Raw genomic sequence first — 72089 nt, 5'->3', positions numbered from 1 at the left:
TGTACTTATTTTAACCCAAACCATGATCTTTTCCTAAGCCTAACCAACTGCGACTGTTTCACGTTAACCACGTGTTTAATGTCCCATGACTTATGTCACATAATTTATGTAATTCATGCTTGCAGCCTTTCCTCACCTTACAGCCCTTCCTCAACTACCATTGGTATGGACGCTAACCCAAACCTGACCAGTAATGACATGTTTAGCTGCATGTCTTCATTCCGCCGCTGGCTGTCGAGGTGGTGTCTAGCAAACAATGTGGGCTTTGTAGATAATTGGCAGACTTTTTGGGCCTGGTCTGAATCAGACCTGGTCTGATTAGGAGAGACGGCATTCATCCCACTTTGGATGTAGCAGCTCTCATATCTAGCAATCTGACTGATTTTATTAGTGGACTAAGACCATGATTACTCAGAGTTGAGACCAGGAGGCAGAGTTGCAGTCCTACACGCTTCTCTGCGCTTTCAGAGCAGTTACCCACCCAAAACTCCTTAGTGATGGTGTCTGCGCCCTGACCACTTAAATTAATAAAATCAAAAGTTAACAGAAGGGGAGTTATACATAAAAACCTCAACAAAAACACTGAAATGGCACAACAAAGTAGGAGAATTAAATGTGGACTCTTAAACATTAGATCTCTGTCACCTAAAGTTGTATTAGAGAACGATTTAATATCAGAGTATCATATTGACTTATTCGGTCTTACTGAAATCTGGCTGGGTCATGAAGAACATGTTAGCCTAAATGAATCCACTCCACCCAGTCATATTAATAATCACATTCCTCAAGGCACTGGCCAAGGTGATGGAGTTGCAGCCATCTTCGACTCAAGCCTGTTAATCAACCCTAAACCTAAACTAAATTATAACTCATTTGAAATGTGCTGACGTACTGCGGTAAGCGTATTGTCTCATTTCCGGTCACCGGTGTTTGTATTTTACTAGCAGCGTATTTTTGCTGCTCTAGATCATCACAGTTAATTTTGTTCGATTTTTTCATTATAGTGACTAACTATCTACTGTACATTTAAATGTACACAAGTTCTAGTCAAGCTCTCAAAAAAAATTATGACTCATTTGAAAACCTTGCTCTAAGTCTTTCACGCCCGACCTGGAAAACACGACAGCCAATTCTATTTGTTATAGTGTACCGCATTTCTGGTCCTTATTCTGAATTTGTATCTTAAATCTCAGAGGTTTTTATCAAGTTTAGTCCTTAAAACAGATAAAGTAATTACTGTAGGTGATTTCAGTATTCATGTGGATGTTGAAAATGATAGCCTTAGTACTGCGTTTATCTCATTATTATATTCGATTGGCTTTTGTTAGAGTGTACACGAAGCCACTCACTGTTCCGGTATACGGCATTGAAATTGAAAGCAAACACCGCGAAAACTTGAAAGGAAATGGTGTTCCCACAACCTGGAAGAATCTCGTCTGGCAAGATAATCTTAAAACATATAGGAAAGCCCTCCATAATGCCAGAGCAGCTTACCACTCATCATTAATAGAGGAAAATAAAAACAACCCCAGGTTTCTTTTCAGCACTGTAGCCAGGCTGACAGAGAGTCATAGCTCTATTGAACCATGTATTCCTATAGCTGTCAGTAGTAATGACTTGAGTTTCTTTAATAATAAAATTTTAACTATTAGAGAAAAAATTCATCACATCCTGCCATCAACTGGTACCGTTTTATCTTCAAACACAGGAACCTTAGAAACAACTGTAAAACCCGATATATATTTTGACTGCTTTGCTCTTATCGACCTTCCTAAACTAATTTCGACGATTAATTCATCTAAGCCATCAACCGGTCTCTTAGACCCCATTCCAACTAGGCTGGTTAAAAACGTGTTAACCATTAGCACTTTGTTACTGGATCTGATCTGTCTTTATTAACAGGCTATGTTCCACTGTCCTTTAAAGTAGCTGTAATTAAACCGCTTCTTAAAAAGCCCACTCTTGATCCAGGGGTTTTAACCAACTATAGACCTATATCAAACCTTCCCTTTCTCTCTAAGATCCTTGAGAAAGCGGTTGCCAATCAGTTGTCTGACTTTCTAAGTAACAATAGTTTGAGGATTTTCAGTCAGGATTTAGAGTGCATCATAGCACAGAGACAGTACTGATGAAAATTACAAATGACCTTTTAATTGCATCAGACAATGGACTTGTCTTGTTAGATCTTAGTGCTGCATTCGACACCATTAACCATCACATCCTATTACAGAGACTGAAGCATGTAATTGGCATTGCAGGGACTGCACTAAGCTGGTTTAAATCCTATCTATCAGCTCAATCTCAGTTTGCTCATGTTAACGGTGAGTCCTCCGTGCACGCCAAAGTTAGTGACAGAGCTCCACAAGGTCCCTCTCTCTGTACATAGTCCATTTTTTTGCCATTGTTTGTAGGCTAGAAAAGCTAGCAAAGTAAGCTACCCTTGGAGTAAACAAGTCATTGCCATGGAAACTGATCGGAAGGCAGCACAGCTCTCAGAGTAGAGAGCAAGGAGATTCAGTACCCTGCTATATGTAAAAGTGGAACAGCTAGGTGGAAACACAAGAAGACACATGAAAAGAGGTCCTCTTCACTGACTACGCCCAACAAAAAGAAGCAAGGAAGAAGAACAATCTCATATTCTTCAGTGATTCCATCTCCATTTAGAATGTTACTCTGTGTAGCAATTATGCATATGTATCCAGCGAGGGCATCGGCTCAGGAGGCAGATTAAAGATCTGTAAAGATGAACCCCTAGACAAGGATGACCCTCTGCTTACCATCACATCCTACACCAAAGGAAAGGTCATGATCCAAGGGAATGAAGCACACCTGGAATCCTTATGAGAGGCATACCCTGTTGAAAGCTGAGGTGGACACCAAGAGGTTCAATGTCCCCTCTGACAGTGAAGATGATGAGAACCCATTAGGGAACCCCACCACCTTGTCAAACTCTGCTCCTCCCATACCTGCCAGGGCCACCAACCAGCTGAAGGAGAGTATGGCCCTGCTGGATCTGGACTTTGCTGAATTCAAAGAGCTGACCCAAGCCAGGCTGTCTGACCACTCAACAGACAACACTCTACAGCAGCTTAAAGAGGAGTTTCACCAGCTTAAGAGAGACAACCAGGCCTTGGCATCTGACCTCAGAGGAAGTCTAGAGGCACTCAAACAAGAGAACAGTGTGCTCCGTGCTCAGTTAGCCAAAGTGAAGTAGGATAGGAGAATAGTGAAAGGAGCTTCACCAGGCAAGTCCAACACCTGAAAGACCAACTCTCATCAGTCCCCAAAATGACAAGTACTGAGACACATGACTCTAATGGGAAATTCCTGGAAACAAACAAGCTTTTTCCTGGTAAGAAAGTGTTATCTAAATGCTGCAGCACCACAGACCAGGCAAGGAAGCTTTTGAAACAGGAGACCTTCAAGACCCTCAATGCCTGGTGATCCACACAGGAACAAATGACCTACACAGCCTCCATAAAGACAATTCTGAGACAGTGAGGAAGATGGCAGAGCAGGCCAGTAGGGAGTTCCCTGAAACCCGTATTGTGGTCCCCTCCTCATGTCATCCATGACATTAATATGGAGATCAGAAGAGGATGTGCCACCTTGCCCAACGTCCACCTGGCCCTCCACCCAACCATTAGCACCTGGGACCTCTATGATGGACTCCATCTACACAGAGAGCAGGTGAAGATATTTGCTAAGACCCTCACTGCAATGCCCCCACCCCCTCCTCTACTAGCAGCTTTAGAGACCATCGCAGACCTCCTCTTCCCAATCACCATCCCAGGATCACACCCCCCACTACGAGGAGACACAACAGCTCAGCCTGGACCTCCCATTCACCATGTGCCGACAACCTCACCACCAGAAAAGGTTGTGGTATAAAGGAGACCTTTGCCGTCAGATCTCACCAGTTAAACAGGGTAAATGACACATTTGGTTAAGATTAGATCAAAGTGTGGGCATAACTAATAAAGACCTACTGTATATCTCTGTGATATTTATATACCCCCAGTAGATTCTCCTCATTTCGAAGAGGACATTTTTGAAATTCTCCACTCAGAAATCGCCTATTTCCAGGCCCAGGGAAACGTGCTTCAAACTGGAGATCTGATGATGTCGTTAACCCACAGGGTAACAACCATCTGTTTGGTCAGTCTCCCCTGTTTACCACACCAACCATCAGCCCTCGGAACAACTTTGACTCTGAAAAAACTAAAGTGGCAGGGGGGTAGTGCAACTCTGTCGGGCCTTAGGCCTGTACATAGTTAAAGGTAGGTTCAGAGGGGATTCTTTAGGGAGATCCACATACTCATACCTCAGCTCTATGACTATGCAATCACTGACATGAACTCCTCCACCTTCAGTGCATTCACTGTCAGACAGCAATCAGACCACAACCAAATAAATGTGTTCTTTAGTGCACATGCACCAACGTGTATGCTGCCTGTTGCTGTAGCTCCGTCTCGTCTTCTTACTTTTTCCAACTTTTAGCTTTACTTTTTCTTCCAAACTTGGGTAACTTGTGTGTAAGTATACTTTAAACTACGCTCTTTACGAAAATGAGAGTAGAAAGTGTTTTAGTACTTTTTTTCGCCATGAAACTTCTTCTCCTGCTACTCGGTCAGTGTACCGTTGCAGATCAGCTGTTTGGCCGCATTGTTTACACCAGGGAAGAGCTGATTGTGCTGAAGCCGAGCGGCATGGCGCCGAGGACAGCCGATGTCCCCACCGAGATCTGGAGGAGGACACATGAGGATGCAGAGGTGGAACGAAGCGGCGAGGGAAGAGAGAGGGGTGCAGACAAAAGAGACTTGAGAACAAGAGATTTAAGCCGTGTCTGCCTTCTCTCATCATGGGCAACATGAGATCGCTGGCGAATAAAATGGACGAGCTAACGGCGTTAGCCCAGAGTCAGACGGAGTTCCGTGAGTGTAGTTTGATGTGCTTCTCAGACACATGGCTACACCAGGATATCCCGGATCATAACATTTCCATCGACGGCTTTCAGACAGGGATCACACCGGGAGCGGTAAGCGGAAAGGCGGCAGGCTTTCTGTTCTAGTTAACAACAGATGGTGTAACCCTGGTCACGCTACTATCAAGCAGAGTATCTGTAGTCCGGACATTGAACTGTTAGCTGTGGGACTCCGGCCATATTATCTGCCACGTGAATTCTCACATGCCATTGTTGTGGCTGTTTACATCCCCCTTCTGCTACCCCGGCATCGGCGTGCAACGCCGTTCACACCGCCATAGCACAACTACAGACTCAACACCCGAGTGCACTCATATTAATCTCGGGTGACTTCAACCGTGTCAGTGTTTCAACAACACTGACTAATTTCATCCAGTATGTGAATTGTCCTACTGGAGAGGAGAGGACACTGGACCTGCTGTATGCTAACGTTAAGGACGTATACAGCTCTTCCCCCCTCCCCCCCTGGGTAGGTCAGACCACAACCTGGTTCACCTCAAACCCTGTTATGTGCCTCTGGTTAAAAGGCAGCCTGCGACCACAAGAACAGTGAGGAGATGGTCAGAGGAGGCCTATGAGACACTGCAGGAATGTTTTGAGGTGACAAACTGGGATGCACTCTGTGAGCCTCATGGAGAGGACATTGACGGGCTCACTGAGTGCATTACTGGCTACATTAACTTCTGTGTGGACTGCAATATACCAACTAAGATGGTCCATTGTTCTCCGAATAACAAACCAGGTAACAAAGGACATCCTGAATGCCATGAGGAGGACCTTTACTGATGGTAATAGGGAGGAGGTGAGGGCAATCCAGGAGAAGTACAGGAGGAAGCTGGAGCGGAAACTCCAGCAGAACAACATGAGAGAGGTCTGGAGCAGCATGAAGAGCGTCACTGGCTAGGCTGCCCGAGTAGCAGCAGAGCAGTTGAAGGCAGCTTGGACAGGGCCAACAAACTTAATCTGTTCTTTAACAGATTTGACACTCCTGCTCATCCCCCCTCTAACTCAGCTGCTGTCGGCCCTCAAGCTCCTCTGAGTACTCTGCTCCCCCCTCCTCCATCTTCCTGGGAGAGTCCTACTCTCCCCTCAACTGGCTATCAGGCTATCGGCCCCCTTCACACTGATGACTCACCCCCTCCCCCGCCTGTAACCTCTGCTGTGTGCCTGACTACCAGACAGCCTGACTGCCTGACCAGGTGAGAGGACAGCTGATGAAACTCAAACAAGGCTGCAGGCCCTGATGTGCCCACCCAGCTATGTGGAGTCCTTCAACATGTCTTCAACCTGACCCTGAGTCTTCAAAGGGTCCCCATTCTGTGGAAGACATCTTGCCTCGTTCCTGTGCCGAAGATGCAGCGTCCCAGTGGCTCCAAGGACTACAGACCGGTGGCACTGACCTCCCACATAATGAAGACCCTGGAGAGACTGGTGCTGGAACAGCTGCGGCCCATGGTCAGACCCCTCCTGGACCCCCTTCAGTTCGCCTACTAGCCCCGGCTGGGAGTTGAGGACGCCATCATCTTCCTGCTGAACCGCATCTACACCCACCTGGACAAGCTGGCAAGCACGGTGAGGATCATGTTTTTTGACTTCTCCAGTTCTTTCAACACCATCCGGCCAGCCCTGCTGGGTGAGAAGCTGGCAGCAATGCAGGTGGATGCCCCCCTCGTGTCTTGGATTGTGGACTACCTGACTGGCAGACCACAGCATGTGCACCTGCAGCACTGTGTGTTGGACAGCGTGGTCAGCAACACTGGGGCCCCTCAGGGGACTGTCCTCTCTCCCTTCCTCTTCACCATCTACACCACAGACTTCAGCTACCACACAGAGTCCTGCCACCTTCAGTAGTTTTCTGATGACTCTGCTGTGGTGGGATGTATCAGCAGTGGTGATGAGTCTGAGTACAGGGCTGTGGTGGGGAACTTTGTCGCATTGAGCTGCAAATGGTTCTGCTCACACCATGAGACAGAGTCAACGGAGCTGTTTGTGGATCTACGAAGGGCCAAGGCACCAATGACCCCGGTTTCCATCCAGGGAGTCAGTGTGGACATGGTAGAGGATTACAAGTACCTGGGAGTACACATGGAACATAAACTGGACTGGGCTAAGAACACTCAAGCTGTTTACAGGAAGGGCCAGAGCCGCCTCTATTTTCTGAGGAGGCTGAGGTCCTTCAACATCTGCCGGACAATGCTGAAGATGTTTTATGAGTCTGTGGTGGCCAGTGCTATCCTGTATGCTGTTGCATGCTGGGGCAGCAGGTTGAGGGTAGCGGACGCAGACTCAACAAACTGATCCGTAAGGCCAGTGACATTGTGGGGGTGGAGCTGGACTCTCTGGCGGTGGTGTCAGAGAGGAGGATGCTGGCCAAACTACATGCCATCTTGGACAGTGTCTCCCACCCACTCCATGGCGTGCTGGTCAAACAAAGGAGCACCTTCAGCGTAAGACTCATCCCCCTAAAAAGCACCACAGAGCACCACAGGAATTCATTCCTGCCTGTGGCCATCAAACTCTTTAACTCCTCCCTCTAAGTGTTAGTCTGTATGAGCCAAGTCATTAAACTGGACATTGATCATTACATCTCTGCAGTACTTGACATAATTGTGCAATATTCTGTGTTAATACTCCTGTGCAATATACTCTTTTAAATTCCCTATTTATTGATATTGATATTTATTCATACCTCTATTACTGCTGTGCAATATCCTCCGTCTCATTACAATCTTAATAAGCTACACTTAACTTGGCAGTTCATGCACTATTACCGTATACCGTATTATTATCATCAACCGGTAAACCCACTTTGTACTTCACACTTATTTTATTTTATACTTATACCCACTTGGTACTTAATTTATTTTCTGACCTGTATTATAGTGTATTATATTTTTTTTTTGGTTAGTACTTCTATTCCTGTGTGCACTGACGTGATAATGAGCTGCTGTAGCAAAAGAGTTTCCCCTCGGGGATCAATAAAGTATTTCTGATTCTGATTGTGAAACTGAAACTCTCAGGTTAAATGAATGACACAAAAAGGGAACCCAGTAAGCTGTATAAATTAAACCCTACTTACAGATGGGCCCAAGACAGTGGAGACAAATTCATCATGGCCTTGAACTCAACTAATCTGATACAGTAACTCTGCAACATAATATTCAGGCTAGAGTTAATTTTACTAGGACTGGAGGGAAAACAAAACACAAAAAGAAAACCCATTGCTTCCTCCTTCCCACAGTCCCACTTGGTATAGTACATATTCCCAACACCTGGTGGAGCATGGGGCCTTTGTGTGTATGTTCATGAGAACACCATCCTCAACCAGGGGCCTGTACCACGATCAAGATTTGGGCTTAATTCAGGTTTTCTGGTATCACGAAGCTGGTTCACTAACTGGGCAAGACACTGAACCCCAAATTGCTCCTGAGGGCTGTGCCTTCGGTGTGTGAGTGTGTGTGACGGATTAGTTTCTTTGGACGGATGAGCAGTTGCCATCTGCCATTAGTGTATGAATATGTGTGAATGGGGGGAATGTGATATGTAGTGTGTGAAGCGCTTTGAGTGGTCGGAAGACTAGAATGCCACTATACAAGAACAGTCCATTTACTGGGTACATCACCATGGTAACCTATGCTGCCACTCAGATCATGCAGTGTTTGTGAGAACAGACATCTTTCAGAGAAATCTTTCTTAATCTCCGTATAGAGCCTTGGGAATGTATTTGTAATTCTCCACATTGTTTTCATCAGTCTTTTTTACCTCTTCATGATTCATAGGCTGAGCTTGGAGAGCTGAAATCCCTCTGCAGTTTGGAGGATGGATGGCATTAAACGTTTGTATGAAGGTCTCCTCCAGCCCCAGGCCAGAGCCTGCAGGGCTCACTAATTTCATAAAAATAAGTTGGGCAGTAGGGGGAGCCAGTGGCACAGAAGGAGAGGACACTGGGGGTGAAGAAAAACAATTTGTGACCGGTGCAGTCCAGGGCTGTACTGGAGCAAGTAGCGGTCAGTCAATAACGTGAAGCTGTAGTAAGTGCATGAAAATGTTTGCTAAAAGTGCACGTGTGCCATGGACGCTGGGGTGGATACCGTCTTTACTGACGCCTACGTCGTTACCACAGCAGAGTTAGGTTTTGAGAGAGAGAGAGAGAGAGGCAGAGGGAGAGAAACAGAAAGAGGTTTTGAGAGAGAGAGAGAGAGAGAAGGGGGTGGGGGAGAGGGAAGCACAATGTAAATACCACCTAGAATTTTAAAGTAGTTAGTGCCTTCCTGCATCAGTCAGTTAGTCCTTTGAATGTGTTGAATTTACAATGACGCCACTAAGGAAAGGCAAGGCAAGATGAGGTTATTTGTATAGCACACTTCAACAACAAGGCAATTCAAAGTGCTTTACATAAAACAAAAAAGCAACATAGGCCAATATAAAAACATTTAAATACACAAAGTACGAGTTAAATAGAAAATAAAAACAAGATAAAACAGGAGAGTGAAAGTTACAATGCAGTGTAAGAAATGAATAATTATTTGATGTAATGAAAGGCAGCGGCTAGCAGAGAAGTCTTTGGTCTTGATTTAAAAGAACTGAGAGTTGCAGCAGACCTGCAGTTTTCTGGGAGTTTGTTCCAGATATGTGGAGCATAAAAACTGAACGCTGCTTCTCAAGGTTTAGTTTTGACTCTGGGGACAGAAGAAAAAAACTAAGAAAAAAAAGTTAAAGATCCAGTGTGTAACATTTAGGAGGAGCTATTGGCAGAAATTGAATATAAAATTTATAAGTATGTTTTGATTAGTGTATAATCACCTGAAAATAATAACCACTGTGTTTTCATTACCTTAGAATAAGCTGTTTAGTATAAGTGGGTCCTCTTCCACAGAAGTCGCTATGTTGTACCACCATGTTTCTACAGTAGCCCAGAACGGACAAACCAAACACTGGCTCTAGATTGGGCCTTTTGCTTTTTTCGTGAGTTTCGCGGGTACCGTAGTTTCTCCTACACGCTTGGAAGGGGAGGGTGAGGCGAGCGATATTCAAATGGTTGCAAACTGCAATTTCACTGCTAGATGCCACTAAATCCTCCACACTGGACCTTTAACACAAAAAAGAGAAAAGGAACAGGATACATAAAAAGACATTCGCATAAATGTCAATTTTGAGAACAGATTTAACAGAAGAAACATAATTTTCTGGCAACAAGTCCCACAGCTGAGGAGCCCTGACCATTAAACCCCGGTAACCTTTAGTTATTAGCTAGGATTTAGGGACAACCAAGAGTCCCCTGCTCAAAGATCACTGTTCCATGACTCCACCATAAGAAAGAGACTGTGCAAAAATGGCCTGCATGGCAGAGTTCCAAGACAAAAACCACTGCTGAGCAAAAAGAACATTAAGGCTCGTCTCATTTTTGCCAGAAAGCATCTTGATGATCCCCAAGACTTTTGGGAAAATACTCTGTGGACTGACGAGACAAAAGTTGAAGTTTTTGGAAGGTGTGTGTCCCATTACATCTACCGTAAAAGTAACACTGAATTTCAGAAAAAGAACATCATACCAACAGTAAAATATGGTGGTGGTAGTGTGATGGTCTGGGGCTGTTGTGCTGCCCAGTCTCTTTCTCATGGTGGAGTCATGAACACTGACCTTAACTGAGGCAAGTGAGGCCTGCAGTTCTTTGGATGTTGTGGGGTCTCTGAATGGCTGAAGAAGAACAAAATAAAGACTTTGGAATGGCCTAGTCAAAGTCCTGACCTGAACACTATGCTGTGGCATGACCTCAAAAAGGCAGTTCATGCTTGAAAACCCTCCAATGTGGCTGAATTACAACAATTCTGCAAAGATGAGTGGGCCAAAATTCCTCCACAGTGCTGTAAAAGACTCATTGCAAGTTATCGCAAACGCTTGATTGCAGTTGTTGCTGCTAAGTGTGGCCCAACCAGTTATTAGGTTTAGGGGGCAATCACTTTTTCACACAGGGCCATGTAGGTTGGTTAGTTTTCCCTTGATAATAACAAACTTAATTTAAAAACTGCATTTTGTGTTTACTTGTGTTATCTTTGACTAACATATAAATTTGTTTGATCTGAAACATTGACAACACAAGTGTGACAAACATGCAAAAAAAAAAGAAATCAGGAAGGGGGCAAACACTTTTTCACACCACTGTATCTTAAAGACTATAACACTGCACTCCCAGAATGCAGGGTTACTTGTGGTTCCTAGAGTCTCCAAAAGTAGAATGGGAGCCAGAGCCTTCAGTTATCAAGCTCCTCTCCTGTGGAATCAGATCCCAGTTTGGGTTCGAGAGGCAGACACCATCTCCACATTTAAGAGTAGGCTTAAGACTTTCCTCTTTGATAAACCTTGTAGTTAGGGCTGGCGTGGGTGAGCCCTGAACCATCCCTTAGTTATGCTGCTATAGGCCTAGACCACCAGGATACTTCCCATGATGCACCTCCTTCCTCTCTCCTTCTCTCCCTCTCCAACTGTATGCATTTTTATCCCATTACTGCATGTTACTAACTCGACATCTCTCTTCCGTAGTTCTGTGCTTTCTCGTTTCTCTCCTCTCTCCTTCTGTCGCTTTCAGCAGGTATTTCTGCCTCCGGAGCTGCAGAGACTGGATCTGTGGTTGTGGGCCACCTGCTGCACCCGTGTTACTGCACGACAACTGCTACTACAGTTGTTGTTTTTGGCTTTGTTACTATTCTTGTCATTATTATTCCTATGACTATCATTCCTATTATTACTTTATTAATATTGATGTTACCACTACCATTACATTATTGCTATTTTAAAATTCTAGGTGGAATTTGCATTGTGCTTCCCTCTCCCCCACCCTCCTCTCTCTCTCTCTCTCTCTCTCTCTCTCTGGATGGCCGCCCACCATTGAGTCTGGTTCTGTCCAAGGATTCTGTCTGTTAAAAGGAAGTTTTTCCTTGCCACTGTCGCCAAATGCTTGCGCATGGTGGGATTTGTTGGGTCTTGGGTAAAATATAATATAAAGAGTACGGTCTAGACCTGCTCTATAGGAAAAGTGTCATAGTTAGCCACTATGCCCCCTGATCCTCTTGTACTCTTTTGTATCTGTCCTCCCTTGTGTTTCTTGGCTGTCCCCTGTCTGTTGTTGTCTATGTAAGTGTGTGTCTGTGTTCTGGCTGGCTCCCCGATCTCCCGGCTGCGGTTGATTACCGGCACACCTGTTCTCCATCATCTATCACAACAGTTTATCTACTGGGCTCATCCACACTTCCAGCGCCAGATCGTTTTCATACCCGTGTATACACAACGTGAAACGGCCTCAGCACGTAAGCAAACTGTTTTAGTGCTTAAATACTTACCTTGATGGTAACCTTGTCTGTCTCTGTCACAGATCTACGCCTTGCCGGTAATCTCCGTTCCAGTCAGTCCCCGGATCCCCGAGACTTCCACTCCACGCCAGCGGTCACGACGCTCCTGCTCCCCGACTCCCGGACTTCAGTACCAGGTTTTACGGACCCATCGCCAGGTCAGCCCAGCCTGCCGCCACACCAGCGAGTCCAGAACCAGTCCCCGTCGTCTCCGCTCAAAGAGCCGCCACTCGGCCTCCATCCTGGTCCCGTCAAGTCCACGGAACGAGCACGAACAACGCCGGACACTACATATCTCCCTGACAATAACAACAATAAAACTGTTGGAGCCCTTATCTGCTCTGTCCGTGGGTCCCCAGTTCGGCCCTCCGACAAAAAGTGCAATGAGATAACTTCTGTTATGAATTGGCGCTATATAAATAAAACTGAATTGAATTTAATGTAGAATGAAGTCTTCATTATTATACCATCAAAATGTCAAGCAGGTTCCTCCACCAATTTATTGTAAATGCAGTCCCCTGATTTCAGCTGCCTATCATAGCTTGGGTTACTTAAATGTTTTCAAATAAAAAGGGAATAATCTGGCGCCTCCTCCATGGGTTCAGTGTTATGTGAAGCCTCTGCATTCAATAAATCAATAGTTACATCACTTCAACAGAGAAGAGTTTGTTATTATTTCATGTTTGTAGCATTTCTCATTTAACATGGGTTGTAGTGCTGGGAACACTGGGAACTTGGTGATTTGTTCATTTTAGTCAGTAACTACAGTACATTATCATGAATGCTGAAGACAGCAGCTAGTTTCTTGCTAGCCATTGGCTAATGGCTATCAAACTTGCTCCTCAAGGCTAATAAATAGCCAGAAATAGTATATTTTGGAGATACAAGATGAGGTGGCCATTGCAGAGCTGTTTATTAGTATTATGGGGCAAATTAAGTCTCAAGTCATAAGTTCTAGAAAGTTAGTAAGGCAAAGTCAGGTCAAGTCTCAAGTCTTCGAGGGTAAGTGAGGTCAAGTCTTCTAAAGCAAATTGCAAGTCAAATAAATCTCTCAGGTCTAAATGCTAACTAATAAAATGACAGCATTTTAATATTGTGCTTTCAAAATTGATAGTGGTTTTTTTACATAGCTGAGACCAAGTCCTTTCAATACAAAGGACTAATAATTCAACCCTATCGCGTACATATTACATTCATACAATACTTTTTATTACATTCATACAACACGTTGGGAAACATTGCTGCCTGGATTATGTTCACAGGCAAGTTTTTTCTAGTGTAGGAAGTGTGGCACCTGACATCCTGAGTCCTGTCTGTGGTTGGCTATAGGCAACAAAATTCCTTTGGTAAAGGTTAAGGGGGATTAAAGTAAATACGTGTCTCGTGCTTTAAGTCACTGATGACTTTTTCAGTAATAAACCAATATAATGAACTTTCCTTAACCAAGTGCTGTGAGGTTCTAATCATAACCAACCTCTATAATGTTTATTAAAAACATGTAATTCAGGGGGTATTACATTTCCTTCAAAACATATTTGATGTTGCAAATTGGTTGTAAATAAACAGAATTTTAAGGAGACAGGCTTAAAAAGTTAAATATGCAAGGCTCTGCTTTTAGTGTCTGTTTATTTTTGTATTCCAAAATTTAATCAGGTCAGAACCTGAGACTTGAACATTTTTTAGCTTGACTGTTCATTCTGGACCTTGGAAAGCATCTTGATAACTAACTTGTTGTTTCCAAAGTTTTAAAAGTTGTCATGGTTGTGTTAAGAAAATTATTTGTAAAATTATTTGTTGTTAGGTCTAGATCAATTACCACTGAGCCATATGACTGTGCCAGCCACTAACAGACCACAACATAAACTCAATGCCTTGGTTCCCAACACAAGAAAAGGATGCAGGCCTTACCCAAACTCCACTGTGAACACTAACTTTACTCTCCGGTCCTCTTCTAGCTCTAACAGCCATGCACTGAGCTCGTTGTTGGGTTTGGTTCATTTAGGTTAAAAAGACGCAGACAGAAACTAAACTAAAATCTTTCAGGGATGATAATGTGAACTCATGCTACTGTTTACTTTGTGATCAGCAAGATGGAGGATTAAATGATTGCTGTGTGCTCACTTTTCAGAGAATGCTGTCTCATAGTATCATAATCCACATAAGCCTTCAAACTCACAGTAGCTATCTTGACTTCTTCTTTTTACCTGTAGCAACATGCCCATACCAATGCAGACCCTTGCATTCTTTTAATGCAGTGCTACTTTCAAACACAGCTTTAGTAGTTGTAACTTGATGTGAGAGTAGTGTTGGGAGATATGACGGTATACACAGTGAGATGAAATACATTTGTCAACTGTCAGAGATTGGAGACACCTCCATTTGTCATGTATTTAATTTACTGGATTAGCCAAAACTAGACATTCCCATCTGAGTTATCTTATACATAATCCGTTCTTCATTTTATTCTTCAAAAAATGTACGATATTAGATCCATATCACCCAGTCCTATGTGAGAGCTAATGTATGTGTAAGCCAGGCACCAGCTGCCATGTGGCAGTGACTGCTTTGAAATGTGTGTTTACACATGATCAATAAGATTTTTTTTACATATATATTAAATAATTATAGTGCTGTTAACCAGACTGATGTCATGTTGTAAAGCGTCACGTGAAGACTTTCTCATGAGCTGCTGCACTTTTTAATTTGTCCCTGTGCTCTAAAAGAGATTCACAGTACAGAATAGGAAAAGTGCAGAAAGCAACGATCAGCGTCTGGGATCTGTTTATTTGTGTATGTGTTTGTTCCTGTTTCCTGTTTATCTGCTTGTTTTTGTTTTAGTTACCTCAAAAACAACTTAACAGAATTCAGTGAAATTTGGTTGAAAGATACCTAAGCTGTGGTGAATTAGATGTGTGTACCTTAAGTTTTGCTCATAGTGCCTGTACTGTTAAGAGCAGAAGCTCTTGCCACTTTTGCCATATCTGAATTGAATCAGTGTTGTCCTGTACAGTCCTCCAAGAATGCTACAGCTAATGTTGCCCTTGGTGCCAAGGTTTGTTACTTAGACACCTTTACCTGTAAAACATTGGGTACATCAATGTGCAAAGCAAATATAGACGAAGTAACAGTTCAGCAAACCAAATAGTGAAAAGTGCTGCAGTCAGCATGGAACTGCCTCCTGAAACAGCATATTTGAAAGTTAGGTTTTACTGACTTTTACTTACTTATTGAAGGTATTGATCATTTTGGTGTAAACACTGATGATGTATGATGATGAACAGAGAGTTGTTTTAAAACAGCAACCTGAGAGAAAAACTTTCATCCATTGATTGCTAACTCAGGGGAAGCACATGGATCCTCCAGACACCTTCTGTAATCATTTTAAAATTTGTCAGCACAAGACAGATGAGCGGTACACAAATGAGCTCACCCTTACAATGTGGGACAAGTTGTCTGACCAATACTCTGCCATGTAGTTGGGTAAAGGTGCTCTCTGTCAAGAACCCCACAAAAATCGAAAATCTAAAAAGGCATAGTGTCGCGGGCCCGGCCGTGTCATCAGTGTTTTTCCTTGTGTTTTACACAGGAGGGGCTCTATTCCGGAAAGCAGAGGCCAGCTCTATGAAGCGAGGTAAATGACTTATCCAGGTAACTTCAGGAGTAACTTTGTGACATCCCTTACTGTACTACGAAAGGTGGATAAGTTTTACCTGAGGTATGCTGTCATGGCAATTTACGCTGCATCTCTAAACGGCTCCGAGCAGGTTATCTACATGGTTAACTCGATGGTCCCCTTTATAGCCTACATGAATAGGCTGTTATCAGCGTAGGCTACACATCAAATCTGTACTCCGTGTTAATGATGAGAACTACCAATACGCACCACTTAATAGAATATTTTTATATTTCATCCTGACTTGTTGCCACGTGCGCTTTTCACTGGGGTTGCAGCTGAAATAATTGTTAGAATGAAGATATTCTTAACACAACAGCATTACATTCATACAGGTAGCCCTGCAGCCAGGTGCTTTAGGGAGCATATCTTAATTCATTAACAGGTCCATTGTTTTCACATATTTAGATAGCTAATAGTATTTCAGTATTTCTTGTAAATTTACCACTTTAATCTTAGAAATTCAGAGTTTTTTATCTGATCATTACCCAACTCTTTTTTTAAACCTACAATGGCCCTAATATGTCGTCGTACAATTATATCTCAATCATGTAACAAATAAAAGAAGAGTCCATAAGACAAAATAGATAACATATGACAAGAACACTAACGTTACTTAAGAATTCACTCTGTCTGCAATGCACTGCCAACAACTTGCCGTGGCTTTGTTGCACTTTAACGTTGTTTGGCCGTTAACGTTTCTTTAAAGTCTTCATATCCCAACATCATTATTATTATTATTATTATTCTGGGGAAAAATACAGAGCACGAGCTATTATGAAAAAACTTGCCCCATTTATGCGAACGTGCACAAACTCCGATTAAGTTGACACCGACTCAACTAACCAACATTTTATTCACCATGGTAGTACAGCAATCTCGGCAGTCAGAGATTGTCAACCCTGACTTCCATTGATACCCCCGAGTTAAATCTGAGTAGGTTCAGCTCCCTTCGTAGTGCAGGGTAAGGTAGAGTTTGTGCAACCTGCTTTCTGGAATAGACCGCTATTTACTTTTCTGCACTAAGAAAAATGGGGATTAAAGTCCAACACCTGACTTGAATGCACCTAACAAATCAGTCACGGCTAAAGCAGTTCCATAAATCTCAATTTAAGTTCACGTAATCAGACCAATGCGACACAGGCTCAAGTGGTCAAGATAATTTGCGTGTGCACTGTGTTCTTAAGCAGCCCGATAGGTCCAATATGGATCAAATCAATCCATCATGGTAAACAGCAGTGGTAAAGAGAGAGCAGAGCTCACTATTAGAAACATATGAAGAATTCAAACACCTAATAACCAAAAAAGATAATACAGCTGCCATAAACAAAACCAGAGGGAAAGGCTAGCAAGAACCTGCTGATTGACTGAATGCGTAAGTAGCAACTAAGTTAAAATGTAATAAAATATTTTGATACAACCTAATTAAATCTTGGGCACAATACATTCAAACAGTTATTAGGAACAGAAAACCTGTAAGTTATTAAAATAACTTATACAAGAATACATAGATATTAAACCTCAAGGCTGCAAATACATATACATGTTTACTTGTTTTACATATATATGAATTATGTATATTTGAATGATTTCAACAAAATACTTCCTGCCCCCCCCCATAAAAAATTGCGGCTGGAAAAAAGAAGAGTGACGTTGCTGGCACAGGGGAGGGCCTCCACCAGCACACTTTACTCCTAAGACTTTGATTCATGGTTTCAGGGTGAAGGCCGATCTACAAGGGAGGAGGATGAGGAGACTGTCTGCATGTTCAAGGAGGCCCGAGGTAAGCAATGATTGCACATTATACACTTACAGCCCTACTTGTGTGCTGAAGTGCTCATGGTGTGTGTGTTTTTGCGTCCGTTTGGCATCCGTCTTTTTATTTGGTGGCTAAAATGGTACATATTTACAGCTGCTATTTTAACACACACAGTTCACATTTAATAATTTTATTTATAGAACGCCTTTCAAGCAACAAGCACTAAGTGCTTGCCAAGATCAGAAGACTGAAAACATGAGCAACATTAGGGGTAGTTACAAGAGCTAAGTAATGAAACGTGCATATACATAAAAGCATACATACACATACATACACACATAGTGGGCTACATACGTCGCTACATACATACTATATGCATAGACATACACACACACATAAAAGACTATATTATGTTCATCATAGGATACATACCACTGAAGTTTCACATGTTGCCACATTATTTTCTGGCATTTGAGATGGCTCCTGCTGAGATTAACAGAAAAGAATGAACACAGGTCAGGAAGGCTTCACACACAGTTTTAAACATGCATCTGATATTATCTAGCCTGCTGATAATATAACCCCAGTCTTACTGTACCTAGTGATCTGAATGTTATATAATGTTTATTAACAAATACAAATAAAACAATAAGTAGCCTTGTAACACTTAGGCATTCAGTCTGTCTGCATGTTTTTGCCAAGCCATCTCCCTCGCCTTGTTAATTGCGGCAGTATTGTCCTTGTTGGTGATGACTCCTCTCCTCGTATCGTTCCATCAGCAGGCTTTCCCCGCCGCTGAGAGGAACGCCGCTCTCGTCTTCCCTTCTTTTTGCCACATATGTCCTGTTTTCGACAATCGACTGTTCTGGGCTGTTTATGTACTCCGTGCATGCGCTCAATGCTAGATTATTAAAGCCTGGCTTGAGCTAACGTTAACTAGACACGGCTGAACTGTGTTAGTGGAACGGCTTGAGCCTTAAGTCGCAGTTGATGTTAATTCAAACCAGGATTTTTCAATGAAGCGCAGATTTCATTAGCTGCGTTGATGGAAACCCCCCCAGGAGTAACATTAACGTTATGGCTTTCAAATAGCGGTAGCAGCTAATATTTACACTTCCGTTGTGAAGTCAGTACATCAGAGAACTGTGCTGACACTGAGCGGACAGAGAGCAGGAAGTGTCTGCGATGGTCTTCCTTGGGTAAAAGTGAAGAAGTGAACACACCTGTATTTAATAGGCAATTAATGATGAAACATCACAGCATTTTCTCCTAACTAGCCTAAATGAGTCACCTGATATGAGACATTTCCAGAAAGATAAGAGACTGATTTGACCACTTCTCTAATCTTATTGTCTTGGAGAGACCTGGATGTGTTGGGCTCACACCTGATCTGTGGCTGTCTGTGATGGGAACTGGGACTTAGGACATCTATACTGGAATTATCACAGGACAGTTCTTGGCACCACCCACCTCAGTCGCTAATACAAATCACTATTTTGACAGTTGACAGCAGATTGTTTTAATAGTAGTTTAGCTTTGGAGAACTATCACACATTCTTGAGGTTGGTCTGTTCACTTTCACAAAACAACCAAACAAAGAGATCATTTGGGGTTTAGCATACAGTCAACTGTCATATGTGCTCTCCAGTGGTTAACCCTTTTGTTTTAATGCCCCTTGACTTTTTCTGAACACTGCCAGGACAAACTACTGGTGAGAGCAAGAATAGTAAAATGATCAGTATGTTCTATAATGAACATCACAGCTTCATAAGTCTGAGTGTCACTGTAACTACGGGTGGCTTTCTAAGGGAGAAATATGATGTTGATGTCTGATGCACCTCCGAGCATGACTAAATAAGTGTGACTGGTATCTTTACTTATTTTATTTCTTTATGTGTTCTTAGCTAGGAACCAGAGACAGTCCCAGACAACAGCAGACAGGTCCATCATGAATTTGTTAATAACAGGACTGAATGAAGCAGGTGTGATCTCACCTTAAGAGACAGACAGCTGTACTGGATATTAATTATACAGCTTGTACAAAAATAAATCTGCCTCTCACCATCTGCATACTGTGTGTGTGTGTGTGTGCGTGTGTGTGCATTTCCAATCATGTGCAAAACATCCAATTCATACACCCATGTAAACATATCTAAGTACACTTATGCATTCACACATGTACACACTTGTTCACACACACACACATGTGAGCCACACAGAGAAAAATGCACAAATTCCTAAGAAGACATTTGTACACATTCATATGCAGGAGAGGAGGAAATGATCAAGCTGTGGAAATGTCAGAATCAATCAGCCAATCCTGGATGAGAACAGAAACTCCCATGGTCTGTGAGGCTGACAAGAATGAGAGAGAGTGTGTGTGTGTGTGTGTGTGTGTGTGTGAGAGAGAGAGAAACAATTGCCTCAGCATAGTTGAAAAGATTTTTTTTTTCCAGAAAATCACAGATGAAGAAAGAGATTGTAATTACGTTTGCTGAGTTTGAAAGTGAGAGAGAATATAATACCAAGGCCTCTTACTGTATATCTGTTTTTCAGCTTTGTAGTACTCTACTGCCCTCAACTGGACTGAATCAGTCCAGACAGCACTCCATAAAACCCAATGTGAGCTGTAACAGAATATTCAGATGGCTGACAAATGAAAAAAAAAGTTTGTTGGTAAGGTATTGTTCCACCACGAGCCTCCAGAACAGCTTCAGTGCTCCTTGTCACAGATTATGAAAGATATTCCCTCATGTGGTGTTTTGATGGTGGTGGAGAGTGCTGACTAACATGTCACTCCAAAATCTCCCACAGGTGTTCAGTTGGGTTGAGATCTGGTGACTGTGAAGGCCATAGCATATAATTCTCATCATTTTTATACTGATACCATTCAGTGACCAATGTTCCTGATCAATTGATTTTTATCTTTCCAGATATATGAAAATGAAATTATGCCTGGAACCCTGTTAGATGATGACCAACACACAAAATAGCCAAATATGTTTATATATAATGAAGCTCTAGCGAAAGTTTAGTCGGAAAGACTATACTTGTGCATGCTTAGGTTGTAGTTAATTCTCATACCATCCTGCCATTCACTCCTCTCACGCATGCTCACTCATACAGTGCATCCAGAAAGGATTCACAGTTTTTCCACATTTTGTTATGTTACAGCCTTATTCCAAAATGGGTTAATGTCAAAATTCCACAAACAATACTCCATAATGACAACGTGAAAGAAGTTTGTTTGAAATCTTTGCAAATTAATTTAAAAAAAAATTAAAAAATCACATAGCATTAAAAGTATTCACAGCCTTTGCTCAATACTTTTTGAAGCACCTTTGGCCTCAAGTTTTGAGTATGATGCTACAAGCTTGGCACACTATTTTTGGCCAGTTTGTCCCCTTCTTCAGGTTGCATGGGGAGCGTCGGTGCACAGCCGTTTTCAGATCTCTCCAGAGATGTTCAGACGGATTCAGGTCTGGGCTCTGGCTGGGCCACTCCGGGACATTCACAGAGCTGTCCCGTAGCCACTCCTTTGTTATCTGGGCTGTGTGCTTAGGGTCGTTGTCCTGTTGGAAGATGAACCCTCGCCCCAGTCTGAGGTCCAGAGCGCTCTGGAGCAGGTTTTCATCAAGGATGTCTCTGTACATTGCTGCATTCATCTTTCCCTCGATCCTGACCAGTCTCCCAGTTCCTGCTGCTGAAAAACATCCCCACAGCATGATGCTACCACCACCATGCTTCACTGTAGGGATGGTGTTGGCCAGGTGATGAGCGGTGCCTGGTGTCCTCCAGACATGACGCTTGCCATTCAGGCCAAAGAGTTTCATCAGACCAGAGCATTGTGTTTCTCATGGTCTGAGAGTCCTTCAGGTGCCTTTTGGCAAACTCCAGGTGTGCTGTCATGTGCCTTTTACTGAGGAGGGGCCTCCATCTGGCCCCTCCACCACACAGGCCTGACTGGTGGAGTGCTGCAGAGATGGTGGTTCTTCTGGAAGGTTCTCCTCTCTCCACAGAGAAACGCTGGAGCTCTGTCAGAGTGACCATCGGGTTCTTGGTCACCTCCCTGACTGAGGCCCTTCTCCCACGATCGCTCAGTCTGACTCCGATCAAGTTGTAGAAACATCTCAAGGATGATCAGTGGAAACAGGAAGCACCTGAGCTCAATTTTGAATGTCATGGCAAAGGCTGTGAATACTTATGTACATGTGATTTTTTTCATTTTTTATTTTTGATAAATTTGCAAAGATTTCAAAGAAAACTTCTTTCACATTGTCATTATGGGGTATTGTCTGTAGAAGTTTGAGGAAAATAATGACTTTAATCCATTTTGGAATAAGGCTATAACATAACAAAATGTGGAAAAAGTGAAGGGCTGTGAATACTTTCCAGATGCACCGTATTTCCTGCTGTCATTGTCAAGGGCTGTCAAATCAGGATATCAGCTGTTCCATCTGCTGGTCTCATCTATCTAATAGAACAGCGACACACCTTCATTGTTAACCTATCATCTTACTACCATCAGTTTAAATATGATTCTCTCTCTGCCTTCAGTACATTCATTTAACTGTTGTACGCATTTGTCACAGTGCAGGTCATTTATGGCAAGTCTACGTGTCACTTTGCTGCTGTTCCTAATACTGTCACCTTTCCTCATGATGTCAGAATCTGAGTTGGATCTGGTTGATGGACGCACACTATTTTTTTCTCTGATAATGCTACATTGTGAGCAAAAAATCTGGGTTGAAATCATGGTAATAAACAAAAGAAACCTCACTTTTTGAACATAAGTTTTATCCGGAATGTTTTGGCGGTGCACCAGTTGTTGTGTATCAGCTGTAGCATGCTATTCAACTTCACCCAGTTAGTCAAGCTCATGTAGTATCACTGCTCAACTGTATGGGAGCAATACAGTTGGCCGGCTAGTTACAGTGAACATGGACACAGATTAGTGTCAAACTGTATGCTGACATTGTTCAACTGAAGTTCAGTCGTGTAGCTCTTTACAAACGACCACAAGTTCAGGAATTATCAACAGGTCATCTGGTTTATTATGGATTTATCATCTGGTCACATATGCTGGACTAGTGGAATGGCGTAACTTCTTCTATGATGATCTGGTTCATTCCTCCGATTTTTCAGAGATGCGGCACCCTCTGTGGGTTTTGGACAGTATTTTCAAGGCCAGTGGTTCAAAAGCAAATGAACCACTGGCCCCAAGCTCAAGTACCCCTCTGCACTTCATGAAATCTATCCCATCACAGTAGCATGTCACTTTTGGAGGAAGTTCTGGCAATGCAAATGCATCTCAGTGCAGTGTGACAATGAAGCAGTCATGGGCATCATCAATAAAGGACGCTCATCCAATCTCGAAATCATGCCTTTCAGAGTCACGCACAATTTCATGATCACAGCCCGTCACGTGCCACGTCATACTAATGTCACTGCTGATTCTTTATCTTGTTTCAACTTCCAGGTATTCAAGAGCCTTTGCCCAGAAACCAGTCCAATGCCTATTGCAGTTCGCCCTCTAGAATCATGAGACCTGCATTAAATCAGCTTTTCCTGCAGTCATATTTAGAATCTGCCAGGTTTTATATGAGAAAGGGTCTAGCTGCATCTACCCTGAAATCCTATGATTTTACTTGGAAAACCTTTGCCTTGTTCTGTGTTTCTCTGAATTTGCCACTAAAACCCATTGCAATCAGTGCTGTTTGCGTATTTATTTGTCATTGCATGGGTGTGCAGCACTACAAGAGGCCTGGTTGCTGGGATCCAGTTCAGTGCTAGATGTTTTGATCCATCTTTCCCCAGCCTATAACCTATTCAAAAGTTTCCCCTCCTAACATTGATAATAGACTCCCCATCACACTCTCTATCTTGTATAAAATGCTATCAGTCCTCCTTTTAGCCTTTTATGGGTCAAGGAGCAGTGAATTCACCACTTCTTCAAATTCATTTTATCCAGCTAAAGACATTACCTTCTCGGATCTAACTTTTCACTTAGATTTCTTTTGTCGTTTCCTCAAACACTCTAAAGCTGGAGGTACTTGTGCTGAATTGAACTGAATTGTTTTTGTATTTTAATTTATTTTATCATGCTTCTTTCTGTTTTATTTGCAATTTGTTTATTAATAATTTTAATGTATTTTAGTTGTCTTATATTTATTTAGTACTGACATGGTAGACATTTAACTGCACTTCATCTTACTTATCTTTAGTAATACCATAATATAATTTTGTGGTCTTATTTACATTGTCCTGGAAGGTTTTATGAATAAACGTTGTATTTTAAACCTTCCAGGACAATATAAATAATGTTACATGTTTGGTCATCTAGTCTAAGTTCAGCCCACCCTAACTCTGGCTTTCTTGCCCAACCATGAGATTTCTCTGTGTGTGTGTACTGGCCTGGGCGTGGCGCTCTGGTTTTCCTTCCTGCTGCTGATCACCAGCACACCTGATGTTCATCATCCAATCAAGCCTCACAGTATATCTACCCGGTTCTGCCATTCAACCAACGCCCGATCGTCTCAGTGCACCATCGCGGTACCTTCGCTACAGCCTAAATCTGGCCCAGTTAAGTTTTCTAGTTGCTCGTTTCCTGTCTGACCTTGTCTGTCTCTGCCTCAGATTCATTCCCTGCCGGTGATCCCAGCCACGTGCTTTACCTGATCTCTTCAGTCACCAGTCAAGCTGCCTCCACTTCTCTGACTGCCACACTACCTGAGCCGTCTCCAGAACACTCTCTCCACCACCTCTGCCCTGCTGGTCCCCCACGGGCCGCATCGGAAATCCTGCCACTGGCTCCAGCGGACTACACCTGCCTCGCCCGCTCTGGAGGAGCATTCGTCTACAAGTGATCTTCTGTAGTATTTATAATAAAGACTGTCTAAACTAGCATCCAGTTCTCTCTCTCGCTGTGTGCTGCTTTTGGGTCCTTTAGGTCGTTAAGCCTGACAATAATATTATTTACCGAGACCCTACAAATCCCACCATGAGCAAGCACTTGGCGACAGTGGCAAGGAAAAAGTTCCTTTAAGAAACAGAAACCTTGGACAGAACCAGACTCAATGGTGGGCGGCCATCCGCCGCTGCAGTGTTAGGTTTTTTGAGAGATAGAGAGAGAGAGAGAGAAGGGGTGTGGGGGAGAGGGAAGCACAATGCAAATTCCTCCTAGAATTTTAAAATAGCAATAATGTAATGGTAGAGGTAATATTAATAAAGTAATAATAATAGGAATGATAGTCATAGGAATAATAATGACAATAATAGTAACAAGGCCAATAACAACAACTGTAGTAGCAGTTCAGAATCTGAATTCTGAAACCATCTTTGAGAAATAAATGGGAAAATACAGAATGTAAAGGCACTGACTTGTTTTATTACGTTCTAAAGAAAGACATTCATTCTTGTGTTTATTTTTCCTTTTTTTTCTGTATTTCCCAAAGTGCAAATTTAAATGTGAACTATTTTAGTTTGTAGCATGTTGGTAATACATAATTATACACTAGCATACTATACACATCAATTACTATTACAATTACTATTATTATTACTATTATTAATCTAGTTAAAATGATTATTTTGTACCAGTCTAACACTGGTTATGGTCAGTTGTCCTCAGATGAAGTGCAGATGTGATACAATCAGTTTGCTGACAGGACCCAGTAATTCATTTTGCTCCTATTTAAACTCATGGTGTGGTATTATTATGATACGTGGCTTTACTTGGCTCATACCAATCTTTTTTTTACTGAATAACATCAATTTGACCATTTATAGCTAAAAATATTAATAAATAAAATAATCCAAAAGTTTTTTGTTTAAAGAATTGTATTCCTGGCAATGTGAAGAAGGCTCATAAACAGTTTTAAGTTCATCATGTCAGGACTCAGAGAATAACATTACGCTATATTCATGTACAGGAAGTGTAATTAAGTGCTTAAAATAGATAGAATAGATGAAACATGACAAAGACCCAAATCTACCAAATTTTAAATAATTTACTGGTCATGAGGAACCTGCATCCAACCATACATGAGGTGCTGTCAGATGTAAGTGGCATGTTTTTTTCTATAGTTGATCAATAAAATACATTTAATGAGTAAGATACTTGCCATTAACATTACTCCCATGCAAACCTTTCCTATTATATTTAGATGAAAAATCTAGTCAATCAGTCCAATAACCTCATGTTTACTTAGCTCATTAATTACATTTTAACACTTTAACACACTACCAGCGAAGGAAAAGCATGTTGCTACTGTTTTCTGATTAATACTAAAAATAGAAAACACTGGTCTGTAACTAGACAGGTTACATAACCCACCACTTTGTTTTGCACAGTAGTCCCATTGTCCCAAGTTTTTTTTTTTTTTTAATACATTTTTTTGTTCTCATCAACTCACTCACACATTTCTTTCTGCCAATACTGTATGTCTGTAAACTGATATTGTGTAATACTTATATAACAGATACGATGAAGTGTGTGTGTGTGTGTGTGTGCCTGAATGCGAAGCTATGTCAGCTTGCATGAAGAAGCATGAACACCGGCAACTTTTGTGTTTCAGCAGAGCAGGCTTGTTTAATGGTTTGTAATCTTCTGATAAATGAGTACATACAGTTCTGACTGGATGATTTCTCTCTGTTATTAGACTGGGGATACATTCAGACTCCATATTGTGTTCTCTATTATAGGGTTTGCTGGCTCTCACTGGCTCCACATGTAAGTAAGTAAGTAAGTAAGTAAGGATTTATTTTTATTGCACTTTTCAGAACAAAAGTTGCCAAGCTTCACAATAAAAGCATTAAGTATCAAACAAGCAGGATAGTAACAAGCACAAAAAACAAAACAAAATAGAACTTGGAAATAAAATGGAAATAACGTCAATAAAAAAGCAAAACATCAGTTTAGAAAACAAAGGGGAGTATTCATATTTTAGCTGAAATGGATAATCTAATTGTGAACTATTCCACAGTTTAAGGGCAAAGACAGCAAAATGCTCAGTAATAAAATAATCTAGTCATGATGAAAAGCATGGATTCATTTCTCAGCACTTCTAGTAACTGAAAAAAACATGACTGCACAAGATTCTTAATAGGAACAGAAAAATCCAGATTAGAGTCAAGTGTGACACCTAAATTCTTGTAGACTCATGCTTCAGTCATTATAAAACTTCAGAAATTTGTCACACTGGACTCTTAACACCATTCTTCATGACATTAAAATGTTACGTGTTCTGACTGACATTAAACGCTGTATTTTACTCTGGGTTACCTACTGAGTTCTCTCTCTCTCATTTGCATCAGCTCTACAACTCATACTTAACACCTCTTATACATTCCTTTATTTATTCATTGAATGTCTATTTTTATAGAGAGTATATAACATGGACCAGTGCCACACACCACAGCATTTATTGCCTTCGCTACTTTGCAGCACCCGTCCCTAGATGGGCCTTTATACAAATACACATAACTCAACAGGAAAACACATTCAAAACAGCACAAAACTTAAACAATGATACTGATAACTGATAATGATCAATTCTATAAAACTCTGTGAAAAGCATCTGATTATCATGACTACATGACTGAACCCTCTTAAAAAAAGGTTTCAGCTTTCATCAAATAATCCAATTTATGGTCCAGTTTATGTTCTGTGAGTGAGGAGTTCCACAAATTGATCCCAGAACCAAGAAAGACATCTGTCCAAAGGGCGTTTTACAACAGGGCACCTACAGTTTCCCATTGACGCACCCTGAGAAACCCTGAGAGGAGCCACCAGCTCACTGAGCACCTGAGTTATGTATGGATGAGTATTATAATATTGAATGAACAAAACATATTTAGTTTCTAAAGAACATGTGGTGAGATCTTATTGGCTTCCAGTCCTAAGTTTTAATTGCACAATCATAGTATAATCACCACCTTAATTCAGTTCAAATCAATTCATTTCAATTTTATTTATATAGCACCAATTCATAACAGAAGTCATAGGAATAATAATGACAATAATAGTAACAGAGCCAATAACAACAACTGTAGTAGCAGTTTTCGAGCAGGAACACAGGGGCTGCAGGTAGCCCACAACCACAGATCCAGTCTCTGCAGCTCCAGAGGCAGAAATACCTGCTGAAAGCAACAGGAGAGAGGAGAGAAATGAGAAAGCGAGAGAAGGAGAGGGGAAAGAGGTGCATCATGGGAAGTATCCCGGCAGTCTAGGCCTATAGCAGCATAAGATGGATCAGGACTCACCCAAGCCAGCCCTAAATATAAGCTTTATGAAAGAGGAAAATCTTAAGCCTACTCTTAAATGTGGAGATGGTGTCTGCCTCCTGAACTCAAACTGGGACCTGATTCCACAGGAGAGGAGATCGATAACTGAAGGCTCTGGCTCCCATTCTACTTTTGGAGACTCTAGGAACCACAAGTAACCCTGCATTCTGGGAGCACAGTGTTTTAGTGGGGTAATAAGGTATTATGAGGTCTTTAAGATACGATGATGCCTGACCATTAAGGGCTTTGTAGGTGAGGAGAAGGGTTTTAAATTATATTCTGGATTTTACAGGGAGCCAGTGCAAAGAAGCTAATATTGGAGAAATATGATCTCTTTTCCTAGTTCTTGTCAGTACACATGCCGCAGCATTCTGGATCAACTGGAGAGTCTTAAGGGATTTATTCGGGCAGCCTGATCATAAGGAATTGCAGTAGTCCAGCCTAGAAGTAACAAATGCATGGACTAGTTTTTCTGCATCATTTTGAAACAGGATGTGCCTGATTTTTGTAATGTTACAAAGTTGAAAGAAGGCAGTCCTTGAAGTGTGTTCAATGTGGGAGTTAAAGGATAAATCCTGATCAAAGATAACTCTGAGAATCGGTCCAAGCACAGAATCTTGTGGAACTCCATGACTAACTTTGGCGTGCATGGAGGACTCACTGTTAACATGTACAAACTGAGCTTGATCTGATAGATAGGATTTAAACCAGCTTAGTGCGATTCCTGTAATGCAAATTGAATATTCCAGTCTGTGTAATAGGATGTGATGGTCAATGGTGTCGAACGCAGCGCTAAGACAAGTACAGAGACAAGTCCATTGTCTGATGCAATTAAAAGGTCATCTGTAATTTTCACCAGTGCCTTCTCTGTGCTATGATGCACTCTAAACCCTGACTGAAAATCCTCAAATAAACTATTGCTATTTAGAAAGTCACACAACTGATTGGCGACTGCTTTGTCAAGGATCTTAGAGAGAAAGGGAAGGTTAGATATAGGTCTATAGGTGGCTACAACCTCTGGATCAAGAGTGGGCTTTTTAATTACAGCTACTTTAAAGGATGGTGGTACATAGCCTGTTAATAAAGACAGATTGATCATATCCAGTAAAGAAGTGCTAATTAAGGGTAAAACGTCTTTAAGCAGCCTAGTTGGAATGGTATCTAAGAGACAGGTTGATGGCTTAGATGAATTAATCGTCGAAGTTAGTTGAAGAAGGTCAACAGGAGCAAAGCAGTCAAAATATATATCAGGTTTTACAGTTGTTTCCAAGGTTCCTGTGTTTAAAGATAAATCGGTACCTGTTGAGGGCAGGACGTGATGAATTTTTTCTCTAATAGTTCAAATGTTATCATTAAAGAAGCTCATGAAGTTGTTACTACTGAGGGCTATAGGAATACATGGCTCAATAGAGCTGTGATTCTCTGTCAGCCTGGCTACAGTGCTGAAAAGAAACCTGGGGTTGTTTTTATTTTCTTCTATTAATGATGAGTAGTAAGCTGCTCTGGCATTACGGAGGGCCTTCTTATATGTTTTAAGACTATCTTGAGAGGCTAAACGAGATTCTTCCAGGTTAAATAGCTTGATTGTTGTAAATGCTGCTTGTGAGCAAGAAGTTACACAATAACTTATATCAAAAGATCATGGACTGCATAAAACGTAGTTACACCAAGAGTTAGCATGAGCAGGTTATCATGACACCAAAAAAACAAATGCTTGGGAAAAAACAAACCATTTATTCACAACATTCAAAGAACAGGTCAAAGCACAGGGAGAAAAATAGGAAACAAAGAAACAAGAGTAGTGCTGGTACTGCTCTATAAAACAGCACAGCTCCTTTGTGTCAGCCATGCCCTCCAGTAGTGTTATATATAGAGTATGAATGTCAACCTTTCCAATGTACACTAGCACTTATTATCATGTATTTTATATTATTATTTGCAATACAATTGTAGGCTATAATACCCATTTTTTTGACAAATAAATTGAAGAGAAACTTCAGTTGTGTTACAGACACACCAGGCTCCCCTTCACATCGCACTCCCTCTCCTGAATACTAATGCCAATCACCTGTCACCTATCACACACCTGCACGTAATCAGCCACTCTACTCCTCTATATAACCCAGCTCCTCTCCACAGTCTGTGTCCGGTCTCGTTTATGACTAAGGATAGAACGCTAGTTCCCCTGAATCATTAAACACCTTGGACTCCCTTTTCCTGAGCAGACTACTACCAGCCTCCAGTACCCAGTACCTCTTCTCCGGCTCCTTCGTGCTCCTGTTCTCCGTGTGTGGCACTCCAGCTCCAGTCCTCCGTGAGTTATCCACTCCAGCTCCTGTACCCGTTTGTCTCTCGTCTTCCGTGTGAGTCGCCCCAGTCTCCTGGCCCGTGTGGTCCGACTCCCCTGTGCTTCGCCACTCGACTCCAGAACTCTGCACCTCCATTCTAAGGACAGTATACTTCCTTCCACTCACTATCAAAGCAAAGCAAATAGCCTAGCAGAAAAAAATCCTTTCTTCCCTATAAATTGATGGCGTGATCTTATAATATCTTAATATTATAAGAATATGAATATTGTTGTTGACAAGCGTGTTGGTGTTCATGGTTACTTTAACGATATCAAATTAAGGGAATAGCCCAGGGTTTGAAATTGTATTGACCGCTGTAAGAGTGTGACTCTGAATGGTGGCAGGTGGCTCGCGCTCATTTTTCCTTCCTTTTCTTCTGGACATTAGCACTGGGGATGGAGTTTGGAACTGTGGATGACTGCTTAAGTGCCCCATTATCACACAGTGCTGTACCTTAGAGAGGGCCAGGAAAATCCAAAGCAGGAAAGTGATCGCTGATCAGAGATACACTGGGTATTAAGTAAACTAGTCACTGCTACTGCAGCCATTACCCCAACACTACTGCTGCTTCACCACAACTCAGGAAGAGTTAGAACTCCGTTTGAAAACAATCCTTTAGATCACAGAAAGATAAATGCGCTGACAGCATTTGAATATTCCTTCACAAAAGGAAGGGACGATTTGCTGGCTGAGGTCTATTCTCATGTTGCTGCCATTCATTTATGTGGAGACTTGAGGTGTAGCCTATCTATAGGGATATTTGTAATGTTTGACCATGAGTTGCTATAGATTTAAGCAGCCATGATGAATCATTGATTGAATTTCTGTGGGATTTTAAATGCTGTGTTTTAGACCTACAGTAATAATGACAATGATTGCATAATCTACATGATTATGTGGATACTTGTATTGACTTTAAGGTGATGGCCTCATCTGATATGACCCTGCCTGTAATGACCTCATAATGCCAAGATGCAGGTTACCCAATCACCTGTGCTGTTACTACTGCTGTTATTCCTACTCTTGCTACTAATACTAGTTCTTCTGCTAGTTGTACACCTGCTGCTACTATGACAAGTACTAGTATTATTATAATCATCAAAATTATTTCATTTGTATTACTTATTAATAAAAATGAACAAATATGAATAGAATACTAAAGGGCAAATGCAAAGAGAAGTTGGGGAATAAACAACAATGTACTGTATACTGGAGTTTGAGTACAAAGAAGCTTAAAAAAGTATAACAGTAGCATTGTGTTTGTACTCCCATGCATGCACCACAAAAGTGGCGAGGGGCCCACACAGTTATTGTATGAAATTCTTGGACTTGTGATGGCATGATATTGTTCCCAGTTGAATCAAAGGGACAAAGAAACCTCTATAATCTACAATAAAACGAGTCAGAGGCTCTTGATGAAAAAGACAGATCCGCCAACATAATGTTACAGTATTAACAATGTAGAATCTCTCCCCCACCCCACAACAAAACTGTCCTCCCACTGAAGAACAACAGCATCAGTCGTTTCAGCAAATCCCCAGAAATGGTACAAGTTAACGTTTAAGTGACAAAAGCCTCCAGCGGCTGTAGGACTTCTGACTCTTGTCCATCAGGAGCAAATGAGCAAGTAGTGTGATGTTATTATAGAGCCACAGAGGGAGGAGGTCAGGGTGGAGGGATGGGTCAACAAAACATCAGAGAGGGGAGAGCTGTTTGTTTCCTGTTTCCTGCAGACAGTCAATGTTGGTTTCTTTTAACCATGACCACCATCGTTCTCTGACCTTAACCACATGGTTATTATTGTTCCATTTTAACCCAAACCAGTTTTGAAGGCACAGACAAATGATGTCATTGTGCTGACAGGGACCAGAAACCCCCTCTGTGTGTCGTTCTAAAGGGCAGTTACAAACAACATATTTGGTTGTTTGATTTGGAGGAAACACAGCCCCAAAAAGCTAACTCTTTCAAGTCCCACATTTCTGCTCTTTCAAACTTAACTATATGTATTATGAGTATGGTTATTTCTCCATTTGGGGGTTAAAACCCCTTCCCATACATTTTTTTTTTTTCTCTTCTTATTGATTTTTGGCCGTGTTCTCATCCCTTCCAGGAGGTGTTGCTTCCCCTGCCGTACACCACACTGTCAGTTCTGGCCTCAGTCTTGCTGCACTCGAGTCAAAGCCATGACTGCTTTCAAGGGCATCTGGACTCAGGAGTTCTGGCGCTGCAGGGGGCCGAGTTCTTCGCTATGCTGCTGTTCGTCCTGCTCAGCCTCGGGTCAACCATCAACTGGGGGGCGGTTGAGGAGGATCCCCGTCCCCCTGACCTGGTGCTCATCTCGCTCTGCTTTGGCCTGAGCATTGCTACCATGGTGCAGTGCATCAGCCACATCAGTGGTGCTCATATCAACCCGGCAGTCAAAGAACCACTGTTTCTTTGATGTAAAGTTTTTGTAGTAATGACAAGATCATCCTCTTCACCACCCACTCACCCACACACAAGCAATGACGGTGACCAGATGAGCAAGTCACCAAAATAATGAATACTGAAATACCAGAAAAATTGGAACACATACTGTATACAATACAATGCAGTCCAGTACAACAACCCTACTACTAGCTTCAGTTTTGTTGAGATTGTTTTAGAAACAAGTTCTCTTACCTAAACAATTAAATACGTCATTTTTTAGTGCCTTCCAAAATAACTAATATAACTGTTACAAAAACAATTTCTGCATGTTTCTTCTGATCTGCCATCCGTATGACTGAGGTCTGGTTAAGTTGAGGCAACTAAATCTACTTGGTTAAGGTTAGGGAGGATTGTGGTCATGGTTAAAAGAAACCAGCACTGGAAGGAGACGAGATGAAAACCACTGTGATGTCAAAGTCAGGCACTTGGTACACCCAACCACCCACCTCAACTTCCTCACTATGAGGTGTTGTGGCTGTATCACAAAGTCACTCTACCATCTTTGCTTCTGAGAGACAGCAGTCATTATTAGACCCCAAACTTTAACACAAACTGCAGTTTGTAATCAACATTGGGGTTTTTTTCACCATGAGCATGTTCTTTCCCTTAACCAAGTAGTTCTTCTGTTAACCATAAATGCCTAAACCTAACCAAACTTTAACCATACTGGTGGCAGATCAGAAAATGCTAATATGCATTTTGTAACAGTGATTTGTATTTTTTTAAGGTTTAAAAAAAAAGTCAGGTTAAGATATTTTTTATTTGTATGCGGGCAAGACCAAAATAAATGCACCAGTGTTTCTCTGAGCTCCCCACTGAAAGTACAGCTACATTCATGTCTTTCTGAAGTTTCTGTAAAGGACTGGTTGGATAGAACCTACAGTATGAAGCGTTGTAAAGGATATCTCTTTGATTTTGTTAGTCAAGAAAAACTTGAGGCAATGGCCAAACTAAATATCTCCAATAAAACTGGACCGATATGTTGTTCTTAGTGTGCTGTGAAAAACATGTTTTCCCAACCGCTGTTTCAGTTGCATCTAACAATAGAGGGTGATTGCCTTTTTCTTTCAACCCCCTGAAACAATACCTGATGGGACAGTGTTCTTTGGAGAAACAGAACAGTGATTTAAAAGGCATTGTCAAATGATGTCATCCTGCCCATAGGTGTGTCAGATCAGAAAAGGCTTATTTGGAACATATTGGAAGGCAATTACAAATAATGTATCTTTTCATTTGGTTTGGAGCATTTGTTGCAACAGTCTACTGTTTATTGGATTTCTCATTGTCCTTCCATGCTTCTTGTGATCATGAGTTGGGTATAATGTTGGTTGTGATTATTCCCTCAGATTCCGTACACTGGAGCCAGTATGAACCCTGCCCGATCCTTTGGCCCAGCCATGGTCACATGGTGCTGGGAAAACCACTGGGTAACAAAGCTTTTATTATATTTCATTGTCAGTCAGAGGCTATCAATATATATTAGCATCTATAGCTTTGCTACAGCAAAGATGGTTTTTTTTTATCATACACAGACACTAAACTTTTGGATCCACCTTTTAAGGTTTCATTAAATATTTACAGGAAATACACGTCATATAATGCTGCTCTTACAGCTGATTCTCCACAGGGGAGTGTTGATTATTAGATGGTAAATTGTCACTGAATGTAATTTTCGTTTTTTGCACAGTTGTCCAATATGAACGTTTTGTTTGGTCTCAGTTGTCTTCCTCCTTTGTTAAACAGCCTTCAGGTGTTTTGCTTTCCCCCGATATCAAAGCAGAGACTCAGAGTTGTCTTTGAGTCATATTCAAGAACCGGTACAGAATCTCTGAGATGACTTGCCACTCCCCAGTGCTGGTATCCTGACGTCTCATTAGTGTTGTGTGTCTTTGTGTGTTCTCTCAGCTTTGATATCATTTCTTGTTTGGATTTTGATCTTGGAGATTGTAGTAGTCTCATCTCCCTAGAGAAGCTTTGATATTCTTTCTGCTTCTTCCATCATTTCCACACAGCACTGTCTAGTTTCACATGGGCTTCAAAGTTATCAGGGCAGTAGACATTTTCTGTTTGTTTCATTTCCTGTGCCCTCTCAGTTATTGTGTCCCTGCTTCTGCAGTAATGACATTGTGAACATGGAAGGTGTTCTCTGGCTGGGGTGGAATTGCATGTCACTGCTGTTGCTCAGTTTTGGTCAGTGGGCCTCTGCTTCATGACCCAAAAGTCCAGTGGCACTGTGTGCAAAGCATGGGTGTAGATTTGGGTTTGGCCAGTAGGGACATGTCCCTGTCAATGTCAGGGTGCTGGTGAATTGTCCAATATTATAACAATCTCGAATAGTCTTGTCATGTCAACTTAAACCAGTAAGGTCTAAGCAGAGTTGTCAGGTTTGTGTGTTTCCTGTAAAAAGAGGGCTTTTTTAATGAAGAGTGAAAGAGCAAGATATGATGATCTGGTAACTCTGAGGCTCTACTACGCATCGTCTGCAAACAGCAGCACTGACAATTTGAAGTGGTTATTTATTGGTTAAAAGTTCAGGATCACCACACTCAGCCTGGAGATGTGGACCAGCACAGACATATTCAATTAAGACTCAACTCAGCTGTCAACTCCCGTTTACTGCCAATAAACTAGAGTCCTTGGTCTCTTCTGATTTTGATTTGATTTTGATTTCACTTAATTCTCTGTCTGTTATTGGTGTACCCAAATATGAATACATTATTCAGATATGCACAGATAATGTGCTCTGAATAGATACGAAAAACCATCAGATTATTTTGCAGTAATATATTTTTTTTTTTTATCATAGACACTTCATCATAGACACCAACTTTACATTCATCTGGGCCTCCTCCCATTATATACACAACCTCCAGTTTTTAATGAAAGTCATGCATTGTGGCTCAACGCATCTGACGTGTATTTTTCCACTAACCTCGCGACCTAGTTTAATTTTAAATTTCCATCGAGACCATTAACAGTTACACAGCTTTTAAGGCAAGTTTATTTATATAGCACAATTCATACACATCGGCAATTCAAAGTGCTTTACAAATGAACACATGAAAATAAAAGAATAAAAGGGAAGAGTGCATTAGATCAGCTAACAAAAAGCATCTGAGAACAGTTGGGTTATAAGTCTAGATTTGAAGCTGGCTACAGTTGGAGCACCTTTGATACAATCAGTAAGTTGGTTCCAGAGCTGAGCAGCATAGCAGCTAAAAGCTGCTTCACCATGTCTAGTTCTGACAGCAGGTATTACCAACAGATTTCTCTCCAGTGATCTGAGAGGTCTGTACTGCTGAAACATATCTGAGAGGTATTTTGGTCCTGCCCCATTTAGTGATTTATAAACAAGCAGCAGTGCTTTGAAGTCAATTCTGTGACTTACCAGAAGCCAGTGTAAGGACTTAAGTATCGGAGTAATGTGGTCACTCTAGCAGCTGCTTTTTGTGCAGGCTGAAGCTGTTTCATGGTCTTTTCAGTAAGGCCTGTGGAAAGACCATTGCAATAGTCAACTCTACTGGAAATAAAAACATGAATGAGTTTTTCTAAATCATGTTTTGACATAAGGCCTCTAAGTTTGGCTATGTTTCTGAGATGTCCTTTGTGTCAAGATGCATGGCAAGAGATAAAAGACTGTCTTGCTTTGCATACAGTAGTTCAGTATTATGTGAACCATCTCTTTATGGATTTCACAGTAGAGTTTGTATTTGCTCCATTTTCTTTCAGTCTTTCTCTCTTTTCGGGAGTTTAATAGTTGGATTTTGTTTCCATGGTGCTTTCTATTTGTTGGTGACTGTCTTAACTTTTACTGGAGAGTACCACTGAAATACCAAACTCAAATATGTTTTACATTGGATTTATGTTTTTATGTTCACAACACGTGTCCCCTTTTACATGTAAATTGAATTAACATTAAAGCAAAGCACAGCTCTGCAGGCAATAAATTGCAAAATATCAGTTTTATATACAGTACCATGCTGCAGGCAGAAGTGGAGATTTGGTGAGTCTCAGAGCTAGATGAGATGATCAGTAACACTTTCATGTCTGTATGCTAATGCCTGGTTAAAAGCCAGTTAAAAGTTTTTTGATTAAGACAAGTGAACAGACTGTTACGAGGTGTGAGAAGATAAAAGCATGCACAACAGTTTCTGCATCACTAACATTTTAAATAGATTGGATTTTTGCAATATTTCTGAGGTGATAAAAACATGATTGGACAAGCTTTGTGATATGTTGCTCAAAACATAAAGTGCTGTCAAATAGGACACCAAGATTTCTTGCAACAGGCTTGATATGTTGTGACAGGTTACCAGTAGATGGCAGTATTTGTTCAGTGATATGTTGGTGCCCAATAACAAGGATTTCAGTTTTATTTGAGTTGAGTTAATAATAGCAAATATGACCGGGAGTGGGCCACCAAGTTTAAACATAAGAACTTCAAAGGAGGAAAAATCATTGCAGGCTATGAGGTTACACTTTAAATGCTTCCTTAAAAGGAGTCATAATCTGGAGGGCACAATTCAGCAAGCTGAGTATGATCACCAGGACGTAACCAGGATTCTGTTAAGAACATGAAAAATACATCAGTAGAAGGAATAAAATCATTTAAAATAAACGTTTTGTTAGAGAGGGATCTTACATTGAGAAGAGCCATCTTAAAAAGTCTGTGCTGGGTTAGAGCTAAAGTTGAGACCGGAGGCAGGGTTCTGGCCCGGATTTTTATTAAATTATTATTATTGCTGTGTCGGCTGTGTCTGTTTTGTATTTAGGACCAATGCGAAATTACCGCAGGAATTTTAAAAGTAGCGCTAGAGCAGGGATGGGCAAACTTTTTGACTCACGGGCCACAATGGGTTCTAAAATTTGACAGAGGGGCCGGGCCGCCTGTTCCTGCGTTGACTGCTTGCTAGCATAGTTGGCATGCTTCGTGGCAAAGTGACGGCTGATATTGTACTCTTTGAAAACCGCAACAGTTTCTTGGCATATTAGGCATACGGCCTTTGATCGGACTTCAGTGAAAAAATATTTTGTTGTTCACTCCGTATTAAACACTCTGCGCTCACTATCCTCTTTTCTTTGATAAGCTCATTTTTGCAGAAGGGCTCATAAGAGAAGAAGAGAGTAATACACGCAAACAAGGTCAATGTAGCTGAAGTGCGCCATCTTCTGGGGAAACATGGGCATTAGTAGGGCCGTAGTTTGCCCATGTCTGCACTAGAGGGATCCGGGCTCTAAATAGCAGCACTATGATCTGTCCACAAGGGGAAGTTAGTGGCAGCAGAGGGTCAACTGTTAACTGTGGGTAGAGAGGAGAAAGAAGAAGAGCAAGGTGAAACAGGTGATGTAAATAGTAAACTACGTGAGGAGGACAGCACTGCGTGGTGCAGGTTAGCCGCCAGCATGCGACTACCTGACTTGTTTGGGTGAAGACCGTCTCATGCAAACAAGGAAGAACGATCCCAGAATAAGTAAAAATTGTGAATAAAACCAATGTCATGGGTACTGCAGACAGACTGGAGCCAGGTATGAAGGCTGAGGATCCTGTTAAAACGGCCAATTCCACGATCCAGTGTAGGAATTGGAACTGAAATAAAAGCATGCTTTCCACTGCTGTTGAGTAGGTCAAAGAGACAGATGAAGTCTACTTTCGTCAGCTCCGATTGCTGACGGCGGTGTCATTGATGCCGACATGGACTAGAATTTTCGTGATAGTCGGCGGGAGTGCAGCCAGAAGTCCGGGGAGCTTTTCGAGGATCTCTGGGGTCGTAGCTCTGGGAAAGCAGTGTGTGACCGCATTAGCAAAGCAGATATTCCTCACTATGGAATCTCCAACCATCAGCGTAGTTTGGGGGATGAGAGGAGGCAGAGTCGATGATTGTGGAAACTGCCGAGTTCCATCAGCTGTCCCTGGGATAGTTGTGGCCGGGGGACTGCTGCGGCGAGGGGGCATTGTCCTTCTTAGCAAAGGTGTTCGCTGCTGTCTCAGGACGAATGAGGCCTCCAGAGCTTCTCCTGATCACGGCCTCTTTCAGTAACTTGCGGCGAGAGGAGGAGGACTTGACCGCTGGAAAAAGGGAGCGTCCCTCCAGTGGAGGAAAGTCCTGCGTATCCAGGATGTCAAACCTGTTGACCAGCGGGAGGTCCTGATGTGAAGAAGGAGGATGCGGGCGCTGTGCACCATGTCTATCCTTGCAGACTACAGTCCAGTGCTCCGGTTGATGTGGAGTCGAACTCACCGGAACCTTCTCACCACCCCCACCGACTGTGCATCCACTGGGGCTCGGCAAGGAGTAGAAATGGCAATTGCTTTGGGCTTTGCATCCATGGGGAGCCACGGATCTTAAGACTGAAACGGCTTCATGATTCCGGGCGCCAGTGATGATGGAGCCGAGCCACGGAAGAGTGAGATCATTGTCCAGTGCTGGAGTGGAACAGTCAGGGGAGCGAGATGGGATGGTCATATTCCGGTTGCCGCAGCCAGAGGAGCTGAGGACTGCAAGGTGTTTTGCCTGGGCCGAGGCAACAGTGGAGAATTCCAGGATAAGCTTGTCTTTACTCAAGCGATACTTTTCTTCAGCTTTGAGATAGTAAAGTGGCAAAATCCACAATCAGCCATCACGCTTGCAGTTAGTAAAAGTTCTCAAAGCTTAAAATCCACAATAATCCTTAAAAAACACGGCCTGGGCTAAAAACAAACCTAGCTGAGTTAGCTGCAGTGGAGGGAGTCCGGTAAACCACATCGAGTTGACAGCCAGCTTAAAATCACTTAAGATCCAAACATCTGATGACTGAAAAAGTTAAAACATATAGGTAAAACAATTGCCAGAAAAACAGCTTAGAAACTTGGCTTATAAACTCGATAAAATGTCAATTTATGATGGTTTAAGACGAAGCCTCTGGTGGGCACACAAAAACTTTTTGTTTTTGAAGATGGGGTTCCTCTTCAGCTGAATACTCTTAATACTGCCACAGAAATATTTGGAAATGGCAAAAAAAACAGCCTCTCTAAATATCTTCCATAAATCATTATCTTTTTTTAAATATAATTTTAACCCAGATTATTGTTTTTCTATTCTGATTTTCACCTGTTTTCTAATAATCAAAATTAAAACAGGTACATTTGATCATATTAAATAGACATTTTAACTCAACTACTGTTTGTCTTAAAAATTGAAGTCTAGACTTTGATATGTGCAGTCTCAGGATATTCAATGTTTTGTGTGTTTCCTCTATGTGTCTCTGTGTTAGGTGTACTGGGTGGGTCCATTTTTGGGTGTTGCTCTGGCTGCAGCTCTGTATGAATACCTATTCTGTCCAGACCCAGAGCTGAAGAAATGTTACTCCGAGGCATTCATCAAGATACCCTTCACTGCTACTAAACACCGGCAGGGCACAGTCACAGCCCAGGAGCCTCTCTTCACTGTCATGGATGTGGAGAGAGCTGAGAGGAAGAAAAGAGAGAGGGAGATATCGGGGGAGGTGTTGTCCTCTGTATGACTAGAAAGGAAACACAGCACTGATGTCCAGAGTGCTGATCAACAGTCCACTCTGAAGGAGACTGACCTCATGTAGATTGGCACAGCAAACACTAACAAATTACAGAAGGAAAAGAAATGCAATTCAATTTTATTTATATAGTACCAATTCATAACAGAAGTTATCTCATTGCGCTTTTCCTATAGAGCAGGTCTAGACAGAACTCTATATAATATTATTTACAGAGACCCAACAAATCCCACCATGAGCAAGCATTTCTTGAATGTATAACAAGACTAAAGGGAATGTTTACTAAGATGGGGCCCTTATTTTGGTGCCAATTGCATTTGTCCATATTAAGTGAAGGACTGCACTGCTTTTTGCCAGTAAAATGGAAGAAAAGTGGCATTGCTAAAAACTGTATTTGTGCTCCTACAATATGTATTTGAAGGGTGTTCCTATTTAGAGGAGGGAATAGAAATATACTATACTACTGCACCTACGGTATATTTATCATTGACCATGGGACTGGGAAAAACTGGTATAAAATCTGCAGCACTGTTTCAACGCACAGAGGAGAAGATCATAACCATGAGGTGACAGGAACATGAAGGAGTCTTTATGACGGTTGACATTGTTTGAGATGTCTTTGTCATGACAACTTGACATTAACCAAGAAAACATAACCAGTCATAAACATGCCATAGCAGGCCTTGTCATAAAGAGTTTCCTGATGGATACTTTTTGCTAAAGTAACGTTAGCTAACCTAACCACATTGGTTAGCTAAGTGTGAAGCACTTTGGGTATGATTGCTCGATAGACTGGTTGAGCCTGCTGGGTCTGTAATGTTGTTCATTCACCAGTCAGAGGCTTTAACCCGCCCCCTGACTTTTGATGAAGTTAACAGATTTATTCATTTTGCTGCAACAAGTTACACTATGGATAAATGAAAGTATACAGTATATAAACAAATAAATAGAATTCTAAATAGATAAATAAATGTGTGAATAAATGAATAAGTAAATAACTAAATTAATATACAAATGAATAAATAGACAAATAAATTTAACATTTATATATTTAATGTCTTATGGTGACAATTAAGCATTTTTAGTTATTCATTTATTTAAGCATTTTATTATAGATATTTTATTTATGTAGTTATATATTTAGTTTCAGCCCTTAAAACCCAGCATACTTTAGAGCTACACCTCACAAGACTTTTTTTTTGTTTAGGTTTTTTTCCCACATGATTTTATCTTTCTGTTTCCTTCAGTGGCCTGCTTGAATATGTATTTTTCCTGACATTTTTGATGGCTCACAGCAGGCCCAGTCTAGTGTGTTATGATTTAAGCAGCCAACAATACACGTTAAGTGCAACATTACATTTTCATAACTCCAGGAAGCCTTGAGACCACTGATCTTTTTGTTGTACTGACAACATTTCAATCAGCAGAGACAAGTGATTGAAGTAAAGATAGAATTTATTAAAACAGATGATGTGAGGTGTTAATCTTCAGTCTTTGGTGCTCAGACTCCACAAGGAGGTTTTTGGTGGTGGAGGGCGTCTGCCCTGAGCAGAGGCAGAATAAATCCCCCCGTGGAGTCCGGACACTGGTGGTGGTGGCTGATGACTCTGCTGAGGCTGAAGGCTGAGAGGTTGATGGGGTGATGAGCTGGAGAATCTGCGAGGACTGGGCGGAGATGGGGAGGTGGAGGGGCGCGCAACCGTTTCATGAACGTACTGAAAGCAGAGAGAATCATGATTTAAATGGACAGTAGTAGAATGATAGGTTGGCAATGAAGGTGTGTCACTGTGCTATTGGATAGATGAGACTAGCTGATGGAACAGCTGATGTCCCACATAGTGACAGCGGCAATAATAGTGCATGCATGCAGAATGAAAATACTATGCCTACGCATGCGGAAGTCTAGCCTTCCTGACTGAGCTTACGCTAGAGCTTCATTAGGGTATTTCACTAATATGTTCTCACATATAGCCACAATTGCAGGCCAATACATCCCTTCTCTTTAACCAGTATTCCATGTTCAGCAGCAAAGAACACTTTCTTTGGAGCTCCATTGCATGGCATGAAAGCAGTACAGCACCGATGAGGTGAAATGTTGGACAACTGGAAATTAACCTGTTGTTGTTGTTGTTGTTGTTGTTGAAATATTTCTCTGTTGACCAGTTTGGTGGTCCAGATAGTCCTCCTAGAAGAACGACAGCATCAGTCTTTCCGCAAATGCCCCAAAACAACATCTGTTTACCTTCAAGTGACAGCGCCCTCTAGTGCCCGTAGGAATTATCCCACGGGGGCGTATACGCTCCCAAACATCATGATGTCTTTAGAGCTTCATTACTCCTCAACGGTTTGAGCTAGAGACATGCTGTTTTTTTCTTGTTAAACTACAGAAATGAAGCTAACCTGGAAGCCCCTGTTTGTGCAATTATCAAAATTATTAATATGAATTAATAATTACGGGGCACCACCCTGGGATCAGGGACCAATACTACAGGGCAACTGCTCTTTAAAAGATATAATAGCATTTATTTAACCTTAGAACTGATTAATAATCAATAACTTCACAACAACAAGAATGTAAGGTGTGTGTGTGTGTGTGTGTGTGTGTGTGTGTGGGACAATAGAGAGGGGGGTGCGGGGAAGACGCCGGACATGACCACATGGGTCTTCGTCATACACAGAGCCAAAATGGCAGGCAAGCACACAACACTCAAACAAAGGGGCAGAGCAAAAATGGAGGACACACTCTATTTGTCCACAAGATAGCGTGCAGCTTAGCTGGTTATACTACCACACTATCTGGGTCGTTTGAGATGTGTGTGTAAGTCTATATGTACGTGGAAAGGCGTTTGGGTTAGTGGAGACAAAAGAAGGCACATAGAGTAAGGCACAAGGAGTCTCAATACAATAACTATTCCTTTGTCACAGACGAACCCAGCAGCAAACTTTCATTCAGCTAAAATAACACAGATCGTCCTACAGTGTGGTACCGACTCAAAATGGAATGTGCTGAACACGAAAACACACAGCAAAACAGGATGCGGCGGTCAGTTACTTCCCACAATAAGCAAAGCACAGCTACTGAATTGTCCCTAGCAATAATTTTGATAAAAAAATTTAAATATAACCACTGTTGTCTGTCAGTGTGTCTAGTCAATATATTTGGTACACAAACACCTAACAGTCAGCCGCAAATTAGTGAGAGAATAACACAAACCAAAAAGTACAACGGCGTATTAGGGCCACTGTTAGAAAACAATAACAATAATCTGAGATTTCGAGAATTAAGTCATAATATTATGAGGAAAAAAGTTGTAATATTGGAATAAAGTCATAATAGAATAGGTTGCTACAGTTATTTAGACTTGAAAAAAAGTTTGGACAGCGTCTTTCCTCTGACTGGCAGCTCTGTGTCTGTCTCTGCGTTCCCCTCGCTTAGAGACACCTTTGCTTTTTGGGATTGTCTCACTACTCCAGGAAGCTTCCCACTGAAGTGGCTGTGAGCCGCACTTTATAGGAGGTGGTGAAGTTACCATTTGTGTGGATTTGTGGTGTGATTTATGCCTGATCACAAGTGTTTTCAGTTTTGGTTTTCCACCTCAGATGAAGAGCAGCGCACGGCCACTTCCCTAAACTTTGTCTCATATAGTACACTCCCAAACGAGGTTGTGTGTCTGTCAGACGGTCTGAAGGGGATGCTACCATATCAGCAGAGCAATAACGTGGGCTCATGCAGAGCAGTGTATGGTAGGTAGATTATTATTTATATTATGACTTTATTCTCATTAAATTACGATTTTTTTCTCAAAATATTACAACTTTATTCGACTGAGTGACAAGGAGACACAGTCTGATATAGAGATTCCTTCTGTTTTAGATAACAGGACCCTGCCATATATAGAAATATCTCTCATTAACCACAAATTCATTTTCATTTTTGTTTTCTCAACAATAGGTTCAAAATTAAATTTACATTGTTGTTCTGCATTCTTACAAATAACACTGCTGAAGTATGTCACCTTTTCTTTAATTGGGATCCCACAACAATCTGAGATTTAATTGCAAATAAAACAGATTTATCCAACATTAGTAAACTCATTTCTACAACATTAGTAAACTCACTTATACAAGCCACTGCTTTTGAAACCTGACTCTGGTCTTTTAGAAAAATTGTAGTATCATCTGCTAATTGACACATTTTAAAATCCTTCCCTACTGCATTTATTCCTAGGAAGGAACAAATGGAGATACTGGACAGCCTTGTTTAATTCCACGATAAATATTCAATCTTTCTGAGGTACCATACATTAACTTCACCGAGCTGGAACAGCTATTATATCGTGTCTGAATTGTATTTTACTTTACTTTACTTTGGCTTTATAAATGAACTCCTGTTCATCGTGTCAAAAGCCTTGTAAAAGTCAATATTTAAAATAAAGCTTTCATCAGGTATTACATTATTATAATCTATCATATCCAGTATCAAACAAATATTATTAATGTATCTTCTGCCTAAAACCAGATTGCTCTTCATCTATTAATTGATTTAACCCTTGTGTTAGTCTTTTTGCAAAAATTAAAGCAAATAATTTCCCTTTGTTGTTAAGTAATAGGTCTCTAATTGTGTATGTATAGTCTCTCTGTCTGGTTTGGGAATTAATGTAACTACCCCTGCTTTAATGTAGTAGGAAGCTCACCCTTTTGAACAGAATCTCTAAACATGGCTAGTAAGAAAGGTGCCAAGCTTTGATATAATTCCCCTGTCAGAATTGTCATTACCTGGGGATCTGTTTTCTTTCAGACATTTAATAGTCAACAATTTCAGGTAACGATATCTCCTCTGACAAATCTCTAAATTCATCATTTATTTTGTTTATTCATTGAAATACTGTCTATGAAGGACTCAATATAAAAAAGTTGCAGGCGCTGAAGAATATAATTTTTGATCATATTGAGCTACATGTTGAGAAATTATTTTAGGATCATTAGTTACCACTAACCAACAACTTATTGTTGTAAATTCAGCATTTCTCTTATAACCCCCCCCAAAAAATTCTCACCATTTATGCCTTGATCTAGTTTTCTCCTCATAAATATTGTCTAACTGGCTCTGTAGCGAATTCATTCTGTACCTCTTGACGAGTTAAATTTCCACAGTTTTTCATTTTCAGATCTAAAATTTCTCTGATTTCCGTTTATTTTTGTATCTCCCAATGTTGAAACACCTATGCCCTTGATAACCACTTCTTCCTGACCTTGCATGTGAAATTTCATAGCTGTGTGACAAAGTATGCAGATTTTACAGCCAAAACACTGAGTTTCAGGTAAGAGTAACGTTCTGGACCAAGTCTACATTTTGATTAGAGCTGATACTGTTGGAGTTAGAGTGATGTAATTTGTATCATATTAGAGAGTTGTGTCTTACATAAAATGTGAGGCATTTCATCTATGCTCATTTCAAACCACCATGTTGCTACAGCAAAGGCAGTAAGGTGAAATATCCCTCCATCCCTTTTCTTCCGCAGTGGCAGCAGGGTAGTCCAGACATCCCACTCCCCAGCAATGTTTTCCAGCTCCTACTGGGGGATCCCAAGGAGTTCCCAAGCCAGATGAGATATATAGCGTAATCCTTCCAGCATGTTCTGTGTCTACCCCGGAGGCTCCTACCAATTGGACAAACCTGGAAAACCTCCAAAGGACGGCTTCCAGGATCCTGATCCGACATTGAACCACCTCAACTGGCTCCTTTTGACCGGAAAGTGCAGCGGCTCCATTCTGAGCTCCTTCCAATCTCTGAGCACAGACACCCGACTGAGGAAACTCGTTTCTGTGATTGTATCTGTGATCTCATTCTTTCGGTGACTACCCAAAGTTCATGACTACCGGTGAGGGTTGGAACGTAGACCGACTGGTAAATCCCTTCTCCGGTACAACGCTGCATTTCTCTGCCTGTCCATCTCCCACTCGGCCGTGAAAAAGACCCCGAGGTGCTTGAAATCAGCAACAAATAATGCAAATTAAAAAGATAATCCAAATACCTAGGGCACCAATAGTTGTGTTAAATGATGTTCATGCAACAGAGGGCCCTGGGCTGGAATCAAACTCGGGCTGCTGTGGTAAGGACTCAGCCTAAGTACATGGTGAACGCTCTACTAGATGAGCTACCGGGGAGCTCTTTCTATGGTCTAAGAAAATCTTTGTGTGTGTGTCCACACTCCCTCGGCCATTTATTAAAATTTAAATCCTAATCGCTCCATTTAAATTAATTGAGATAATGAATAAAACAGTCCCATTAAAACTGCACTGCACTCAACAGTGTTGAGTCACTTTCACACACACAGCAATGAACACTGCTGCTGATGCCTCAGAACCTTGTATGTATTTGTTTTGTCTTTTTCTCATTTCTTTGTCACAGTTACAATGACTGAATGGATCAACAAAATACAGTACATTATATTAAAAACACCTTTGCTGTTGTCAACATTTCTCAGTCTCAGTGCATAAAAGGCATTTATGTATCACATTACAACCACATCTCCTAGAAATTATGTTTATGTACTACAAATTTGCAACACCAAATACGTCTTGAAGGAAACGTAATGCTGACCAGATTACATTTTCTATGAACATAATGAGGAAATTATGTTAATTTACGTATCTGAGAAGTTGCAAAAATGTTGATACTGTAAAATGTTCACTGACAATGTATTTCATTTATTTTCTGCCAAAATATCCAATCTTACAATATCAACAATATCTGCTTTTAGTGACTACATCACTATTTAGCTTGTTTATGGTTATGTTCAGGCACTCACAGCAATGACTTGAAGCACAAGACACAATGTGTTTATTAACTTCTAAGTGAAGCCACGATTCTTCCCTAACCTTAACCAAAGTGTTGCCTAAAAACTAACCACAGACGGGAGTTAGGACATGAACCCCTGTGTCTGGTGTCAAAGTGAACTTTGTACGCTCACCATCCACCACGACCACCTCCCTGCGACTCTGCTGCACTACATAAATGTAGAACTTCTTTCTGGTGGTAGCTGAGTGGTAGCTTCTGTGCTACCACCAGATCTCAACCCAACTGAACACCTATAGGAGGTTTTGCAGTGACATGTTAGTTAACATTCTCCACCATCAACCAAGCACCACCAAGCATGTGGTGGTTCTGGTTAAGGTTAGGAAATGCCTCCAGGGACTTAATGTAAGTCAATGCAATTCTCCTAAGTGATTAAAACCAGTTAGTATGTGGATGTTGCTGCTGCGGTCCGGCGGAGAGTCCGGGGGCGAGAAGCTGCTGCGGTCCGGCGGAGAGTCCGGCAGAAAGGAGCTGCTGCGGTCCGGTAGAGAGTCCAGCAGCGAGGAGCTGGTGCGGTCCAGCGGAGAGTCCAGCGGTGAGAAGCTGCTGCCTTCCTGCAGGGGGTGCCGGCACTGGGACTGGATGCGGTGGCGGAGCTGGAACTGGAGGCAGCAGTGGAGCAGGAACTGAAGGCGTCGACGGAGCAGGCGAGCAGCTAGGCGGCAGAGCTCTGGTGCAGGCAAGCCGCAGATTAGTAGGCTGGAGATTGGCCGGTAGAGGTGCGGGCTGAGGACTGGCTGACGAATCCATGACTGGGTTGCTGAACGCTTTCCAGAGGTGTGTTGCAAAATGGCGAAAAGATTGGGTGATAGCCTCATCTCGCGACCAGATGTCTGCTGCCCAGCAGAGCGCTGGTCCGTCGAGCCAGGAAACCAAGACGGCCACCTTGGATCGCTCAGTGGGATACTGGTGTGGATACAGGCTGAAGACCAGGAAACACCGCAACAAAAATCCCTCGCAGTCCTCTGCCGAGCCTGAGAAGGTCTTTAGTTGGGCAACCGTGCTATAACCTAGGGGTGGAGAAGGAGTGCCTAAGGAAGTGCTGGTTGGAGTGACAGGTGGAGGATGGGTCATCAGACCTCCTCCAGGTCCGGGAAGGGGTCATCGGGCTCAGGGCTGTCATCCTTTCGGTTGGTCTGACCTTCTGTTATGGACAGGCAGGGGACACTGAGATGGATACGGAATATTCTTTATTGGATGACAGCCCGATAGTACAGGTATATAGATAGGGAAGTCTGTAGGAGGGAAGACTCGCTGGAGAAGGAGATCGCTGGAGACAGGAGATCGCTAGAGACAGGAGAACGCTGGAGACAGGGGATCACTGGAGACAGGGGATCGCTGGAGAAGGGAATCGTTGGAGATAATTATCATGCTGCATAGCATAGGGAGTCCTAGGTACGTACGAACAAGGTCGGACACATACTGAGGTGAGTGCAGGGCTTTTATGCTGGCTGTGATTGGGATCTAATGGGGAGCAGGAGTGTGATTGGGAGCAAGTGTGGATGATTGGTGGGTGGTGGAGCCTGGCATATCCATGACAAATGGTGGGTGGCCATCCGCCGCTTCATTATGTGGGAGGTCAGTGCCACCGGTCTGTTGTCCTTGGAGCCACTTGGACGCGGCGTCTTCGGCACAGGAACGAGGCAAGATGTCTTCCACAGAACAGGGACCCTTTGAAGACTCAGGCTCAGGTTGAAGACATGTTGAAGGACTCCACATAGCTGGGGGGCACAGGCTTTTAGCACCCCGGGGCTAACTCCATCGGGGCCTGCAGCCTTGTTTGAGTTAAGTTTCATCAGCTGTCCTCTCACCTGGTCAGTAGTCAGGCACACAGCAGAGGTTACAGGTGGTGGAGGGGGGAGTCATTAGTGTGAAGAGGGCCGTTAGCCTGATAGGGGAGGGGGGAGCAGAGTACTCAGAGGAGCTTGAGGGCCAACAGCAGCTGAGTTAGAGGGGGGATGAGCAGGAGCCGGTGTGTCAAACCTGTTAAAGAACAGATTAAGTTCGTTGGCCCTGTCCAAGCTGCCTTCAACTCCTCTGCTGCCAGTCGATCTGAAGCCAGTGATGCTCTTCATGCCTCTCTCACGTTGTTGTCCAGCTTCCTCCTGTACTTCTCCTTGGCCTCCCTGATCTTCACCTTCAGGTCGGCCTAGATTGCCCTCACCTCCTCCCTATTACCATCAGTAGGCCCTCCTCTTGGCATTCAGGATGTCCTTGATGTCCTTTGTTACCCATGGTCATTCGGATAACAATGGACCATCTTAGTTGAAGTTAATGTAGCCAGTATTGCACTCAGTGAGCCCATTAATGGGCTCCATGAGGCTCACGGAGTGCATCCCAGTTTGTCATTTCAAAACATTCCTGCAGTGTCTCATAGGCCTCCTCCGACCATCTCCTCATTGTCCTTGTGGTCGCAGGCTGCCTTTTAACCAGAGGCACATAGCAGGGTTTGAGATGAACCAGGTTGTGGTCTGACCTACCCGGGGGGGAGGGTCCTCTCTAATAGGACAACTCACATACTGTGTTAAATTTGTGAGTGTTGTTGAAACACTGACATGGTTGAAGTCATCCGAGATTAATATGAGTGCACTCGGGTGTTGAGTCTGTAGTTGTGCTATGCTGGTGTGAATGGCATTGCACGCCGATGCTAGGTTAGCAGAGGGGGGGATGTAAACAGCTACAACAATGGAATGTGAGAATTCACATGGCAGATAATATGGCCCACAGCTAACAGTTCAATGTCCGGGCTACAGATACTCTGCTTGATAGTAACGTGACCAGGGTTACACCATCTGTTGTTAACTAGAACAGCAAGCCTGCCGCCTTTCCACTTACCCCTCCCGGTGTGATCCCTGTCAGCCCGAACAGTCTGAAAGCCATCGATGGAAACATTATGATCCAGGATATCCTGGTGTAGCCATGTCTCTGAGAAGCACATCAAACTACACTCACGGAACTCCGTCTGACTCCGGGCTAATGCCGTTAGTTACTCTCATTTTCATAAAGAGCGTAGTTTAAATTATACTTACACACAAGTTACCCAAGTTTGGAAGAAGAAGATATGATGGTGCCTGACCATTAAGGGCTTTGTAGGTGAGGAGAAGGATTTTAAATTCTATTCCGGATATTACAGGGAGCCAGTGCAGAGAAGCTAATATTGGAGAAATATGATCTCTTTTCCTAGTTCTTGTCAGTACGCGTGCCGCAGCTTTCTGGATCAACTGGAGAGTTTGAAGGGACTTATTCGGACAGCCTGATCATAAGGAATTGCAGTAGTACAGCCTAGAAGTAACAAATGCATGGACTAGTTTTTCTGCATCATTTTGAGACAGGATGTGCCTGATTTTGGCAATGTTACATAGGTGAAAAAGGCAGTCCTTGAAGTTTGTTTCATGTGGGAGTTAAAGGATAAATCCTGATCAAAGATAACTCAGAGGTTCCTTACGGTGCAGCTGGAGGCCAGGACAATGCCATCTAGAGGAACTATATCTTTAGATAATGTGTCTCGGAGGTGTTTGGGACCAAGTACAATAACTTCAGTTTTGTCAGAGTTTAACGTTAGAAAGTTGCAGGTCATCCAGGTCTTTATGTCCTTAAGGCATGCTTGAAGTTTAGTTAACTGGTTAGTTTCATCTGGCTTGATCGATAGATATAAATGGGTATCATCTGCATAACAATGAAAGTTTATGGAGTGTTTCCTAATAACATTGTCTAGAGGAAGCATATATAAGGTGAATAGAATAGAAGGTTAGATATAGGTCTATAGTTGGCTAAAACCCCTGGATCAAGAGTGGGCTTTTTAAGAAGTGGTTTAATTACAGCTACTTTAAAGGATTGTGGTACATAGCCTGTTAATAAAAACAGATTGATCATATCCAGTATAGAAGTGCTAACTAAGGGTAAAACGTCTTTAAGCAACCTAGTTGGAATGGGGTCTAAGAGACAGGTTGATGGCTTAGATGAAATAATTGTCGAAGTTAGTTGAAGAAGGTTGACAGGAGCAAAGCAGTCAAAATATATATCAGGTTTTACAGTTGTTTCTGAGGTTCCTATGTTTAAAGACAAGTCGGTACCAGTTTAAGGCAGGACTTGATGAATTTTTTTTCTAATAGTCTAAAAGTTTTATTATAAATAAAACTCATGCATTCGTTACTACTGAGGGCTGTAGTAATACATGGTTCAATAGAGCTATGACTCTCTGTCAGCCTTGTACAGTGCAGAAAAGAAACCTGGGGTTGTTTTAAATTTCTTCTATTAATGATGAGCAGTACGCTGCTCTGGTATTACAGAGGGCTTTCCTATATGTTTTAAGACTATCTTGAGAGGCTAAACGAGATTCTTCTAGGTTGTTGGAACGCCACTTCCTTTCAAGTTTTCATGATAGTTTTCATACACTACTGTACAACAGTAGTCTGTGCTTTTTCGTTTCTCTCCTCTCTCCTTTTCTCGCTTTCAGCAGGTATTTCTGCCTCCGGATCTGCAGAGACTGGATCTGTGGTTGTGGGCTACCTGCTGCCACCGTGTTCCTGCTCGGCGGCTGCTGCTACAGTTGTTGTTGTTGGCTCTGTTGCTAATACTGACATTATTTTTCCTATAGCTGTCATTCCTATTATTAGTAATTTATTAATATTAACACTACAATTACTATTTAAAAAAAATAAAAATTCTAGGTGGTATTTGGATTTTGCCTCCCTTTCTCCCACCTGATTAAACAGTACATCATGTAAAATAGGAAAACATAATACAGGAAGATGTCCATTCTGTGATCAAGAAGAAACTTTAGAACATGTTATGATTTACTGTCCAAAATATGATGCTGACAGAAGAGAACTGACCGTGAATCTTAAAGAAATAAAGATTAGGTTTGGTCATTAGGTCATTCTCAATTGTGAAAAATGGTCTGAGAACTCAGAAATTTAAGCTAGTCTGTGTTAGTCTGTGTTGCTTAGGCCCTGCCCTCAGGGAGGAGAATATAGCTATGTTGTGTTTAGTTGTGCCTCTTAAAGGAAGTTTTTTCTTGCCACTGTTGCCAAATGCTTGCTCATGGTGGGATTTGTTGGGTCTCTGTAATTAATATTATAAAGAGTTCGTTCTAGACCTGCTCTATAGGAAAAGTGCAGTAAAGTGAGATAACTTCTGTTATGAATTGGCACTATATAAAACAATTGAAGTTGTTTTGTTTTGTTTTGTTTTTTTCATCTCAGTTTATTTTCTTTTATTTAATCATTAGTGAATGTACAGTTAGAGTCCCTATCCACACCATACCAGTTGGTGGCGGTAATGCAACATAACGTTGATTGCCAACCGCCATAAAACTTTACAAAGAAGAAGAAGAAGAAGAAGAAGAAGAAGAAGAAGAAGAAGAAGAAGAAGAAGAAGAAGAAGAAGGACAAGGACAAGGACAACGAGGAGAACAACAACACCGGTCTGACCGTTGGTAAAGTGGCATGAAATCATTTAAGAGCTAATTATTAAAAATTCGTATTCCCATAACACATTTTCCTTATACAGTTTTTCACATTATCAACTTTATAGTGTAAGTTACATGTTTACAAAATGTTTGCCTCCGTAGTTAATCATATACGAGCTAGCTAGCATTTGTTATTGTTAGCTAATCGTCGTTAGCTTATTGATTTTAAATTAATATCGTGTTTAAAACATGAAATGTATGATATGTGTTTGATATCCTAAACAATAAATCTGGTGCCATACCTCTTGGGTAACGTTATAGGAATAGTAACTCTAAGCAATATTTAACTAACTTTTTACTTTGCCTCGATTACTGTAACAGCCTGTTCACTCGTCTTAATCTAAAAACTCTGACAGACTGCAGACTGTACAGGACTCAGCTGCTCGGCTGTAAACCAGGACCGAGAGGTGCGACCACATCACACCTGGTTCAGCCTCTCTACATCGGCTCCCTGTTGGTTTCAGGATTGATTTTAAGATCTTGTTGATTACTTTTAAGGCTCTTCATGGCTCCAGACTATATTGTAGACCTTTTAATCCCTTATGAACCTTCATGTAGTTTTGAGATCTTCAGGCTCTTCTGACTATTCAGGAGTCCAGGATGAAAACTAAGGGGGACAGAGCTTTTGCCATCAGGGACCCGAGGCTCTGGTCTGAGTCAGTGTCAGAGTCTTCGTTTAAGCCTCTTCTCAAAACACATCTGAAAGCAGATCCTGGTTTTACCTGAACTGGCTGTTTGTTTTATTGCTTTTATGTATTTTATCATTCACTGTGGTATTTTATTTCCCACTTTGTACTTATGATTTATTTATTTATTTAACTATTTAATTTAACGCTAAGGTTAGCAAGTTAACGTTACTTTAGGTGCGCTAACATGCTGTGAAGCGTTACATAAACACCATCAAATAGTATTGATGTTTTTGGCATCACTGGGCAACTTCAGTTTAAGTTAATTTACAGAAGCAGTCACAGAGGTGAGGTTAAGTATAATTTTAAGGTGTACTATTAGCTACTTTTCAGCGTTTCTAACTAATAAACAAGTCTTCCTGTAACAGCTAATATGTTTAACTGCTATATTTTTGGCAGAGGCTCCTGTCAGTGTGGGAGCAGCAGCACAGACCAAGACAGCACCTGTCAGTCACCAGTCCTGATGTCAGCTGTACAGTTGAGAGCCATTCTGCAGGAATATGTTTGTTGGCTGGTAAATGTCTTCTTCTTTTTTAAACATCTGCTGCATGCGATAATCAGAAAGCTTTCAGTGGCAGATAAAAGACCGAAGCCCGAAAATATTTAGATCTGACTAAGATTAAATTTGGATTAAAACAAACTGTAGCAGTTAAAATAAGTGTTGACTAGAAGTGGTGTGAAAATGTTCTTGGGAGCTTTCTTTCATTGAGATGGATGAAATGCATACATACAAAGTGTTTTGTTTCCATGTCAGTCATGATGTTGGAGTCCAAATACTGTCATGATATCATAACACACAGAGCTGCCTCTGTGTCGCTTTAGCACTCTGTCTGCCTCAGCACTGAATGTGCAAGAGGAGATTACAAACTGCACCAGGCAGCAGAATGTCCTCATCAAGAGTCCTGGAGACAACAGGAGTAAGTGTCAGAGTTTCAGTCAGAATATCTTTTAACAGTTCTATTCATTTTACTTGCCTATTAAAATTGAGAAAAGGTTAGAGGAATAATAGGTTTGAGTACTCTGTGATTGTTAGATGCATCACTGTTTACAGCTAATCTCCTGAAGCCACCTGAAGGTCAGGATGTAGCAGACTCAGGGTGTGGTTTTAAATACTGCCTCATAGCATGTGGAAGATATTACCTGTAAAGGAAAGCACATCTCCTGCAGGTAGACACACACACACACACTCTTTCGGGACCGTTGGGGCTCAATAATTCTGCACTCTGAAATGGGCCATTCTGTATAATGCATTTTACTTTTGATACTTTAGGTTTTGCTGGAAATACTTCTGAGTACTTCCTCCACCACTGTCAGTAAGATTTACTTGATTCATTCACTAATACTTAGTGCATGTGCCTTAAAATTAATGTGTTTTAATGTAAACAAATGCCATTGGAGGGTACCTAACGTTACCAAAACATATATTGATAACATATTTTCTAAAGATATTAAGACATTTATTTGCACTTTATTACACCCCTGACGGACATATTCAGCTCTGTTTGGTCAGCAGATCAGTTAAAATGCTGCAGGGAGGAATAGTACAAACAGAAACAGCCACAGTGAGCTGAAAGGGCTTACTGTGGTTTGTGACCAGCACACCTCCATCACGTCATCAAGCTAAACCACTTCACCTTGCTGTGTGATGCAGTGGGAAAACACCTGCACCGTGTCAGTGTGGCTCCACTGCTTGCGGCTGTTCACAGCGTGACTCGCCGCAACTAACTATTCAATTCAGTTTTATTTATATAGCGGCAATTCATAACAGAAGTTATCTCATTGCGCTACCCCCCCCACAATGGAGAAACCCTCATGTAGAACTGAGTGAAATCATTTTACAATATATTTATATGTGCCCGGTCACATATAACTACACATTGCTTCTTAAATGTAGAGATGTTCATACACCTACATGCACTGTAGTCTTTGTAGCAAATATGAATTATATTGTTCTAGAGGGTTTATGAAATTGCACTGTTACAATGGCTTAACCTCATAATGAAAGACACATCATTTTTAACTTGTCTAGGACATGCAAAACACACAGTTCCTACTGTAGTGTGACTGCTGTGTACAGATCCTAGCTGAGAAGCAGCGCTGCAGTGAGCAACAGAGATCAGAGCCCGAGCAGCAGTGCTGTCCTGTGGCCACCGAACAGCTGGGGAAGGGACTTCACTCTGCAGCTCTACACCTAAACACTTCACCTGTGTGTGGCTCCTTTTTCTTCTTCATCCTCGCAAACCAAACCGACCTGTTACACTACACTGGGCTACATAATTTTACACCAGTTCCTAAATGTTTGTCAGTGTTGGTATGTACACTTATTTATGATGTTATTGTGACTGATTCTGCTTATCTGTGTTTAATTCAGTTGAGGTGAAGACTGGTGGAAGCTGGCCAGCAGACAGTATGAGCTTGCTTTCTTGGGCTGGAGGGGTGCATGGTCTTCCCCTAGATCTGTTGATGTAGCACTGGTGTCTGTGGGAGGCTACATAAGAACACAAGGTAAGTGATGCTGGCAGACACCTCTCATCCTTAAAGAGCCTGTAAGCTTTCTAGACTGGATCCTGTAACGCTGACTGTTCAGTTGTGTCTTCTTTGTTTGATGTTTACTTTTTTTCTGTCCAAGGCCAAATTGAGTGTGATGACGAGGCTGATGGGTCCTGTGATGTGTGCTACCTCTGATTTCCTGTAAGTACCAAATACATGCATTTCTTGTTTATGAACTGCGAAACTAGTGCACTCTCAACATTAGTGCAGTTAACTTTAGATTGCTAGTATATTTTATAGAACTGGGACTCACTTCCACAGAGGTTATTAGGTCATATAGCAGATGTATTCAGTGAAAGCTTTGGGTCTGCTGGAATTGACTGGCTATGGGTAAACACAAAGAGGTGGTATTGTCTGTTGCATCCAGCCGCTGACGGTGGCTTCAACAAGATGCAAGAGCAAAATGAAAGAAAACGTTTTGGCACGTGCTTTGTTTATATGGCAAACATTCAAACAGTTGTTTTCTGCCTTTTGTTACAGATGGTGCTGAGTGTTCGTGAAACTCCATTTGGAAATGAGCTGCTGTTTGTTAGCTCACCACAGGGTGGCTGTGGGTAACTGTGTCCTCACTATGTTGGTGTGAGCACCATCTTTGGGCCAACTTGCACTGATGCACAATATTTTGATGAAGTAGATCTTTCACTGTGTGTGAGATCCTTACTTACTTCCTAGTGAGGTGCTCTTCCACATTAGTGAGTCTTTAACAACCTGTCTATAATTATGTGTCTTCTGCTGATATCTACTGTACATCTTTACAGCACAATCCCAGCATTTCTGGAGAATCTTAAGCTCTGATGTTAGAAAGGCTCAACTTTGGAATTGGTTAGTAACCCTGCAGTTTACATCTGCAGATCAAAAACCTGTTGGTGCTCGTCAGATGTGTGAGATCTGGATGGCTGCTAAATTAATTTTATCATTTACTATAACCTCCTTTATAGACTTATGGTAACTGATGAAAACTGATACAATGCCCACAAATTAAATATCTAGAAAGAAATACAGTTGATTTTTAGGATAGAAAGATGAACATTAGCTGTGCAATTACACATCCTGCCATGACTCTAATGGGAATATGATACAAAACAAAAAAGCCAGTTCAGACTTTTTGGAATGAAACACACTTTAATCACTAATTTTTATTAAGATTCGTATTACTTTTAAACTGAAATGATATCTTTTAGCCCATCAAAATTTAAAAGCTCTGGAAACTTTTGAAAGTTCAGAGGACAACAAGCCACTAACTGTACTTGAGATCTGGTTTTGAGGGATAAAATAAACAAATTTAGATTTTTGGGGGGTATTGTTGCAATGACCAGTGGTGACTGTTCGCCCCAAGAATGGTGCTGTGCTCATAGTATAACACTGAATAACACTGAATAACAATTGCGCTATTAGATATGATTGTTTAGTAAATTAGAAAATTGATTTTATTACTGTATTATCACCATTATTTCAATAAATTCAGATCACTCTAACTCTCTTACTAATCTTTATTGTCAATATTATTTACTCACTATTTTCCTGTTATTCTGATTGCTCTTGTTAGTATGATATTGATAAGGTGCCTGAAAAATAACGTTTTATACTGCTATGTATTTGTAGTGCTATTGTTAGTATGAAGTAATTGCTGGCAGTGTTCGGTTGTGTTAATTGAAAGCCGGGACAACGCTGAAGTGGTGCATCTCTCAACTCTGCTTGGAGGTTGCCCCCACTGACCGAAGGGGGGAAGCTGAAAGAAACTGACGCCGGGTTTGGGGTTTTAGGGCCGTAATAACAAGATGTATTACCGTCTCTAAAACTAGTAAACAAGGATTTCCATAGACAAATCTCAGTGCTGCTGGCTGTGAAGGCTCTGCAGCCCTTGACATTACATACCATTTCCCATTGACTTCCAAGTACCAATTTCTTTTGCACCTGCCCAGGTTAGACTGTGGATGAGCATGAAATTTACTAAACTGTCGCCAAATGCTTGCTCGTGGTGGGATCTGTTGGATCTCTGTAAATAACATTATAAAGAGTTCGGTCTAGACCTGCTCTATAGGAAAAGTGCAATGAGATAACTTCTGTTATGAACTGGCGCTATAGAAATAAAATTGAATGTCCCTTGACAAACTGTAATGATAAGCTGTATTCTGAAGGACACGGTTCTCAGAGTAACCTTTTGTCACTCTGGTCTAAATGCATGTGGGAGAAGTTTGTCCTCAGGGCTGCTGCGGTTAGATGGCCCTGTTGCCACCGCGATAGACAGCGGGTGAATGAAGGCGATGAATGAATGGATAGCTGAGCTGATGAAGACATTCGTCACAGTCAAAGCTGTATGGTGTCATGTTTTTTATGGTATGAGCTAGTAAATGGTAACATTGCCTGAAGGCTAGGGGAACGTTTTGTCTGTGGTAAAAAATACGCTACGCGGATCGTCTCGCCATTCGAAAATTGTTTGCTAGGGTGTCCAATGACAAGCCTGTGTCAAATCAATGTAATATATTCATATACAACTACTTTGCACGGGCTACATATGCTTTGTCCACCATTAATGGTTTTATGGTTGTGTTTAGGCAACTCAGACAGACTGGGATCTTGGTTAAAAGCTTGGTTAAGCAGCTGCTAGCTAGTGGAACTAGATGACCATGGATTTCATATAAGCTTAACTATTTAAGTTAAGCTTATATTACTAAGTGGAGGAAAACTTTGGCCCCAAAAGCTCTACTTCTGAGAATATGTTTATAGAACTAAAACTTGCATTGCAAGGAATAACAAAATCACTGGTTTGTGTCGCCTGATTATTGTGAGAGTGTGTAAAAGATGTTAGAGTTTGGCTGCTAATAAGTGCCAGTGTAGTTCATGCTTTAGTTTTAACCTCATCCAACCTCCACCTATACTCCTACACTCCCCATCCGATACACACAAACACACTTACACATACCTCTGTGTACTAACACCCTCTCATATGTCTCATAGCACTCCAGTAAATTAATTATCCTCACATACACATGCACTCACATGTACACACATATATCCACATCCATACACATATATACTGGTAAAATAGCTTGCTCTAAATGAACTCACAAGCAAAAGTATACACACACATCCTGCCATCGCCTCTGAGGTTTGCGCAGATTCTCGCCTGTTCCAGCAATTACACCATGGTGTTAATTTCTTCAGGTTTTTGACAAGCCTCCAAGCTAAAGCTTGTTCTTTGTGTAAGTGCTTTTTCTGAACTTCTCCCTATCTCTGCAGATTAGTCAGGGAGCAAATTACCTGCCTGCACAAAAAAAGCACAGTCCTACACATTTTGCTGTGCTTGGTGTACAGATCTCCTTTTGAAGACAGGCTATGTTATTTCCCCTAGCCCTGCAGCGGTCCTGGCATGCAAATCATCATAAAATTGAATTTAAAAAACTGCACATGTACTCCAGGTGCTCTTATCAGCGTCTGCACAAACTGCATACAGATCAGACCAGGATCACACACCACAGCAAAGGTCTCCACGTAAAAGGCTGGCTAATTGCTAATTAGGTCGCGAGGTCTGAAGCAGGCTCGGCTAACAAGAATTAAAATCCGGGGGCGCCTCATGCCTGTGAAGTGTCTCTGGCTTCCTGGTGACATGCCCCGGAGCAGAAACACACTGATAAACACCATTGCTACAGTTCAGCTCTGCACAGCTGCTTCATAACATCACATAATGGCTAAAACATGTCAAATGATTTTTGCTTTTCAGTGACACTGACATGCAGTCATTCCACTGAATGGGATGTGTTCGAGGTGCATGGAGAGATGCACCAGATGAGGCCAGGCATTTACACAAGGATGCACAACACATTTTCACAACAGACAGATATCTATTCCAACATGGCATCTCCCCATTTACATCTAGGAGTTGAAAATCTATTTTGAATCTGTCTAATTGCTTTTACACATAGACAGATAATGAGACAGTGGGCACCTGGGCACAGATGCATATAACGCCCCCACCTCGTGGCCATTTCGGGACCTTTTTGAGGTATTTTGTGGTTTAAAATTTAAAGTAAAAAAGAAGGTAAAATGTATTTTTGCAAAGAAATGAGTACATATATATGCCTGGTGTTTGTTTTGACTTGTGTAGCCTATTCACCTGGTCAAAATTCTAATTACCAAAATAACCAAATCAATTTTAAGTTTGATTTATTTTCGTGCAGTGATAGCGCCCCCTACATTAGCGTTCTCCTGGGGGGCTGAAATGTTTAGTACTGACTGACAATGATACTGACAATACTTTAATTTGATTGGTGCAATATGTGTGTGGATGAGCACTAAAAAATAGTTCCTAATATCACTTTGACTCCAACAGCCATACAGACAGTTAACCAGCTGGTTAATAATAATAATGACTTTATTTGTGTAGCATCTTTCATACATGAAACGCAGCTCAAAGTGCTTTACAGTATGGCATTAAAATCAAAGCCAAATATATCCAATAAAAAGGAGAGGTAAAAGTAGTAAAAATGACAGTGGGAAGAGATGCAAATGTACTACGTTAACTAAATGCCTGCCTGAATAAATAGGTCTTCAGTTGTTTTTTATAAATGTCAACAGAGCTTGCATATGTAATGTAACTGCGCAGGGTGTCCACAGTCCTGGAGTGTAGTAGCTGAACGCAGCGTCCCCGCTCGTTTTGTGGATGACTTTAGGAACAGTTCAAATACCAGCATCAGAGGACCTAAGAGCTCTTGTTGGTTGATGAGGAGTTAAAAAGTCTGAAATGTAAGAAGGTGCTATATCATTAAGCTTTGTATGTGAGTAAAAGAATTAAAATCAATTCTAAAAGAAATGGGAGGGGCAGTGCAGGGTAGCTAAAACAGGAGTATGTGCTGTTTTGTTAAAAGTCTGGACTAGCTGAAGTTTCCCAATCTGCATTTTTGGTAGGCCAGTGAAGAGAGCTTTACAATAATGCAACCTGCTAGTAATAAATGCATGAATCAACTTCTCAGCATCTTACTTTGGTGCTTTTTTTGTCAACATTTCTCAGGTGGAAGAAAGCTGTCTCGGTCACTTAGCTAATATGGGCTTCAAAGCTTAAATCAGAGTCCAAAATGACTCCACGACTTTTAACTTCTGATTTGGTTGTTGCATCTTTTATTTTAACTCTCCCTACATTACTCCATCATGTCCATGTACGCTACTTGATTTTCTAATTCAATAACAAGGTTACTAATTGGGCACCAGCCAGGGGTTAACCTGACAAAGAAGTTGTCGTGTCACACATACAACCTCAGAAAATGACACATACAATTTGAAAAAAGACCTTAGTAAAATACCACACAGAAATCGGTTTCAGTTTTAGATCAAAGGAAATGTATTACCAGCCGTTACTATTAGAAGCGCTCAGGTTACGGGACGACCATTTGCTGTGAGTTTTGACTGCACAGAGTATTGAGCCCCAAAGTGTTCAATATCAATAAATATATAATCACATGAATATATAAATGTGTAAAATATATAAATGAAAAAAATCGTTGATGAAATAATTTAAGAAATTATTATTTTTGTAATTTATTGTTGTACAGGATTTTTATTTCATAATAGAAATTTTTATTTATGGCATTTTACCCAATGAAACGTTTATAATGTCACTTTTTATTTCATGTCTCTTCATTTTATAATGTCACATTTCATAATTTCACTTTTTATTTCATAATGTCTCTTTTCAGGTCCCTTTTCAGAATTTCCCTGTAGTTCAAAAATATGGTTTATATTTACTCACACAAAAAGATTTCAACTTCACAGTAACTCAAGTTTTGTTGTTCACTTCTGATATGTGCTACAGATCCATAGACAATGATTTCACCAGTATCAACCAACACATCATTAACATTAACCCACGCATCAAGTATACATGTGAAGAGGAAGAGGAGCGTAAGCGAGCACAAACACCACAATATACAAGAAACCTACTCAAGCACAACATCTTGCAGGACCAACAGGCAGAAGCAACTGATGATGAGACGGAGGGACCTGGGGACTCCCTAATATGGCTGGAATGTCAAAACTTTTAGCAAGACTCTTTAAAGTCGCGGGGAGTCAGTCACAAACCATTTAACACCTTAAGATCTCCAACCCAGTTGCCAGAATAAAACGTAGCCATTTTCCGTTTCTGCAAACCACAGATATGTTGAATCTCTACGTTTCAAACGCTGTGGTTAAGGTCTGGTTATGTTTAGGCACAAAAACTACTTGGTTAGGCTTAGGAAAAGATCATGATTTGGGTGAAAATAACACTTTACACTTAGGTCACATGATGACACCTGACCTTGCCTTTGCAGAAGAAGACAATGCGATTTGGTTGAAAGTTCATGGATGCTCATTGGATGTACAAAAGAAAACATTGTCATTGAACATTATCAGGGGATTTGCAGAATTGTCCAATATCACCAGTCCTGTCTGGCGATAGGGTTGCATAGTACAGTACATTATAATGATAGAGTCACTAAGGACCCAACAACTGTGGAAAATAAGCATTTGGAAGCAAGCATTTGGCGACAGTGGCAAGAAAAAAAGGTCTTTAAGAGGCAGAAACCTTGGACAGAACCAGACTCAATGGTGGGCGGCCATCCGGGTAAGGTTAGGGAGGCACAATGCAAAGACCACATAGAATTTTTAATTTTTTTTATATAGTAGAATAGTAATTGTAGTGTTAATATTAATAAATTAGTAATAATAGGAATGAGAACTATAGGAAGAATAATGTCAGCATCAGTAACAGAGCCAATAACAACAACTGTAGTAGCAGTTTTCGAGCAGGAACACGGGGGCAGCAGGTGGCCCACAACCACAGATCCAGTCTCTGCAGCTCCGGAGGCAGAAATACCTGCTGAAAGCGACAGAAGGAGAGAGGAGAGAGAAACAAGAAAACACAAAACTACAGGAGAGAGAAGATGTTGAGTTAGTAACATGCAGTAATGGAATAAAAATGCGGAGAAGGAGAGGAGCTCAGTGCATCATGGGAAGTCTCCCGGCAGTCTAGGCCTGTAGCAGCATAACTAAGGGATGGTTCAGGACTCACCCAAGCCAGAGAAAGCGTATGACAGGGTGCCGAGAGAGGAGCTGTGGTATTGTATGAGGAAGTCTGGAGTTGCAGAGAAGTATGTTAGAGTGGTGCAGGACAGGTATGAGAGCTGTAAGACCGTGGTGAGGTGTGCTGTAGGTGTGACAGAGGAGTTCAAGGTGGAGGTGGGTCTGCATCAAGGATCGGCTCTGAGCCCCTTCTTGTTTGCTCTGGTGATGGACAGGCTGACAGATGAGGTTTGACAGGAATCTCCATAGACTATGATGTTTGCAGATGACATTGTGATTTGTAGTAAGAGCAGGGAGCAGGTGGAGGAAAATCTAGAGAGATGGAGGTCTGCTCTGGAAAACAGAGGAATTAAGCTTAGCCGCAGTAAGACAGAATACGTGTATCAATGAGAGGGACCCAGGTGGAACGGTGAGGTTACAGGGAGCAGAGGTGAAGAAGGTGCAGGACTTTAAGTACTTAGGGTCAACGGTTCAGAGCAATGGAGACTGTGGAAAAGAGGTGAAGAGGCGAGTGCAAGCAGGTTGGAACGGGTGGAGAAAAGTGTCAGGTGTGTTGTGGGATAAAAGAATATCAGCAAGAATGAAAGGAAAGGTGTTCAAGACGGTGGTGAGACCAGCGATGTTGTACAGCTTAGAGACAGTGGCACTGAAGAAAAGACAAGAGGCAGAGCTGGAGGTAGCAGAGCTTAAGATGTTGAGGTTCTCTTTGGGAGTGACGAGGATGGACAGGATCAAGAATGAGTACATCCGAGGGACAGCTCATGTTAGACGTTTTGGAGATAAAGTCAGAGAGGCCAGATTGAGGTGGTTTGGACGTGTTCAGAGGAGAGACTGTGAATATATTGGTAGAAGGATGCTGAGGTTGGAGCTGCCAGGCAGGAGGTCTAGAGGAAGACCAAAGAGGAGATTTATGGATGTAGTGAGAGAGGACATGAAGTTAATTGGTGTGAGTGAAGAGGATGCAGAGGACAGGGTTAGATGGAGGCACATGATTCGCTGTGGCGACCCCTGAAAGGGAACAGCCAAAAGGAAAAGAAGAAGAAGAAAGAGGAAAGTCTTAAGACTACTCTTAAATGTGGAGATGGTGTCTGCCTCCTGAACTCAAACTGGGATCTGATTCCACAGGAGAGGGGCTTGATAACTGAAGGCTCTGGCTCCCATTCTACTTTTGGAGACTCTAGGAGCCACAAGTAACCCTGCATCCTGGGAGCGCAGTGTTCTAGTCGTGTAATACGGTATTATGAGATCTTTAAGATATGATGGTGTCAGACCATTAAGAGCTTTGTAGGTGAGGAGAAGGATTTAAATTCTATTCTGGATTTTACAGGGAGCCAGTGCAGAGAAGCTAATATTGGAGAGATATGATCTCTTTTCCTAGTTCTTGTCAGTACACGTGCCACAGCATTCTGGATCAACTGGAGAGTCTTAAGGGACTTATTCGGACTTAATCAAGACCACTGTTGTTCTCTTACCATAACCAAGTGGTTTTTATTGTAACCATGATGACAAAAGTCCCCTAACCTGAACAAAGTACTTGTTTGAATCCAAACCATGATCTTTCCCTAAACCTAACCAAGTTGTATTTGTGCCTAAACCTGATCAAACTTTATCCATAGTGTTGTAAGATCAGAAGCAGGTTTTATGTGTCATTCTGGAGGGCATGCATGGATCAACAATGTAGTTAGTCATTTAATTTGGAGGACTTGTTGTTAAACAGCCATGCTGACTTGCTATTCTGTAATGTTTTTGATTTTTCTCACTTTAATTCTATATAGTAATTCTTATGTAATTTAGACAGTCTTTATTGTCCCAGAGAGAGATTAGTTTTTACAGCTGGTACAAATTCCACACAGAAACATACAGAAATGCTCAATACATGAAATATACACTTGATCACATTTACACATATACCTTCATGCCTGTATCCCAACCCATACTTTTTATATATATATATATATATATGTATAGTCTTTGCTGGGATCGATCGATAGAAGAGATGTGTTGATCTAAACTGAGCTTATTGTCTATACAGTAATGAGTCCAAGATGTTTGAAGCGGTTGACCTGTTCTACTGTCTTACCATGGATGGAGGTGGGGTTCAGTCCAGTGTGGGGTGTGTTTGATGTGCTAATGACCAGGTAATTTGTTTTGTCCACGTTCAGCTGGAGGTACTGTACTTATCAGTGCAGCATAGTGTGAAGTGAGAAATGGAGTGTTGATAGGCTGTAACAGAGAATTGTCATTTAGTAGTACAAGTACAAATCCAAGAGCACTTGAAGTGTGTGGTGACGGTGAAGGGCTGGTACAGTCGTTTGTGTGGAGGGTGTATAGGAAGGGACTTTCTTCTGAACAACTTCTCTTTTCAGTGTGTTTTGAATTAGTTCTGCCTCATTTCAAAAATGTTTACTATCTCTTGTGTTTTGCCTTTTTATGAAACACGATAAAATAAAGATTATATGATGATGATCATCACCACTGTGACTATCAGTAGCAGCAGACACATAATAGTTTAATATGAGATAATAAGTTGATGTAGTCCAAACAGCAATGAGAGCAGTACATGGGGTGCAAACTGTATATCAAGGTCATGTTTGCCCAGGGGAGGAACCAATGCTCTTAGCTGGGAGCAGGCATAGAGCATGATGGGATACTATATTAAGAAGCTGCTAAAATAACTGCTAATATAACTGCACATCAGAAAATAGTGTCTTAGGATCGATGTTACTTTCTTCCAAAAGAAGAGCCCAGATAAGGGACCAAATGCATGCATTTGAACAAAAATATCAATATTTGTCAGTGTACTGTACCACTGTGGTAGATTGTGAGTGGTCCATTACCAATGTGTCTTTCATGTTCTTAATAATGGTGCATGTACTTTAACTGTATTGTATGATCAATAATCAATAATGTACTGGTATATAAAAGGGTGGGTAAAGTATGACTGTCATTTGGGAGGCTCAACATTACCAAAATCAATTTGGATAAATGTAAATGTTCAAGGTTCATTTATTTATCATTTCATAGAATAAAATTATATATAGTTACTTATGTAGATATATATATACCTATACACATATATACAGCCAGAACGTATGTACAGTATGTGCAATGTCAGTGTAAAGTTCCATGTCAGTTATTTATGGTGGAGTGCGGAGGATGAGTTAAGGGAGTCTCGCAGCCTGAGGGAAGAAGCTGCTCTCTAGCTGCACATCCCATGCCAGTTTGGGATGTTTCCAGTCAGGAAGCTGTCTGTTGCTCCTCTGTAAAAGTTAACAAGAACTTGGCACAGGAATTTTGCCTTCTTAAGTTTCCTTAAGAAATACAGCCTTTTCTGAGCTTTAACCAGGATGTGAGAGGACCATGGTGATTCCCAGGAACCTACAACTATTCACCTGCTCCACCTCAGCTCCACTGATGTAGACAGGGGTGTGTGTCTTTGTGTTGTTGTTGTTGTTTTTATGTATAGCCTACATTCATCTTTTAAAGCTACAGTAGGGAGTGTTAAAGGGCTACTCCAGCAGTTTAGTATTACGCTTCCATTAAGCTGAGGGACTTGTGAGAGTCGAGCTCCAAAAAAATGGTTCACTCTTGATCTTGGAAGACGATCTCACCACATGGTCCATTTATTGGCTGTTCTGGAGCTTTCCATCATATCACATGGCGTTTGCAACCTCCATCTTCTGATATAGATCATGTGATATGATTGAAATCAACATGTTTCACATTGTGGCTTCAGGTTCGCTCACCGAATAGAGTACCATTCACATGTGAATTTTATTTTCAAGCGCATGAAGAGAGCTCCACTGATTAGTGCTGAGATTTTTTTTGTCAAAAATCACTATATAAATACTAGAAATCTTCTTAACGTATTCGAGGGCTTTGGTGCCCCCACCACCACCACCACCACCACCACCACCACAGTACAGTGCACACAGCAGATGCATACCATGGCAGCTTCATTATACACCCAGAAACCAGTAGTCCTCCTGTTAATTAGGTCATAGTAATTAGATTAAATACAGCTTTATTTTAGAATATATAACTGGAGCACGATAAAAACTAAAGGAATTATGGTGTTAAAAGATTTGACATGGGGCCCCTCGAGTCAAGGCCACAATATTATATAATAATGCAGGACCCTCTTTAGTTGATATGGTTTACTTTAGTTGTGCAAATTCCCTAACATATTTGCAGTAAATCAAATTACCAGTAACAAAGTGACATGCAGTGAACCAGGGGCCCCTGGGGGTCTGAGGCCCGCTTTGCCCTGTTGGTAATCAAGCCTTGCTTCCACGACCCCATGTAGGATCAAAACCCCAAGGTTGAGAACCTCTGACCTTGCCTTCGTGTGCTCTCTTGTCTATTCCTTTATTTTTATCAAATATAAAAAGAATCACATTTCATGTTTGATACCTTGTGATTTCGCGTGCAAACACTGCAGTTCATAAAGTGCCTTCTTAATTATGACAAATCCAGTACAGCGTGTGCATTTTTCATCTTATTTGACAGTTTTAATGGTTACAGAAAGTATGCATGTGGACAACTCGTTTACGTGTTTATGTGTATGTATGTACTCTAGCATAAGTTATACTATTTATGTATTTATTTTAGCTCTCAGATTGTACCACAAGTCACAGTCTGAATACACTCACACAAGAGCCAACATCATGCATATGATTTGATATTCTCAGTGCAATAATGACTGCTTGTCCAGAAATCCAGAGTAATGCCAGCTGAGGTACTAGATGGCAGGCCTACCTAAACTCAGTTACCCAGTTTATTTGCTGAATGGATTTTAGCTCCTCTTCTGGCTGACAGTCTTAATTATACATTCAAATAGGCTACTCGTCATGTTATGTATCAAAGTGGTGTGAAGTGAAAATAATGGTGATTGTTTGGCGCATGAGGACAGTGGAGGTCACACTCCTGCAGTCCTGTTATTCTCCACATCACAGTGTCCATGCTGTCGGTCCAATATGCAGTCCAATACTGCAGCCTTTTCGACAGGGAGCGCGCTACCAAATTTCCCCTGCCGCTGCGCTCGCTCCCCGTAGCTTAAAAAAGCGCGTGCGCGGCTGAAGGTCACTTAAACACAAAAGGCTTTCAGCGCTGCGGTCCAATATAGCGCATGCGCGCTGCCGGAGGACTGCTTCACAGACCGCAATATGGCGAGAATGCCTGCCAGCGGAGCAGATGAGCAGATGAGCTGCCCTGAGAGAAGGAGGGATGAGGAGAATGAGGAGGAAGATGAAGATGAGATCCAGGAGGTCCAGATCAGCGGGGAGGAGGAGGACGAGGAGTCCGATAGAGATGATGTGAAGCTGGAGTGGGAGTCAGGAAACACAGTGCTGGACTCCAGCGGTTCCGAGGAGACACAAGCGGTCGTTATGCGGAGTATGGATCGAGGAGAGGAGGAGGAAGAGGCAGACCGCTTCAGCAGCAGCATCCCCGCTGGGCTGGAGTCTCACCTGGAGGGAGACCTTCAGCGGTCAGAGCGGAACGGGCTGAGCGAGAACACCCGCCTGGCCACCCGGTATGCGGTGAGGATCTTCAGGGAGTACCTCAGCGAGAAAGCCCAAAGTCCAGACTTTGAAACTCTGGACAAGGAGGCGCTCTGCGCGGTGCTGCGCTCCTTTTACGCGGAGGCGCGCTCCAAAAGTGGACAGTTGTACAGCAAGTCGTCCCTCATCAGCATCCGGAGCTCACTGAACCGGTACCTGAACGAGCCACCCTACTGCCGCACCTTGGACCTCACCAAGGACCCAGAGCTGCGCAGCGCCAACCTGACGCTGGCAGCAGTCATACGGAGGCTGGAGGAGCAAGGCGCCGGTCCCGTGGTGCAGAAGCAAGCCATCACGCGCTCGGACCTGCGGAAACTGTACGAGTCCTCTGTGTTCAACACCGACACGCCGTTCGGGCTGCTCAACAAAGTCTGGTTCGAGACTTGTATGTATTTCTGCACCAGGGGCCGGGAGAACCAGCGGGAGCTGGAGGAGGACTCGTTCGGCCTGGCCGTGGATGAGGATGGGAGAAAGTTTGTGTATTTTAAAGCGCTCGGACCGTACCACAAGTCTCGCTCCGCCGCGTGGACCAAGAAGCGTCCTGACGCAGACGAGGACACCTTGCCGCGGATGTACGAGACGGACACGGAGCAGTGTCCGTACGCCAGCTTCGTCCGGTACGTGTCTAAGCGGAACCCGCTCTGCAGGGCGTTCTTCCAGCGGCCCCGGGACCACTGCTGCGCGAGCGACGTGACGTGGTACGAGAACAAAGCCATCGGTAAGAACCTGTTGGGCACGAGGATGCAGATGTTGTCGCGCGCTGCCAAGCTCTCCAAGACCTACACCAACCACTGCATCGGTGCCGTCTCCATAGCAACGCTCAACAGCATCGTGGGCGCCGCGGGTTCCAAGCCTACGACGACGCTTTACGTTGCCTCGGAAACAGTCAACGGTCACGCGCAGTCTCACCTCCAGCTCGTGATCCCGTGCCTCCGCCGGGTAACCGACGCTGCGGCAACGACAGCAATAAACACATCATCAGCAACAACAGCGGGTAGAGCCACGGAGGAGGACCCGGGGGCTCCTTACGCCAAGAAGCTGTGCGTGCGCCCCGGCGCACGTGCGGAGCCGACTATGGAGCGGAAGGAGAGCGAGCCGGGGCCTGCGAGAGCCAAGGAGTCCCATATTCATACACAGCCCGCCGTCCGGTCCCCGGTCGCTGTGCCCGCGCAGGTAACACAGGACGTGTGATCGGTATCATCTTCAGCAGCCTGTGTAAACATCAGCACCGTGTGGGAGTCCTGAATGAGTGACATACTGTGCAGATCAAGTCCAGTCATACAAGTAGTGTAAAGTTTTGGTGTCCACTTTATACTAGTAACACCCATTCTTTATCCACATTATAGGCCCAATAACTGCATTACAGTGTAGCGAACATCAAAGCGGGGATGACAGCATTCATGAAATAAATGAAACAGCTTGTAAAGTGATGATTTTTTGAAAACATCATATTAGTTTAGGTGTGTCCTGTGTTGGCACAGCCGATGTCCTGACCATAAATACTGATGATGATTACTATTTTTGAAATATTTACACATTTAAAGCAGGATTAGAAAATCCCTTACTTTTTTGTGCCATCAGATGCTATAATCACTTACAAATCTTACAGAAGTACAGTAACTTCAGCTGACTCTGTAATGTGAAAGGTGTCTCTTGTAGTGACACACCCACAGAGAACTATCACTCAACTTTGCAGTCCTCTTCAGCTCTACGGCCCCTTTAGCCTCTTTCAGCTCAATCTTTTGGTTTTATGCCACTCAACTTTACTGTTTTGGTTTACTCTCACAGCTCTTATGAGCCTGGTTTTCAGCAGCAGCAGCAGGCAGCTGCTGAACACAGCGGAGCATTTAGCAGCTAAATAGCCAGATATTTTTCTCAGGAGTTAATGGAGACAAAAAAGGAGAGCTCTGTTTTGGTCTCCACCATCTTTTTAGCTCGAAAAGGAGAGTGAATATTGGACTTACATTCATCAGGTGGCCAGAGACACGACTCCAAATGAATGTAATGTATCATCATCAAAATTTTCGGGCAAACATATTAACAAAGACTTGCCTATTTACACATCCAGCACACATGAAGCAACATTAGCATTCATTTGGAGTCGTGTCTCTGGCCACCTGATGAACTGCAGAGTTGGTGATCATTTTCTGTGGGTTTGTCTCTAGAAGTGACACCTTTCACATTATTTATAGGTGATATAAAAATATTGATTGCAGCTTCAAAAGATAGTGGTCTTTTCAGAGGTTTAAGAGATCAGTGGTGAGGGCCCAACCGACACAGAGCACATCTTGTCAGTGAGAAGCAGGCTAGAGAGAGAAGTCCTCCAAATGAAACGACAAAATACGTTGCCCTCTAGAATGACACACACAAGCGTTTTCTGATCTGATGCCCCTATCAGCAGGACCACATCATTTGTCTGTGCCTTAAGAACTTTTACGAATCTCTGTTGAAAAATAAGTACTTTGTTAAGGTTAGGGAAACATCATGGTTTGGGTTAAAATGACTACTTTGTTAGGGTTATGGGACCTTCGTCGTCATAGTTACAATGATAAACATGTGGTTAAGGTTATGGAACAATCTAGTAATGCTTAAAAAAACATTTACTGACAACGGAAAACAAACCGCAGTCTCTCGTGTTACGTCTGACGTTTTGGCTGACTCCTCCTTCCACCCCAACCTGCTCCCTAAGTGGACTTTGCCACTCTATAATAACCTCACCTGACTTCCCATTTCGCTCCCGTCATAATTCCTACAGCCGCCTGAGGGTGCTGTCACTTGAACTTAAACAGATGTTGTTTTAGGGCATTTGCTGAAACGACTGATGCTGTCGTTTTCTTGTGAGGACAGTCTCTAGAGAGAAGGCGGGGTCTGACGCTTTCTTCACATAAGTTTGTGTCTCCTCCACGTTGGTGTAATGATAATGTAGCCTGTATCTAAACTGTGCACTTACGCAGCCTCGACATTAAAACACCAACTGATGCGGGATGATTCGGTCAGCTGTAACTCTGCTCTAGGCATGCACCAAGGATCTCTAAAATAAGTGGAATATTTTTTACAAGATGGTATTTATTGGACATTTATGTTTCACTGGCCTATGTTGACATCTGACAACCACATTATTGCTGCAATTTTCATTGCCACTAATACTAATAATACTATTATTACTTTTTTACTGGTACCACTACTGTGTGTGTGTGTGTGTGTGTGTGTGTGTGTGTGTGTGTGTGTGTGTGTGTGTGTATGTGTTTTGTGTCCCAGGACAGCTGTGGCAGCAGCAGCAGTATGTCGAGTCAGCAGCTGGTCTCTGTGTCTCCTCTGGGCTCCGCCGGCATCCCCACACCAGCCAAGCTCACCAAAACCAACGCACCTGTCCACATCGATGTAGGAGGACACATGTATACCAGCAGCCTGGCAACTCTCACCAAGTACCCTGAATCACGGTAAGAGACACACATCCACTATGAAAAAAGAATCCCTTACAATACCTTGAACTCCTGAAAACACATCGAGCACCATACTTTAAATCAAGGTGTTTGAT

General features: G+C 42.0%; 2 protein-coding genes and 1 long non-coding RNA gene across 17 annotated transcripts in view; all 3 read left to right on the top strand.

Moving 5' to 3' along the window:
- Nucleotides 1–31366: 31366 nt before the first annotated feature.
- LOC122877923 (aquaporin-4-like) lies at nucleotides 31367–40363 on the top strand. Its single transcript, XM_044200116.1, has 4 exons — nucleotides 31367–31372; nucleotides 32505–32810; nucleotides 34210–34290; nucleotides 40115–40363. Exons 1-4 carry the CDS (start codon nucleotides 31367–31369, stop codon nucleotides 40361–40363), a joined length of 642 nt encoding a protein of 213 aa, XP_044056051.1.
- Nucleotides 40364–52550: 12187 nt separating this feature from the next.
- On the top strand, nucleotides 52551–57420 carry LOC122877794. 10 transcript variants are annotated; one of them, XR_006378346.1, is made up of 9 exons: nucleotides 52551–52668; nucleotides 53787–53901; nucleotides 54210–54304; nucleotides 54439–54554; nucleotides 54658–54700; nucleotides 55417–55593; nucleotides 55759–55892; nucleotides 56017–56078; nucleotides 56418–57420. It is a non-coding gene; the product is annotated as an uncharacterized LOC122877794 (long non-coding RNA). The 10 variants fall into 10 exon arrangements; XR_006378345.1 differs by having other exon boundaries at nucleotides 54210–54554; nucleotides 54658–54696; XR_006378344.1 differs by having other exon boundaries at nucleotides 54210–54554.
- Nucleotides 57421–66977: 9557 nt separating this feature from the next.
- LOC122877795 (BTB/POZ domain-containing protein KCTD1-like) overlaps nucleotides 66978–72089 on the top strand; it is a 48462-nt gene continuing 43350 nt past the window's right edge. For 2 of the 6 annotated variants that reach the window (XR_006378349.1, XM_044199861.1), the window contains exons 1-2: nucleotides 66979–69724; nucleotides 71810–71991. Coding sequence is in view for 5 of the 6 variants with exons in the window: in XM_044199861.1 (XP_044055796.1) it covers nucleotides 68156–69724; nucleotides 71810–71991 (1751 nt within the window). In the remaining variant the exon portion in view is untranslated. Of the gene's footprint in view, nucleotides 69725–71809; nucleotides 71992–72089 lie in introns of all 6 variants that reach the window. The other 4 variants (XM_044199863.1, XM_044199860.1, XM_044199862.1 and 1 more) reach the window with 4 other exon arrangements.

Source organism: Siniperca chuatsi, linkage group LG6 (genome assembly GCF_020085105.1).
Source record: "Siniperca chuatsi isolate FFG_IHB_CAS linkage group LG6, ASM2008510v1, whole genome shotgun sequence".
Classification (NCBI taxonomy): domain Eukaryota; kingdom Metazoa; phylum Chordata; class Actinopteri; order Centrarchiformes; family Sinipercidae; genus Siniperca; species Siniperca chuatsi.
The sequence above is the reverse complement of the archived record's forward strand: the minus strand, read 5'-3'. Positions and strand labels throughout refer to the sequence as shown.

Coding starts and splice junctions, on each gene's coding strand:
- LOC122877923 (XM_044200116.1), top strand. Junction 32,811..34,209: donor GTGCTCATATCAACCCGGCA/GTCAAAGAACCA, acceptor TTATTCCCTCAG/ATTCCGTACACTGGAGCCAG. Junction 34,291..40,114: donor GGTGCTGGGAAAACCACTGG/GTAACAAAGCTT, acceptor TCTCTGTGTTAG/GTGTACTGGGTGGGTCCATT.